Source organism: Zingiber officinale, chromosome 9B (assembly GCF_018446385.1).
Source record: "Zingiber officinale cultivar Zhangliang chromosome 9B, Zo_v1.1, whole genome shotgun sequence".
NCBI classification, from domain to species: Eukaryota; Viridiplantae; Streptophyta; class Magnoliopsida; order Zingiberales; family Zingiberaceae; genus Zingiber; species Zingiber officinale.
The window spans coordinates 26,766,772-26,838,860 of NC_056003.1; the positions used below are offsets into that span (position 1 = coordinate 26,766,772).

Genomic DNA, 72,089 nt, shown 5'->3' on the forward strand with positions numbered 1-72,089 from the left:
AAAAATACTTCCTAAATCCTAAAAGTTAAAATTTTCAAAATTTTAAATTTTTCTCAATATTAGTAAGTTTTTTGAGATTATTTCATATTTATTTCAAACTTACTTTCCAATATTACCCCTATTTTTAATATAATCAAAGGAGGAGAATTAGAGATTAAGTCTAGAGGTAGGATACATTTTAAATTACAAATTATGTACCTGTTATTTTAATGTTATTTGTTTTGATTTACCCTAACTTAACTTGGGTTGCTCATATCAAAAAGGGGGAGATTATAAGTACCTCATGATAGTTTTGATGTGATCAACAAGTCAAGTTAGGTCATGTTGTCATTTGATGTTTTGTGTCTAAGTGTGCAGAAACTTAGAAGTACAGGAAGTCAAGCCAAAGACGTAGCTAGCGAGAATGAAGTCACGGGAGAGAGTCGACGGCCTCGGTGCATCCAAGGGATGAGGTGTTGTGGAAGAATACACTGGCAGACAAGAAGGAAGCATGTGGCATTTCCGAGGGACGAGAAGCCAGAGCGGAAGACTACTTGAGAAGGCCGAAAAATGGATTCGAACGAGCCCTATTTTGGATGGCCGAGATCACCCAAACAAGCGAAGCCTGATCGGAGCAGAACCAGACAATCAACGAGATGTTGACTGTCCGGGTGCCTAGACCAAGTCCGAGAGCTAGAATGCTCCGAGCGCTCGGACTCCCTGGCCCAGCCTAGGAGCAACGCCCGGACCTGCCCGTTGCATAGCCGTTTGCGTGACAATAAGATTTGTCACGCTAGGGGCGCCCGGAACGTGCCACATCTGCAAATAGTCATTTTCGATCAGTGGACTATAAATAGAGCCCTGATCTTCTCCTTTTCAAACAAGACACTCTGTATTTCGAAAACTTTTCTGTCTTTCATTTTCGAGCATTATTTTCATGTATGAGGCTTCTCCACCTCCGACGTTTTGTTTGAGAAAGAGATCTTGATTGTGAGCTTACATTCCTTCGAGTAACAATCCTCTGATTGCCAACCAAGTAAAAATTCGTTTGTCTTATACTTGTTTTATTTTATTATATTTTATTTAAGTGTGCAATTGTGTTAAGCCCGATTGTTTGTGAAAGGTATTGTTGTTTTTATATTGTACAGGGTAATTCACCTCTTCTTATCGGCCTCAAGGGGCCTAGATAACCCTACCCCAAAATTCTAAAGGTAAAATCTAATTGACTTAACCTCGGAGCTAACAAAAATTTTACAAAAAACAAAAAAATACTATTAAGCACCCTAAATATGTACCCCGTGAGCACATAATTTTTTATGAAATCACAGATGCTACAACGTTCTATTCTAGACATATTGTAATAAATACGATTTCATAGATGCTACAATGTTCTAGTTTGTGGTCTAATTGTTAGACCAGAACGTTATAGCAACTAAAAAATCGTAACTACTATAATGTGATTAGACCAATATGTTGTAGTAGCTACGAAATCATAGTTGTTACAATGTTGTGCTGTTACATTAGAAAAATAGTTTAGGGTTTTTTATTATTATGACAGGACACTGCTATAGTAGAATTTTTTTAAAAAAAATGACGAAGCACTGTTACAGTGAAATCGTGCATAGTCACACAACGTGTGCGCACTCCGCATGTGCAATTGGGGGAGGGGGCACTTGCAAAATAAATTAAATTAAATTAAAAGGGCACCCCTTTAATATTTTTATCCCGAAAATACCTCTTAATCCAACATTGTTGTAGAAGTCACTAAATAGCTACTACAACATATAAAAGCTATTGAGTAGTTGGTACAAAGTGTTTAGGGTGAATTTAGAATTTAAAATTTATACCGTATAGAAGTTTTCTAGTAGCTACTATAATATATTTAGGGTGAATTTAGGGTTTAGGATTCAGTATTTCTTAACATTATTATATCAAAATACTATTTATTAATTTGGTCAAAATTATTTAAATTTTATCAAAATCATTTTAAAACATCTAAACATGTTTAATAACAACTAGATAATTTCTATATATTATAGCAACTATTCGGTAGCTTTTGCACGATATAAACTCTAAATCTTAAACTCAATTTAAACGCATTATGATAGTTATTCGATGACTTCTATACATTGTAACAACACCTAATAATTTTTACACATTGTAATACTTATCTATAGCTACCCTAATAATACTGAATTAAAGAGATATTGTTGAAATAAAATCATGGAAGGAGTTCCATTTGAATTTTTTTTAAAAAAAAATTACTATGTTTCTCTTAATCTGAGACTAAAGACTCATGTGATGTTTCTTCTTAATTTGGTACTTCTTTTTCATTTTTGCCCTATATATTGCTGAAGGTCAATTAAAATTTATATCTAAATTTATAAAAAAAATATTTTTCATATAAAAAGTTTAATCAATTAAATATATTATTATTTCACAAAGTCATAAGAAAGATTTTCTCACAAAGTATTTCACTAGTTCAAAACCATTTCGTGAGTAAACAAATAATTTAAACAGGTTGCAACACATGTAACACATGGAGTGATTTTAAGTTTTCACCTCTTAGATGCATATCAGATCGATATCTTGAACAGGGGCGTATGCATATCTCAAGATTATAGTTCGAAAAATTTTACACTTCCACTTCCACAAATCCCTTGTTTCCTCATTGACAGGATATATCTTGTTCATTGGTCTATTATCCTCAACCAGTAGAAGTCGAAGCGTAGTCCCTAACCATCCAAGGCAGACAACTCGACCTCCTGAGTGCACGGGCGATATACCGCAAAGGAATTGTCGCTAGAGAAAGAACCCGGATTGACACAAGTAATTCCAGTATATTTGAAGGATTTCTGCTCACTTTTGTCCGCCAAGACTATCTGTGAAACATGTTTTTTATGTTTCAGAATTGGCAAAGACACTTCTATCGATAAAAAGTCTTCATACCATATGGGGAGTTGGATATAGCCTCAGACAGTGATCATAGTTCCAAATGATAGGTTGCACAGTCAAAGGCAAGGGGCAAAGGTGACTTTGATGAGTGATAGTCACTACAAGCTGAAAGGACACGGGAAAAAAAAAATCAAGTGAGCATTGGAAATTCGACGAATAAAATGATTATCTTATACATAGATAATATAACTCACATGCTCGAAGTGATCATTTGTTTCCTCTGTTGGTGGTGGAATCAAAGAAGCCCTACGCATTCTGTAAAGCAGATCTTGCCGGAAAAATACAATTTCTTGGGTGTAAAATTTGACTCTGTAAATTGCAAGATGAGTGATAACATATATTATTTAACAATAGAAAATCAGTATGAGGGAATGTTGTATTATCTGGATCCGACTATGATATTATGGTGAAATTGTCCATATTAAAGATATATATATATATGATTAAGAAAATTTATTAGAAACTGTTTACCTGCAGGGGTTGCTTGAAAAAATAGCATTTGGAATGTGTTTTTGAAATTCTTCAGTGAGATACTTAGGCAAAGCACACCTGGGAAGTACTTTGGATGAACCTAAATCATAAGATTAAATCAATTTGATAGTGAAATATTCTAGAATAACATTAGATTAGCATTTATGTTGCACATAATTTGAGATGGATAACATGTAAGTCCAACAAGTTGATTCTGAATGACCGACTTTAGAATTACAGTACCTGCATCATCAGGACCTGGGATAAGTAAAAATTTGCTTTGTTCTTTAAGCCTTGGGTGAGATGCAATCATTTCCCCAAGCTTCCCAAACTGCATTCTGCATTTTTTTTACGAAGTTATTTTCACTGTCATTTGCTTTCTTTAGCAAAGATAGCTCGGCTTGCTAAATCATGTAATTATCAAAAATTCAATGACATAAACCCTTTAATAGTGCATTTGAAATAGTATAGCGGCTAACCTGAGGTTTGAATAAGAATGAAAAGCAAAGTGGCATGGCCGTGAGCAGAAATTCCCCATCAAGATAAACAGATAAGGAACCACCTCAACACCCTCATAAGCATCAAAGACCACAGCGAGTTTCTCCATAGTCTTTTTCATCAAACAAAGTTATCATTTTGAGTAATATTTTTACCCAATTAGATTGGGGGAACCGGGGCCTAGTGAGTGTACCTCTTCGTTGTCCAACCAAACATCTGATAGGATCACAAGCATGTGATTCACTGCCGCCTTCTCCATCTCTAATAGCTTGGACTGTTCAACATAGAACACATTCGTCAAACTTTGACAACAATATGGAAACAGTGCAGAGATGCATACCCTTTCTTCATTTGATAGCACTCCTCCACCAAAGAAATCAAGACCCATGAGTAATTTTAATGACACTTCTCTATCCTCTAATGGCGGAAATCCACATGTATTAACCTACAACCCACACAAAAGATATGAGGTTTAATTTTTTTCATGGAAATGTGATATGAATTTAACATGGTCATAAAGCAGAATTATCCAAGAGTTTGTTCCTATTCTGGTTTCATAATAAAAATGTTAGTATTTCTCAAAGACTAGGGTGAAAATGATTGAACTGTTTGCAACAAGAAAGCAGTCGAATGCTTCTTTCGATTTAGTTCATATATAAAAAAGTCAAGTTTAAAAATGAATTTTCTTTCATCAGTACTTTAACCTATTATCATATTAGTCACGATTGCAAATATTATAGAAAAAATTGTTCCTAGTACAGAACTACCAAAAAAATGGCCATGGTCTGCGTTCCATAAATTAATTGGTAAGATTGACAAAATATCAGCAAGTCTCCATTGTTTATGAGCTTTGAATAACCATTATGCAATAAGTTTATAAGTTATGCTCTTCTTCTAACTGAAGTTATGATGTTGCACGGACTTTACTTTTAAAATAACACTATAAGACTAATATATAGATAAAGAAATTAAGAAACATTGACCTGAAAAATTCCATTAGGAAGTAATTCTCCCTCTGCAACAATGACAGTGTTTTCAACAAGGAATCCTGCTGTGATTTTGTAATATATATTAAGGAAAGCCACGTAATATTAACCTTCCTATTTTCTATATCCTTTATGCGCATAAGAATAGAAAGAACAATACAAAAATAAATAAATAGCAATTTGAAGGTTATCAAATTAAATTCTGATGGCTTGTTGGTTATGGAACATCACACTTATAAATCCTATACCCTAAAAGGCATTCCAATTGGTGCTCAACGTATATAATCTTAACAGGAAGCAAAAGTTATGAGTATTTGGCATTCATCCTATGTAAAAGTAATTAAATATCAAACTGAAAGCAACTGTTCTAGATAAAAACACCATTTTATGTATTTACAACTACATGTGGCAATTTCAAGCCTTTCTGTTCTTGTTCTATATTTTTAAATAATAATGATTATTATTATAACAATAAAAAAAGTCTTCCATCCAAGGACAATGGCTGAGTGTTCACAAGTGGACAATTTAGTTGCTTGGTAAAACTCAATAATCCAATTGCCTTCATTTGGTAGGCTTTCATGAAAGTCATGATCAATCAGGGTTCTACTTGCATACATGGCTCGTTCACGTACTAAAATCCCTAAAGGGTGACTAAACTTGGATCTCCTCAAGTGATATAAGACAACTTTCAACCAATAATCTTGTATGATAAAAAAGACAGTCTTCACTGCATCAGAAATTAAAACAATTTATGTGAAAATAAACAATATATAAGCTGCATAAAGGATATTGAATTTGATAAATCAATCGGCACAGCAGCAGCCAGATCTTCCAAGTAGAATTGGCCTTCTTCCAATTGGGAGATCACCCCCATGATCCATCTTCTTCCAGTGCAACCAATCAGTGACTGGATGGAAGTAATCTGCAAATAAATAATGAGGCAACTGATAGATAGTGGTGTACATCATACTGTCATGCATCTGCTATATATCATTCCTGAAATTTTTAGGGGAAAACAGTACCTCACAGCTCTCAGATTCAGTCATTTCAGTAGCAAAAACAGGTCTTGAGAAGTACTTATCACGAGAGATCCTCTGAAACAAAAGCTGGTATCTATCCCTGTACAGGGCAGCTTTATCGACAGCATCACCATGGATAGGCAGCTTACCAGTGTGTCTAGAAATAAATCAAAAGACAAATTGTTGAATTATCTTAGAAGCCAAAACATCAAATAAACCAAAGTAATCAGAAACTTGTTGATCAAAATTAAAAGAAAAGGGAGAATTAGGAATAAAACAGAGAAATGTTTGAAGTCGCATACTCATAGAAGACCTTCTTGATGCCATCATAATGAAATCGATGGATGTGGAATACATCAATAACCCGGAGGACAGCATGGTCACTAGTGCTTCTGGCACTATTATCAGGGGCAGCATGCGCCTCTAACAGAGAGGCAACCACATCATGTATCACCTCACGATCCAAAATTGACGAATGCACTGTGAATTTCAATTCAGTTCAGAACAAGAAAATGAGAGGGAAATTGAGGGTGTAAAAAAAATGTTTATAAAAAAAAAACAGAAGATTGAAGCAACCCACAAGATTTGTTGTACATCTCATCAATAAGGAGGTCAAGAGCCTCATCTTCGTCATTCGGAAAATGAGCAAGGTAAGCAAGGACCTCCTCCATGGCATCAACCTTGAAGGTGAAGCCACGGAGCTTGAACTTGTGTTGAACCTTCTTCCGAGTTCTACCAGAGACCACCATATTGAATCTCTCTCTCTCCCTATGTTATGGTTCGTCGGAACGGCCGGAACGGGCGTTCCGGAACGGGAACGCCTCACGCCGTTCCAAAGTTCCGGTAAATAACGTGGCTTGCTCTGAAACGCCGTTCTCGGACGTTATAACGGTAAAAGAACGAATCGGAACGGCCGGAACGGAACGGAACGGATCGGAAGTGATTACCTCCGGATGAATCGTACAACGAAGTCGGAGGCACACCGGCGTGGCCTGATCGGTCAGCTCGCCTGTCGAAGAAGAAGGCAGCTGCGGCGGCGGCGGCGGCGGCGGCGGCGGCAGCGGCAGCGGCCGCGGCGGCGGTGGTTTAGGGTTTCGGCGCGGGAGACGTGAGAGAAGACGGTAGACTTTTGAGTCAACACTCAATGTGCTATTTTGAAGCATGCTGATATATAATTAGATGAGTTTTCAATTAGATGCTGATATATATTTAGATGAGAACCGTGTTAACACTCAAAATGCACAAATCTTCTAAAACAACTAAGGTGCATTTGGTTCAGGATTATTCTTGATAATCTTGGTTATTCATTTAAGGTTATCAACAAAAACTTTGTTTGGTTTAGGTATTCGATGATTCCCGAGTAATGTTCCATGCCCGACACGTCAGCAAAATGGTCATGCAGTCCGGAATCGAAAAACCTCAGAAAACTAATGGTGTGTTTGGTTTATCCCATTTTTATTTTCATTTTCTGAAAAATACGTATTTTTCGTTTTTCAGAAAATGACTTTTCCGCGTTTTTCGTTTTCTTAGAAAACGCTCTCTCATTTTCTTAAAAATGAATGTGGAAAACGTAAACCAAACACGTTTTTCATTTTCTTAGAAAATGAAAACAGAAAACAATGTGAAAAATACAAACCAAACGCCCCCTAAGGTTTTTCTTGATTCCGAGGTTAACGAATTTTTTTTACCAAAAATACCCTCCGATAAGAAAAAACATGAAAAAAATGTAATAAATAAAAAAATGTTTAAAAAATTTTAAAATTTTAAAAAAACAATTTAAATAATTAATTTTAAAAAATAAAAAATATATAAATTTTAAAAATAAAAAATAGAAAATTTTTAAAATTTTAAAATATTTTGAAATATTTTGAAAAAATTTTAAAAATTTTAAAAATTTTAAAATATTTTGAAAAATTTTAAAAAAATTTTAAAAAATAAAAGATTTAAAAAAAAAAATAAATAAAAAAATTAAAAATAAAATTTAAAATTTTAAAAATGTAAAAAAAATATAAATATAAATAATATAAAAATATAAAAATATAAAAACATTAAAAAATAAAAAAAAACACATAAAAAGTAAAAAAATATACCAAAAAATGAAAAGTAAAAAAACATTAAAAAATAAATAATAATAATAATAATAATAATAATATATAATATTATTATTATGTATAGTTGGTTTTGTAACTTAGGGTAATACGGTAAAATATTAAACTAGGGTATTCATTAAAACCTTCAAACAAACAAGTTTTTGTTACATTACCTAAGTTGAACCAAACAACATTTCGTTATGTTTTATTCCCCATAACCTTGGTTATGTGATTACCTGGTAATCATATAACCAAGGTTATACATGATAACTTGAACCAAACACACCCAAGGTTCTAAAATTCGCTAGGCGCTAGTCGGGCGGCGGACCAGCGCCTAGCGCCTAGGCCGCCTAGGCGGGGACTAGGCGGCGCTAGGCGGATTCCTCGGTATTCCTTGTTTCATGTGGACTGTGGATAATGTCATATACAAATCTAAATGTTGTCTTAAACAATTTCATAACAATGGAGATCTAACTATGTATGCTGAAATAAATACATACTTTCCAATACCAAAAAATAAAAAACTATAAAAGAAAATTAATAGTTTTGTGCAAAGGAAATATACTAGACTTAGTAAATATGAGTTAAAAAAAACAGTTAAACAATAGAACATGCAATAAATTATCATAATCATATAGCAAACAGACAAACAGTAGAACATTGGAAAATAGTAGCAATAGTTCAATTCAAGATTACAATGCATTGTGAATCAGTAACCAGTAACCACTAAGCAAAATATAATTGTTAAATAACGTAAATCATGTCTTAACAAAATGAGTTCAAAATTACACAACTAATAATATCTCATAAACTCGTATTTATTCTGCTTCCTCTTCTCCATAATTTTCAATAACTTGTTCTTCATCGGACACAAACTCAATATCATTATTGTGATCCTCGTCTTCTTCTTCAGATTCAAAATCATCTTCATGAAGTTCTCTCACTCTAGAGCTTCTTCGGGGTTGTAGATTTTCATCCGCTCCACTTGCTTCATCAACCATTTGCCAAGTGAGCCCAGAACCTAGTTCAACTTCATCATCTTCCCCACCGTCCACAATCCAACCTTGTGCATTTGAAGCATCTTTTGCAAGAAGGACATCAACATTTCTTTCTTTTTCTCTTTTTTGTTTGTTCAACAATCTAGCATTAAATTGGACAAATACTAGATTGTTCAACCTGTTAACATCCAACATATTTCTTTTCTTTGTATGAATCTAAAAAAAAAACAGAGAAAGTAAATATTATAGTTAGTACCTGAATATAGAGTAGACATTAAAAATTATAACTAATTTAATTAAAGAGTAGACTGAAAGTTTAAAACTTACTCCTTCAAATGTACTCCAATTTCTTTCACACTCAGATGAACTTGTAGTTAATGAAAGTATCCTCAATGCCACCCTTAGCAAGTTAGGTGTGTGAGCACCGTATGTACTCCACCATGCACATGGATCAAATGTATCATCATTTTTTTCACATGCTTTTGCTGCCAATGTTTTTCCAAACAACCCAGTCTTATTTCTATATTTTGGAAATTCCTTGTTAATAATTGTATCTTGTAGATCTAACTCATTGGCATGCAAAGTTTCCATGCATTCAAAAATCCCCATTGCGACCTCCTCATAAAGAGCAATAGAACTATCTTTGTAGTAAAAATAAGGATTCAACAAAAAAGCAGTGGTATGCAATGATGTATCAAGTCTATCCTTCATTTTTAACTCAATAATGACTATGATAGGCTGATAATTTGATTCCACGTTATTCAGAGCCACCTTGATATCTTCTTTAGCTTGAAGAAGCTCCCCATATAGAAACTCCATCGATGGCTTTCTATCTCCATCTACCAATCGAAGAACTCTTACCAAAGGAGCAAATATTTTCAAACAAAGTGTCACACCATTCCAAAAACTCATGCTCATCACTGTAGAGTAAGTCAATTTTCCTTTGTTTGTTTTTGACCATTTACATTTCTCCCACATATCACTTGTAAACATGGCTCTTAAACTAGCTTTTTTTTCAATCAAACTTTGCAATGTGAGGAAATTTGATGCAAACCTGGTAACTCCTGGTCGGACTATGTCTCTCTTCTTCGTGAAACTTCTCATCAATGATAAAGTCTTATGGTGAGCATAGATGAAAATGGTAAAAGCCTTGGATTGCTCAATCACCTTTTTATATCGTGGAAGTTTGCCAATACTTTCAAGCATGAGATTAATAGTGTGAGTTGCACATGAACTCCAAAAGATCCCGGGTCGTTTTTCTCTCATCAATTTAGCTGCAGCCATATTGTTGGTGGCATTGTCTGTAATAATATGAACAATATTCTGAGCTCCTACTTGTTCAACACACTTGTCAACATACTCAAAAATAAGTTCAGCTGTATGTGCCTCTTCTGAAGACTCCTTAGACTCTAAAAATGTAGTACCCTCCTTGCAATTAACACACAAATTTAAGATGCTTCTTCTTTTTCTATCACTCCATGCATCTGTCATGATCGAGCATCCATTCTTTGCCCATTCTTCTTCATGTTTCTTCAGCAATTGTTTTGTTCTTTCAACTTCGGCTTTCAATAGTGGCTCCCTAAGTTGATATTGAGTTGGAGGCTTGAATCCTGGTCCAAATTGACCCACTGCCTCCATTAATTGCTTGAAGCTATCATTATCAACAGCATTGAATGAGATTCCATTTTCATAAACCCATCTCCCAACATATTGTTGAACTTGTTGAGTTCTCTCTTTGAAAAGAGTCTCATTTATATTTTTTTGCCAAAGTACTTTACTTCCACTAGAGCCTGCATTTTCTGGAGCAATTGCCGATGCATATCTGTCCATGGGGCCAAGTGGAAGAGGTTTTTTAACTCCATCCATCCCTTCAATTTCAAGACCTTCTTCTTCATCTATGGAAATAGTCACCTCTGCTCTACAACTTTGTTCTTCCATTATTTTGTTCTTCTTTCTGTTCCTCCCTTCTAAAATAGCTTGTTTGCACTTATTTTTGTCTTCTTGAGATGCTTTTCGACAACCCGATACATTTCCAGGTATATTTCCAATGTGCTCCTTTATCCTATACACTCCTCCTGACATTGCTTTTCCACATAACTTACATTTAATTTTGTCGAGGTTCTTAGGATCAATCAATATTCCAAACTCCCATCCGATGTCATTTGATTTTCTTCTAAGAATTCCGGATCCGGGTTGAGTGACAGATGCTGTCGAAGATGGATTGCTTGCCATTGATAATAGATAATCTGAAGGAAAAAAATTATATATAACAAGACATAATATGATAATAAAATTTAATTATACCATACAAATATACAATACAAAATAATGAAAATATTAAATATGAAATATAACATTAAGTCATTAACAAGTTTGAGAATATTTTTTTATATATCTTAATCTAATTAATAAAATTTATTAGATATTTATTTAAATAAATTTAATTTTAAATATATTTTTTATATTATTAAATCTGTTATATACTTATATATAAATTAATAATATTTATTAGAATTTTTAAAATTTTAATTTAATTTTTATATTTTTAAAACTGATTTATATAAATTAATAATATTTATTAGAATTTTAATAATATTTATTAGAATTTTAAAATTTTAATTTAATTTTCATATTTTTAAAACTGATTTATATAAATTAATAATATTTATTAGAATTTTAAAAATTTTAATAATTAATATTTATAAATCCGATTAATATACATTTATAATATATAAAATTTATAAATATGATTTATATAAATTAATAATATTTATTAAAAATTTTAAAATTTTAATATAATTTATAAATAATTAAATATGATTTATTAATTTATTAATATGTATAATGTATTATATGTTTTTTAATTTTAAATATTTTTATATTTTTAAATCTGATAAAGTGATAAATGATAATATTTATTATAATTTTAAATTTTTTAAATATGTTAATATATAAATTAATATTTAATATTATTTATTTAAAAAAATTAAATATATTATTTATATATTTAAATATGATTATATAAATTAATAATGGTTATTAGAATTTTATATATAATTTTATATATTTAAATTTGTTTTATATAAATTAATAATATTTATTATAAAAAAGATAAATTTTAAATATATTTAATTGGGATCTTAATTTTATTAGGGTTTATGAACTCAACCTTATTATTAAAATTATCCCCGTTAGGAGTTAGGAATTATTTTAATTTATTAAATCTAAAAATAATAAAAAAAAGCTAAAAAGGGCGTCTCTTTCGCGAGTCTCGCGACTCGCGTGAAGGCGCGGACGGCGGACGCCACGGGCCGCCACCGGCGGCTCGCGGGAGGGCTCCGGCGCTGCCGGAAGCTTCGCCGGACGCGTACGGCGCGTCCGGCGAAGCTTCCGGCAGCGTCTGACACCTGCGATGCATCGGGTGTTGCCGCGACGCAGATTTGAGAAACAAAAAAACAAAATGAACGAAAAAAAAACTTATCGGAAGCAACGCGATCAGGGAAGATCGAAGAGCGGGGCGATGAAACAAACGAACGCTTGGCAAATACCTAAAACTCAGGTTTAACATGCCTTAAAAACTTGGCCCGCCGAGGACCGCCTAGGCGGCCCAGCCGCCTAGGGCTTCCGCCTCGCTGGTTTCCGGCGCGGCATTCTACCGCACAGTGCCTAGGCGGCCGCTTAGGGCGCAATTTCGAACATTGAACACACCCCTAGAGTTTAAGGGGGATTTACGATTACATAAAACAACTAGAGTTTATAATTGAATGAGTTTTCAATTAGATGCTCTTATATATTTAGATGAGTACCGTGTTAACACTCAAAATGCACAAATCTTCTAAAACAATTGAGGGATTTAGGAACGTAATCGTAAATTTCTTAAAAAGTTTTATGTTTTGTCACATCAAAAATTAAAATTTTACTTCTTTTAAAATCCACTCTCTATTATCATAAAACCTTTCTCTTTTAAAAATTTTATTTTATTTTAAATTCTCTCTTTATTCTTTTTCTACTATTTTTTTTATAAACCTGATCCAAAAATTTTAATACAGATTTATAATAAAAATTATAAACCCCACCTATGGAGTGGAGGAGAAATTTATATTAAAAGATTTAAGAGCAGAAGAAAAGTCAGACCCACCACAAAGAGACATAAAAAACACTTATTAATAATAGGTTATTTTGGGAAGAAAAAGTGAGAAATAAAAGGTAAATATACAAAGTTGTTTTAAAAAAATAAAATAATAAAATTATTATTATTAATTTTAGTAGATGAAAATGTATAGAATAAACAAATATAATTTATCTATAATTTTTAAAATTTAAAATAAATTTATATATATATATATATATTCATAGAACAATTCCAATAGAATTTTAAAAAGTTTATTTAGAATGTCTAATTTAAGTTAACCATAAAATTGGAACAAATTTATTGTGAGATTACTTTCCCCTTCACCCCAATTTCCCCCTTCCTTACCCTCCAATTTGGAAGTAATAAATTTCGCCGATTCTCCTCCCTCTCCTTAACTCGCTCCATAAAGGATCAATTCGACCTTTCCTCTTATTTACCTTTCCCTCTCCTTCCCTCACCCCCTCCCAAACAGAGGCTTTATAGAGAAGAAATAGGTTTCGTCTACTGCTCACAGTGGCGGACAATCAGACGGTGTGGCTGGACAGGCGGCGACGGAAGTTGCAATAGTGGCTGCCAGAGACCATGTGCGGCGAGATCGGGTCGATCAGATGGCTGCGCGCGGCTACCAATGAGCAACCGCAACCGATGGCTGTGGAACGCGGCTAGGTCACGAGGAGCAACTACGGGACGGCAGCGTGCAATTCCCGAACAACTACAAGTAGCGACAACGAGCACACGACGCAGGGCAACTGAGAGAGCTCCAGAGAAATCGCAGGGACGGCGCCGCGCCGGAGCAGGAAAAAGTTTCAAAATTAGTATTTTTAGGCATCATTGAATTTCAACCCAAGTTTTCTTTTAACATAAAATAAAAATATTTTTTAAACCAAAAAAGTGAAATATTGTTATTAAGATTCTCATAAATCCTCTACTATCATTTTTTTTTCCTAACAATGATGGCTAAAAAATGTTCGATATAAAGAAATTAAAAACATTGTTAATAATAATATTAACAATGTAACTAAATAATTTATTATTTAAAAAATATCATTTTAATAAAAAATAATATTGTTAATAGTAACTAGGGTGGTAAATAAATCAAAAAAGATAAATTTTGAGTTGTTCAAATCTGTATAATAAAATAATCATGTTAAGTCAAACCAAAATTAATCAAATTGTTAAATAATTATTTATGATTTATTTTTTATAATTTAACTCAAACTTAACTAAGCTTGGTTTTTCTTATTTATTCATTTTAAAAGATAAATATTAATTCAGAAACTTTGTTCATGAATACATTCTTCCCAATTCGTATTAATTTATATATATATATATATATATATATATATATATATATATATATATATATATTCAAATTTATTCATTTAATTTAATAAAATTTCTATATTTAATTAATCTTAGATATATTAAATGAATATAAATAAACTCTTGTAGAACCATGTTCCTACTAATACTTTATCACAATTTCTGTTCCATCTCTTGCAGAGCCCTAGTCCACTTTTTTTTTAAGATCAAAGAATGATCCACAATGTAATTATAAATTACGATCACGGACATAATTAGTTGTGATCTCTTCTTGGATTACCTACCCACCTAAGTTATAATTTGAATCAAGATAGATAATCAAAAGTAACCCCTCGCTCAGCACTCAACAGCTCAGTCACCTACCCATCGCCAGTGACCTCCGATCATCCATCTCTTGCTCTGGATGGATCCAAGAGAAGGTTTTTCTTATTATAGTAGACCAGAGAATCCTTCTCTTGCTCTCTCCTGCGACAGAAGACAAACCATATTCCTACTACTTTGCGCTACCTGAGCGGATTAGGAGCCCAATGAAAGAAAACTTGGTACACAAACTTTGTAAACTTTTTTCTGTTGGGTAGACTGTACTACTGATGTTTAAGTTCAAAGAAAATTACATGACAAATATTACTAAGGAACCCCAGGATGTGTTGAAAATGGCCATCTGAGTCAAGGCTGCGACGATGGCTACTTTCCTGATGTGTTAGTAGTTACAAGTTGCTCGATGAACGGTTGTGTTGGTAAGTTGCTCGACGAATGGCTGTGTTGGTCTTGAAGCTGCTGAGAAATGCTCGTGCAGAATAAGATAGAGTCATCGTTAGCCGTCTGCATCTTAGCATTTGTGACTGTTTTAACTCTTGCTCCTCTTCTCCATCAACTCTTGTATAGTTCGAGAGGCATCCTTCAGATAAGAGTCGAACATGAAAGATGATCGTTTGAGATAAAAAGAAATTTGGCAGATAAAAAAATAGTCAAACTACTCTTTTATCATCAAAATAAAATTAACTAAATATGACCAAAGAGAGTTTTTGTCATTGAGAAAAGGCCAACAAGGCCCTATTTCTAGAAATTCAGAGTAAAAAAGGAATCCAGTTTACCTTTCAAACATTGTTTTCATCAAAAATTGCTGGAAAAATATAATGCGGAACAATGACAACCAAAACATATTATTATTATGAATAGTGTAAAAAATTAACGTAAAAAAAAACCTAACACAATGGAAAACATGCTAAAGGTTGAATGGTTCCCTCTCACCTTTAATTTGTTTCTCAAATTCTCTTCTTCTTTTAGTCGCCCGTTTCTTTCTTCTGCAAATACGTCAATCAAAGCATCTTGTTCTTTGTTTGCCTCTTCCAACTTTTGTTTTGCTACTTCCAGCTGGTATAAGATTCAAGCAAAAGCCTCTTAGCCTTGGGGAAAACCACACAAATAAGCTAAATGAAGATAGGTACAACAAAAATCTGAATATATACAGGAACCTATAACCAGATAAATATAGATATTATTAGAATGACGGGGGATTTTATTTAGCACGGTCCATGCAGAAATAACTCACAAGATTTTTATTAAAATTTAGTATCTTAGAAGAGGTTTTGGAGTCCTTTATAAAGATTGAAAAGACTTATTTTCAAAAATTAATCTATTCCCTAAACAATTAGTGAATATATGACTAATCCCTAAATAACTTGTTATCATAAAATATAAATTGCCTACTTCAAAATAAAACCTTATGATTTCGAAAAAAATTTATAAAATTTTAACTTCCACCCCACATATGGGATAAGGCTTGGTTGTTGTAGTATCGAGTAACTTATCTTCTAAGTGCAATACATATGGTTGGTGTATGAAGGGCTATGTATATTTATTAGAAATTACTAATGCTTCATGAATCATGGTTCACAATTATGGTTACTAGACTGAAAATTGATAATAATACATATATATCATAAAAATCCCCATAGCAAGCACACTAACTACACGCAGGCTTTCTTTTAATTTGACAAGAGGAATCACAAACAGATGAAATTGTACGTCCAGATCCTAAATATAGATCCTCCCAACACTATATTATTGAAGCCCTTTTGTGTGGTGCATAAACATGATGTTAAGATTACTTTGAACGCCCAGAAGAAACTGTAATTGTAGTTCACTTTTTTAAGAAAATTTAAATCATTCCAATGTAACAAGTAGCATGTTTGGTTCAACCAATAATACAGAATTGAATTGGCCCAGGGTTTAAGGAAAATCCATCAATTTCTGTTCTTTTAGATGCATTTATGATGAATAGTATCTACTCCCTAAGCATATATCATCCATTCGCAGCCATATCAGGCAATTATTTCAATTTGCAGTGCAACAAAAGCATGTAATTTAAAAAAGGATGGTCATACCTTCTCCTGTAAGGATTTATTACGGTCCCTCTCTTCCTGCAATTCCTGAGATGCTGATTCTTCCATCTTTTTTATTCTAAAAGATGACTTACTGGAATTAATTTATGACAACAAAAACATCCCAAGACCGATAAACTATTGATATTTAGTTATACCTTTTCTTGAGTTCCTCATTTTCATCTTTTAGTTGCTTAATAATAGAGTTCTCAATATTTAGCTCATTTTGGACAGTGACGGTAGGGGACAACACCCGTTCAACAGACTGTAAGTGAAAAGAAAAAAAAAAAAAATCAGTTTTTTCATACAACTTTATGAAACTATTTAGTAAGGATGTTGCACAGGTTTATAGAAATCTTTTATATATATATATATATATTCTAGGTTATTAAGAAGAAAATGAAACAACTCAATAATCTAAGGATGAGCAGCTATAAGATCAGACTTTGATATATCATGGAACTATTATTGTCTGCTAAAAAGATGTGAATAAATTCATTAAAGAAAGGCAGTTCAATGAACTAGAAACAGAAAGAACAAATTCACTGTAACATTTAACTTGACTGAAACATGAGATCTTGCAGGAAGGGGAACACAACACTGAAATTGCCCAAGGATTCTCCTTCTCTCTTTAAGTATATGTCAAAGGAATTATAGAAATTCATTTCTATCTTATTTGATGGTCCTTCAATTGGAAGAAGGGCATTTATAGAAATTAAAAATGGAGCAGCCTATAATTAGTTGCCAAATTCAAAACAAAATTGAAGGAAATTCCTGATATTTCACTCTTTCATTAACTCAAAATTACCAAAGGGCTAAGCAGCTAAAATATTGTCATCCCCATTGTGATGGTAAATGCATTGAGCTTATAAAAAATTTAGGTGTAGTTGGGTTCGGTCTCATACTATATATGTTTAGGATTTTATTATGTCTAGATATACTAATATATACCCATGCATGTAATGGTTATCATATATGATGTTTACAATATTTCTTTCTTTAAATTCTGCATAGTATTAGAACCCTCTTCTATCATTATGTTTTTCCATAGGGGGAGGCCACCAGCGCCACTGGTAATGACTTCCCCTTGTCTCATCATCCACTCTCCTCCCCTTGTCCTATGTCTTCTGCTTTGGGTACGATCACTTCTCCATGCCAACTCCTAAAGTGCAACCACCCACTCACCTATATTCCACCATGCAAAACCCAGCCTCAACTTGTCATCCATGTGATGTGTTGCCTACGCACACACCTCTGCTTGTGTGCCATCCATGATACTTAACTGCGGCACCTCGAGATATCTGCCACCACCTGCTAAATGTGTAAGCCTGGATCTGATTTGCCACGTCTAATTGGCACAAGTGGGCATCCTTTATGTTGTGTTTCTGTTGGTGTAGCTGTCTTTGTCCACCATCCACATCTACCAACGACACCAGCATCCCACATCAAGTGCTGTCCTCTATGAACATCTCTGTGTCTGCTTCTTCCTCCTGCAGCTGCAGATCCAATGAAGCTACTGATCTCCCACTTCTTCTCTAGCAACAGAGAAGATCCAGATCTCATCATTCTTGCACTTGATACTAGGTTCCATGTCTCTTTCCATCACTTCCTCACATGTGATGCCAGTGGAGCCAAGATAGTGCCACTCTCAATTCCAGCAACATGGCTAGCTGCACCTGTCAGTAGTGCCTCACCCTTTTACTTGGTCTACAGATTTCCAAGATATGGGCCTTTGTCTCTTTTGGAACTAGATTTCTCTCAACTTATTTTTATAGTTGGCAGCAAAAGGTGAAACACGCCCTTCTAGAGTGGCCCCCCAGTATATGGAAGGGAGGTAAATCATAGGGGGTTTCACCCGGCAACAGCATCACATACAAGGAGGGGTTGAGGCAATCAGCAAGGCATTCCGCACCCGTTGCGAATCAATCTCAGGCCTATTGGCAGCAACACTCTTACATGAACCAACTGCGCCAACCCGTGGGGACTACGTATTTTTATAGTTGCATCCATTGGAGATAGTCATTGGAGGATTGATTAGCGTTGGCTCACATGGAAAGGCAAAGCATCCTCTGGCCATGACTTATCAATGCCTCTAGATTCACTTCACGTAGTATCGCTTTCAGCCACTTTTACGGTCAGCCGCCACATACGATGTTGATCCTCTTGTCTTCTCTGTAGTGAACTCTCTCTTGATTAAAGATACCATATACATATTCATCTTATGATGCTCCCTAATCAAAACCTTTTCCTTGTTAATCCAATCCCTCAGTTTTGCCCTTGTTAATCCTAGCTATTGGATCATATCTTGGAATGCTTTAGAATCTAATATCGAGTTGGGCCATTTCAGTAAATTATCAAAATTTGATACCAATTGACAACAATAATCTCTCATGTATCACGTGTGTCGATCAAGTTAAAAGTACCATGTCATGCCAACTCAATACCTCTTTGGCATGCTAGTGACACGCATCAAGAGAATTCCAAGTAATATTTCTTATTTTTTTATAATTTATATCTACACAACACAACGTCAAAATTGTGCCATTCTAGATGGATAAAAGATCCAACATGAATTGCTTTAAATATTCTAGATGAATAAAAAGTCCATTATGAAGAGGAGCCTTGGCGCAACGGTAAAGTTGTTGCTTTGTGACCAAAAGATCACGGGTCCGAATCCTAGAAACAACCTCTTGCAAAAAACAGGATAAGGCTGCGTACAATGGATCTTTCCCCGGGATCCCATATGACGGGAGCTTCGTGCACCGGGCTGTCCTTTTTTTTAATAAAAAGTCCATTATGGAACATTATTTTAAATCGTTCCAGATGGATAAAAAGTGCAGCATTAAATGTGATTTTAAATCACTCCAGATAGATACAAAGTCCAGTAAGGAATATTCTTTTAAATCTTACTCTTAACTATATAGCTATAATCTCTTCTTCTTTTGTTTCATCTTCTTCTTTCCACTTCCAATTCGCCATTAGCATCATACACAGCATGTCAACACAAAACCCAAATCAAATTATTCCAATCAGAGACAAAAACTATAGCACGACTTAAAATTGATACTTATCCATCTTCCTCTTGTTCTGCTCCTTACATTTTGTCATTCTCATATTCTTTTTTTCTTAGCAATTTATCTCTAATGAAGAATTGGAAAGACAGTCTCATATCCTCATTTTGCTACTTATAGCAAAGGGTCAATATGTTTTTCATCTCTAATCAAGACTAGAAAATGCTCAATTCGCGTTTTTCAATGTTTGACAAAGGCCTCGAGTATATTATCCATCACTAATGAAGACCTAAATAAAAATGTAATATCCTCATTTCAAATGTCTAAAAAAGGATGAAGCATTGTTATCCATCTCCGGTGAAAGTTTGAATATAAAATAGCTTATTTTCATTTTGTTATTCCCAACGAAGTGTTGAACTATGTTATTCATTTTGTTCACCAAAACCATTGAGTTATTTCCGATTCCCTTAGTTTATTGTATGATGTTATATGCGCCACTTTAAGGAAAAGCTCATTCAAGATACTTGTTCTTAAGATCACTTTTCATCTTAGTTTCATTTTATATGGTCCGCTTCAAGGAGAAACCCACTCGAAATACTTCTTCCAAAATACTCCTGCTATCTTTACTTAATACAAGGTTTAAAATCTTGAGTCATCTTAGAGTTTCGGCTTTTAAGAGTGAATCAAATTAAATTTTATCGTGTATTATAGGGTACTGATTGTCAACACATTTTGGCGGCATATGATAGTCAAAGCATGTCAAGATGCTTCAGATGAGGTTTACTTATGTAATTCTCCTTCACTTAGATTTTCTAAGTTTACAATTAGTAGTTGAAGTAAAAAAAAGTTATTTAATTTTACTTCAATGTAAATCGAGATGAATTCATATTAATTTTCCTCTTATAATCTTATTGTACATAACTTAGTCACTTATAAAATACAATTAGGAATTAGAAATTTTATATTAGAATATTTAAGAAATAAGCTATAAGAAATACCAAACATTACTTGAATCCATCTTGACATATCTTAAAGTGTGTCGAGGATTGCCCACTATTGGCACAACAAGATACTGGAACAATCGAAAATGGAGGCACATGATAGATTATCTGAGTTTTAACAATTTAGCAAATCGATACATTTTGACCATGTCATCCTATACTGGATGGCATTTCAAGCCATGGCTTCATTTCATCCTTTGTTCTCCTTTTATCAAAGTTATAGTTGGTCTAAGATTGAAGATATCATCACCTATATGCTCCACTATAATTATAGGTTTAAAAATAAGCAATTAAAGCGTACATTGATCGCATGCTTTGTTAATTCCCTAAGTTTTATTTTCTTTGCATGCTTTGTTAATTCCCTAAGTTTTATTTTCTTTGCATGTGAATATTATGTTTTGGTTTAACTCCGCCCATGACCGGTCCCAAACTCAGATAAAGGAGGATGATTGCATTAGGTTATCAGCTAATGTTAAAAGTATGATAAATGTTCAATGAATGGATCATTAAACTATTGTGTTAATGTTAGGTTGTTCCCCAGAAGGAACGCGTTGCAAGGTCCGACTGTAACGTCTCAGCAAGGACCGCTACATCTCCAGAACTCGAGTGTAGTACTAAATATACAAGAGCAAGGTTCGCTATATCTCCAGAACTCGAGTGTAGTACTAAATATACAAGAGTTCGCGTTGCATCCGACTGTAACGTATCGGCAAGGACCGCTATATCTCCATGAGAACTTGGGTGTAGTGTTAAATAGGTAAGAGTTCTCACATCATAGGTTGGATAAGAACAAATATGATAGGAAAACTAATAGCCTAAGATTTGAAATATGAAACATAGGAACTCTCAATGGAGGTAGTAGATACAATTATTAGGAGAAGAATTAGTATTTTATGCATACAAGAGACAAAATGGGTAGGTGAGAACGCAAAGATGCTACAGAACTCGGGTTTTAAGTTATGGTACATAGGAAAAAGTAAAGCAAGAAATGAAGTGAGTATTGTTGTAAATAGTTCGTTAAAGGATGATTGTAGGAGTAGTTAGAAAAGCGGATAGAATTATAACCCTTAAGATAATAGTGATCAAAGAAACTATGAAAATAATTAGCGTATATGCACCGCAAGTCAGATTAGATGAAGCCACCAAATCAAAATTTTAGGACGACTTAGCTGAAGTATTACAAAACATTCCGTCAAATGAAATGATTTTAATAGGAGATAATCTAAATAGTTATATCAGAGTGAAAAATAAGGAATATAAAAGGGTGCATGGGGGTTATGGGTTTGAATGAGAAATGAAGAAGGGAAAACTATATTAGATTTTGCAATATCATAAGATTTTATATTAGCTAATTTTTTAAGAAAAGAGATAAACATTTAGTCACGTTCAAAAGTGAAAATGATAAATCACAAATTGACTTTCTTATAATTAGGAAGAAAGAAAGATTTATAAAATTACAAGTCATCCCTGGAGAAAACTTAACTACCCAGCATAGCTTAGTAGTGTTGGATATACGTCTCAAGTATAATATCAATAGAAAGAAAATATATATGATTCTTAGAATTAAACGGTGGAAGTTAAAGGATGGGAAGCAAAATATATTTAAGAAAAAGGTAGGAATATAAGAGCATCCACATCAATATCTAAAGATTTTACTCTAAATTTTGGATAAGGCAGTTAAAAAACCTTTGCATCAGATACCTTATCTATTCCCTAAATTTTACATTTATGAATAGTACTTCTCTAAATTTAGGGAATGGATTTCATTCCCTAAACATTATAAAGGAGAGAACAAATAAGAAAGTTGATATAAAATGTAGTGAAAAGTGGATATCCAAATTTAATAAAGTAACTTTGTTACCCTAAATTATACATTTTGGATAAGGAAGCTAGTGTGCATGCTCTGAGTATTAGGTGAAATATATGATGACTTTAATACGACATGAGATAAGATGGTATCAAACTTGAAAATAATAGCTAAGAGGATACTTGATGAGTTAAAGGGGCGTGCACCACTAAATAAGGAATCTTGATGGTGGAATAAAAAAGTACAAAAACAGTGAAGGATTATATATTTGTAAGAACGAGAAAAATTTTAAAAAATATACAATAGACAAGAAAGAGGCTAAGAAAGTAGTGAATGAAGCAAAGAATGAAACTTTTGAACAATTATATCAAAAGTTGAATACAAAAGAAGGGGAAAAAATATTTATAAAATAACTAAAGTGAGAAAAAGGAAAACAAGAGATCTTATCCAAAATAAATATATTAAAGATAAATATAATAGGGTACTAGTAAACGATGGAAAAATAAAAGAGCGGGAGAAAAGGTATTTTCATCAACTTTAATGAAGGTTTATGTGATCAACTAAACTTAGATAATTTAATAAGTCAAATGAGTATAGAAATTTAAATTTTTATTATAGAATTCAAACTTCAGAAGTAGAACGAGCTTTTAATGAGATGCACAATAGAAAAGTCGTTGGATCATATAATATTCGGATAGAGGTATGGAAGTGCCTAGGGAAACAACGTATTGAATAACTTACAAAATTATTTAACATGATATTGAAAACGAAAAATATGTCTGATCAATAGAGGGTAAGTACTCTAGTTCTCTTATATGAAAATAAGGGAGACGTACAAAATTGTGCAAACTATAGGGGTATTAAACTAATAAGTCATACCATTAAACTTTTAAAAAGTAATAAAAAAATATTAAAGAGACCACGTTGATCGAAAATCAATTTGAGTCCATGCCTGGAAGGTTGACAATAGAATATATACATCTTCTTATACAACTAATTGAAAAATATCGAGAGGAAAAACAAGATCTACATATGGTATTCATTGACTTAGAAAAAGTTTATAATTGAGTCTGAAGAGAAATTATATGGAGAATTCTAGAAAAGAGGCATTAGTGTAGCATATATTAAATTAATTAAGGATATGTACGAAAATGTAATGACCAAAGAAATCAGGCGGAGTAACTGAAGCATTTCTAAGAAAGATAGGGCTACATCAAGGATCAACTCTAAATCCCTATCTTTTTACCCTAATTATGGACGGACTCACTACACACATTCAAGACATAGTATCGTGGTGCATCTTGTTATGATATTGTTTTGGTAGATGGAATACGTGAAGAAATATAAACTAAAATCTTTGTGAGAAACATTAGAAGAGAAAGGTTTTAGGCTTAGTAGAATAAAGACAATATATGAAATTTAAATTTAGCAATATTAGACGTAATAAGATAATTGTTAAAATAGAAGATGACGAGTTGCGCAGAATCGAGAGCTTTAAATATTTAGAATCATTTTTGCAAAACGATAAGAGATTGAGAGAAATGCCTTGCATAGAATACATGTAGGATAATTGAAATTAAGGAGAGCATCAACTCTAAAACTTAAAGGAAAGTTCTATAAAACCGCAGTTAAACCTGCTATGTTATATGGAACTGAATGTTGGGCTGTGACTAGAGCACATGAACAAAAGATGAGAGTTGCAGAGATGAGGATGTTAAGGTGGGCATACGAGGATGGACAGAATAAGCAATGAGAGTATTAGAGAGAAAGTCAGAGTTGCATCTATTGAGAGAAAAAGAGACACGTTTAAGATGGTACAGGAATGTACTTAGATGACCAATAAATGCTCGAGTATCAAATGAGGAAGAGGAAGACCAAAAAAGGCTTAGTTAGCAATAATAAAATAAGATAAAATTTATTTAAGTATAGATGATGATATAGTAGGAGATAGAGTTTAATGGCGTAAACGGATCCATATAGCCGACCTCATCTAGTGGGATAAGGTTTTGTTGTTGTTATTGTTTAATATGGTGATATCTTAGTCCACATTTCTATTTCATGTAACAAGATAGATATTGATTACTTTTATGCTTCAGCTTAAGGGGAGTGTTGAATGTATTGGATTTATTGAGTGTAGTGGATTTAGTTCCACATCTAGATTAGAGTTTTATCACGATGGTATCATACAATATTTCCTTCCTCAAATTCTGCAAGATTGGATTGAAATTGATGGAAGCAATCTACCAATAATAACATACATCATGTCAACATAATCAAAGGTGAAATGTAGTATGATATTGTATGGCTATCAACCAGGCACAAAGTTTAAAGTGAAAGAGTTCTTAACTATAGAAATATAATTTACCTTTGTTTGCGATCTAGTAGTAATTCGTTGAATTCCGACAATTCCGCTAGTTGTATGACTTTCATGAGTTCCATTTTTGAAAGAATAGGAGGATGAAGACAAAATTGAACCTGTAGTTTTTTCAGTGATTTTTTGAGGAGAGCTCTTGCAAGTACTAGAATGGTGTGTTATTTTATCCAAAGGAACACACTCAGTCTCAGAATCACTTCCATCACTGACATCTCGGGTTCCAGGTGAACTTGATTGAAGCTCTAGGTTCTTAGTGCCTTTCTTCTTGCTGCCTATGGAACTGGCAAAATTTAGCTTCTTTTGGGTGCCGGATTCATTGGCCTTTCCAGTTTTACCACTTAAAATAGACTTATATCCCATTTTATGTGAATCACCAGATTTTCCAATATCAGTATTCGGAGAATTAGCCTTCTTTGAATGCTGAGATAACTGATGAGAAGATGGCTCTGGAGAACTGTCTGCTAAGGATGATCAACAACCATATTAGATAAAATACCATGCGTACTGGGATTATATGGATCTTGAGAGAGTGAGAAAATTGAGTTCAAAAGTAGAAAAAATGAATGTAAAAAAATTAATAACCAAATGAAAAGGTGTTTTTATCAAAATAAAATAAGATTTCATTACCTTTATCTCCTGACTCAATATTTTTCTTGTTAATCCTGGGAGCATAACCGATCTTATGACAGTTTGTAGCCCTGGATTCAAATTTAGTGTAGGAGAAACAATAACATCAATATCATATCCAATTCCTTTGGAATAAAACGTGCTTTGCAATGAGGAATCCAACAAAAATGTAAGAAACCTCTTAAAATTTATGAAAAGAAAAACACCACATTTTTAATAAAAGGTTGGCAAATGAGACAAACCAATATGATTTCTGCATCTGAACAAGTTTTGCTTCAAGTCTTGAAAGAATGGTTGTGCGTTCAAAGTCCTGCTTATCATGTGCTGGTTCAATAAAATTTGCCTCCAAGACGCCTATAGGCATTGCAAAAGATTTAAAAGGAAACACATATTCAGGAGAGTATATAAAAAAAAGGCATCTGAAAGAAGTACCTATAACTCCTCGTCCATCACTTCCAGCAGCAGTCCACACCCTCCAGAAAGGCTAAGCCATATTTACCAGATAATACAAATTACAAGTTGTTAGTTCATATAATTATCTTACATATCAGAATATGAAATGAAATCGGGCAAATATGGACTAGTCACCCTTGTGCAATAAGTCCACAATAATGAAAGAAAAGAAAATGTGTGAATGTTAGCATATGTCTGTGTTTAACTATGTCCATTCAATATGTTCCATAACTTGACAAATGAAGGATCGCCGCATTAATTATGGTAGAAAATTGTTGGTAGCCATGATCAAGTTAGTCAAGAATTCAGTGCATAAGACGAGTTATACTCTATGAATCTTGTGAATATACTTAATGGGTGAACAAATCCAACTTAGTCAGACACTTGCTTGAGCACATCTTCACATGCTGTAACTCTTCAAAATTGAAAATTCCTTAACCTTGTCGTGAATGAGGAAACTGGATGTTTGTCATCAGAAATCATGTTCATGAAAAATATAAAGGCCATGATGTTAAGCATTTTGAAACCAAAATATCTAAGGATATCTTTTGCTTGAAAACTTTAGAATTTACTAAGAAATTTGAAAATCAAATTTAACCATTCACAATATCAAGGTGATGTTAAAAAAAAAAAAAAATAGTACAGATGTGAGTGCTCAATGTGCAACTAAAAACAAGCTTATTTGAGATGGTTCTATGGCAAAAATTAAGGTTTGTCGCAGATTAAGATATGCAGATAGTTTCAAAACGTAATTTCAAAGATATTAATATTTATATTGGCAATTTAACATGTTTACCCAAATCATGCCATAAACAAGTTTTTCAGATTTTGTATAAAAATCATGTTTTGCCCAATACATGATTTTGTACCCTTCGAGGTGCATATTAACTTTGATTCTCAGGTATTCTCATTCATACATCTAATAAATCACATTATTAGATTGCATTTTAGGTCTTTTGCTGTAAAATTATGTTTAGGGAAAAAATGGTAATCAATATGCTTTTGTGCTGAAGTAATAATATTTTCCACACCATATAGGTGCATTATATGAGATTTAAAATTTCAAGTTGGCCCCATTTAGTGGGATAAGACTTAGTAGTTGTTGTTGTATCGGATTTTCAGTCTTCCAATTAAAGATCCATATGATGTTGTGCTTATATAATTTTCATACTTATTTACTTTGAAATATAAATATATATCATTGTTAAAAACGATCCAAGGAATAAAAGGTTGAGATGCGCCGGTCAGCATAGGTGGAATTTAGCGGCACCTGCCTCAAATCTGCAAGTGGCAACGACCTTGCGGAGGCTTCACGGCTAAGCGAAGTCATCGTGAGAGGCCTCGCCTGGCCGTGAGGCCTCCACGAGGTCACAAAGGCGCCATAACTTCACAAGCATAGCCGCGACCTTGCGGCGACAAGCCGCTGCGACTACCCGAGTTGTTTTTTTAAATTTCCTTTCTTCTTTTTCCCCTATTTCCATCTTTTTCTTTATTTTTTTCCCACAATTAATTCCTTTTTCTCTACAATTCTTTACCCTTCATCGTCAATAATTTTTTTTCCCTACTTTATTGTTAATTTTCTTCCCTCCTTCATTCATCCACAAGAGTAAATAAAGAAAAAAAAACTCTAACCTCTAAGATTTTTCTCCATCTGTCCACAAGGTTAACAAATAGAAAAAAAAAAAACTCTTCTAAAGATGGAGGAGACATATTGTCAGGAAAGATAAAAATAAATAAATATTATATAATTTCTAACCTTATAAAATATTCTATAGCTAATGAATTAAATTGTTTTATGTATAAATTTAGAATAATTTTAAACTAAATTCAAATTAAATCCACTTTAATTCTACACAATCCTGCCATGTCTAATTAGTGGACTTTACTAACCGTAAATTGACTTTTAGTGAATCCGCATCAAATATTTCACACGACAATCAAATCTTGAACTCAACATTTAACATCTCAAAAAATAACTCAATAGTAAAATCTATAGCAATGAAATATTAATAAAAATATTTTTAATTGGCATATTTTATATTTAAAAAAATATTGAAATTGTATTGGCACAATACAATACCAAAATAGTATCATTCCGGCATAAAACAAAATTCCAACAAGGCTCAAAATTTTAACCTTTAAAAGATCCATTAGTAGAGCAATAGGCACATATTCAATTTAGAATCTTTGAATGATATTTGACAATTTTAAAATATTAAAAGAAAGGTTCTTTAGAAAAGTTACACTTCAAGGGCGGAAAGCAAATGAAAAATCACAAAAAGTAAACTTTTACTTCGAGGCAGGAGTTATCACCATCAACTAGTTCGATAAACAAACTACAAGATTTTTTATTTTCCTTTTTACATGTTTACTTTTTATGATTGAAAAAACCACTAACTATTTCTACTTGTCTCCTTTGCAGGAAATAGGAACTCACCAGACAACTAACTAAAAAAAGAGTTCTAACATGTATGAAATGTGTGTTCTACATTTGGAAAGCAAACATGTGACAAATCTGTGTTTATTTAAATAATTGTTTGCATAAGCAACAACATTATTTTTGTAGGTTAAGTTTAAAATTTAGAGGCATGCCAGAGTGTTTCAATTTATGACCAGAATGATTTAGTTTTAGTATCATGCCATGTAGTACCATTGTGGTCTCGATAATTTTTAAAATATAAAATATATTAATTAAAAGATATTTTTATTAAAATTTAATTGCTACAGTTTGTTTTTCTAATAATTTGACTCCAACTTCATCCTTAAAGAAGTTTTTTTTCCTTAGTCTTTGTTACCCTCGTTGACGGATGGAGAGCAAGAAATCTTTACTAACAATGCTTAGTCTATTTACCTCTAGACGGATGAAGGAAGGAAAGAAACAAACAAAAGAGAGAGAAATTACTAAATAGAAAGGAATTAAGTATCAAAAAAAGTAAAGAAAAAGATGAAAATAGGGGGAGGAAAGGAAAGGAAAGAAAACTAGCGATCTCGCAAGCTCATGGAGGCCTCCGCAAGGCAATTGCCGCCTTGCAGCTTAGCCCACTGCTGTGTTGAATGATTTCGTTGTCGATCGACGTGCGGAAGGGTAAATTTTGCCCGTCCCGACCAGCACAGCTAGGTATCACAATCCTTGTTTCTACCAAAACTTCTCTACAATTCTAAATAAGACAATACCAACTTGAAACACTCTAAAACTTGTTCTCCTAAAGAGAAGAGCTTACCCAAATAAGGTCTTCAAAAATTTTAAACTTAATATTGTTATTTGCCTCATAATGCATGGAAAGAAATTTTTTTAAGAGTACCTTTATCAGTCGATTCTTATGATAGACATTGAACCCCTGAACATCCATATGATGCTTTGCATCCTTCACAAAACCAACAGTTACAACTGCAATCATCTAATACAAGGTTGAGATAAAATTTAAGTCAAATGTCTAGCAAAAACAATATGCCAAAATTAATGATTAGAAGATGACAATAAAAGAAAATTACATTAGGATCTTTTGGAAAAACTGCTGAGACCGATTGAGGCCTGTATGTGACCTCTTGCTTCATCATCATATCATTCACAATATTGTGGTGTTCAATATCTTTGCCACGCAATATCATTCTGAAGAAGGATGGAAGCCTGAGATATAAAATTGAGGCATAACTCTACACAAGGAAAAAAAATATAATCAGGAAGAATTACATTTTAAAAATACCAACTATCCAAAGATCTCATAATAAGAACAGTAAAGGCAGAATAATAGTCATGTGAGATTATCAGCAAACCATTAGAACGAAAATTGCCGACAATAGAAAGCAAATAAGAAAGCAAACCTGAGGATGAAACGAGGATCCAGAGACACTACTAATGAGCCATAATTCTACATTTTCTATCATTTACCAACAGCAGGTTAAATCTTAAAGATAAATGTTTGCCAATCAAACTGTAACATGAAATTAGAGACAGTTCAAATACTAACTAGTTACATTGCCTCTACGAAATAGCCTTTTAAGTTCACAATTTCACATGACCAGTGTTATTAAACGATGCACCTGGGCTAAGGCAGTTGGTGTTATAAATCCATTTACCAGAGTAAATAAATCATATACCTGGGCTAAGGCAGTTGGTGTTATTAAAGAATGGTATGTAAATAAATCTATTCAGCAGAGTAGTACATCCAAACATTTGGTGTTATAGTTACCATAGCCCATTAGCATGCACCAGTCAGAACACGGATAAGACTGCAAGTACTTCCAACATTGTTATGCATAAGATAATGGGAGGAGGGAAGGATTCAAATTTTGTATGCCACCAAAGAATACTGAATTAAAGCTCATTTTTTTCACTACTGTCATACGCCAAATAGCATGAACATGTGAGAGAACAGAAAATTATTCACCAAGGAGTTGAGATTGTGTCAACCATAAGCCTATTAAACTGAAGAAATATTAGAAAAAAAAACCTTTCATCATCATTTGATTATTCCGTTTGGGAACTATTGTAAATTAGGCTCACAGTGTTGTGTAAACTGGAAACTGATAAAGGAAAGCCAACAATCAGACCCCAGCCAATCTGGTATCAGCTCTTAAATGAAGTTTTGCCAAACCAGAATTGAACCACTGAAAGGCTAGAATCTAGCAACCCAGTTGCACTAAACCAACTAATTATCCAATTGAGAGGCTGTTAAAATTGTAGATTAATACTTCGTCTTTTTACCGAACCAAGTAGGTAAGTTTCCAAAATTACCAAATCGCGTATGGCAGTTTCAAAATTACCAAATCACATATTTATTTCCTATTTTATCAATCGAATCAATATTGCACTGTGTCGAAATGCCAAAATTTTGAACAAATCAGTCGACTAATTTTTTAAATCAATCGATTGATTTACTTTTCTTTTTTTTTAATCAAAGTCAATTTTAGGTAAAATCGATTGATAGACCAAATGACCTCGGATTGACATGAAACCAGCTCCTATGTGTTCATTTACCTCTCCTAATTACATCCATGCCCTCAAACGTCAATTTGACTCAATATATTGAGAACAGTGATTTTTTAAACACAAAAATATTTAAAAAATTCAATTCGTATTCAAAAAATCATTGCTCTCAATATATTTGGTCAAATTGATGTTTGCAGACATGGATATAATCAGGAGAACTAGCCGAACACATAGGACCTAGTTTCATGTCAATCTGAAATCATTTGATCCATCAACCGATTTTAAGTTGGACCAAACGACCTCAGATTGACATGAAACTAGATCCTATGTGTTCGATTAGTTCACTTAATTATATTCATGCCCTCAAACATCAATTTGACAAAATATATAGAGCAATAATTTTTTGAACACGAATATATTTGAAAATTTTAATTCATGTTCAAAAAATCATTACTCTCAATATATTGGGTCAAATTGACATTTAAAGGCATGGATATAATCAGGAGAGGTAGACGAATATATAGAAACTAGTTTCATATCAATCCGAGGTCGTTTGGTTCATTAGCCGAACCTTGGTTTGATATGAAACTAGTTCCTATGTGTTCGTCTACCTCTCTTGATCCATGCCCTTAAACGTCATTTGATGGAATATATTGAGAGCAATGATTTTTTTAACATGAAATGTTTGAAAAATTCAATTCATGTTCAAAAAATCATTGTTCTCAATAGATTATGTCAAATTGATGTTTGAGAGCATGGATATAATCAAAAGAACTAGCCGAACACATAGGATCTAGTTTCATGTCAATCCGAGATCGTTTGGTTCATCAGCCGATTTGCTCAAAACCAACTGATGGACCAAATAACCTCGGATTGACATGAAACTAGTTCCTACGTGTTCGTTTACCTCTTTTGATTATATCCATGCCCTCAAACAACAATTTAACCCAAGATATTGAGAGCAATGATTTTTTGAACACGAATATATTTGAAAAGTTAAATTTGTGTTCAAAAAATCCAACTGATAAACCAAACGATCTCTGCTTAACATGAATCTAGATCCTATATGTTCGGCTAGTTCTCCTGATTATATTCATGCCCTCAAACATCAATTTGACCTAATATATTAAAAGCAATGATTTTTTTGAACACAAATTAAATTTTTCAAACATATTCATGTTAGAAAAATCATTGCGCTCAATATATTTGAGAACATGGATATAATCAGGAGAACTAGTCGAACACATAGGATCTAGTTTCATATCAATCCGAGGTCGTTTGGTCCATCAGCAAGTTTTGAACACGAAAATATTTTAAAAAATCAATTCATTATGCTCTCAACATAGGTCAAATTGATGTTTAAAGGCATAGACATAATCAGGAGAACTAGCCGAACACATAGGATCTAGTTTCATGTCAATTCGAGGTCGTTTAGTCTAGCTGATGGACCAAACGACCTCGGATTGATATGAAACTAGATCCTATATATTCGGCTAGTTCTCCTGATTATATCTATGCCCTCAAACATCAATTTGACCTAATATATTAAGAGCAATGATTTTTTAAACACGAATATGTTTGAAAAATTCAATTCGTGTTAAAACAATCTGGCTGATGGACCAAACGACCTCGAATTAACATGAAACTAGATCCTATGTGTTCGGCTAATTCTCCTGATTATATTCATGCCCTCAAACATCAATTTGACCTAATATATTAAGTGCAATGATTTTTTGAACACGAATTAAATTTTTCAAACATTTTCGTGTTCAAAAAAAACATTGCTCTTAATATATTGAGTCAAATTGACATTTGAGAGCATGAATATAATCAGAAGAGGTAGATAAACACATAAGAACTAATTTCATGCCAATCCGAGATCGTTTGGTCCATCAACCAATTTTGGGCAAAATCGACAATCAAATGATCTCGGATTAACATGAAACTAGTTAGTCTATCTCTCCTGATTATATTCATACCCTCAAATACCAATTTAACCCAATATATTGAGATCAATGATTTTTCAAACACAAATTGAATTTTTCAAACATATTTGTGTTCAAAAAATCATTGTCTTAATATATTGAGTCAAATTAGCGTTTGAGGACATGAATATAATCAGGAGTTCATGTCAATTCGAGGTTATTTGGTCCATTTTACCTAAAATCAACTTTGATTAAAAAGGAAAGGAAAAAGTAAATCAGTCGAATTTGTTCAAAATTTCAAAGTTTCGGTACAGAGCAAAATCAATTCGACTAATAAAAAATCAATCTACTTATAGGGATAAAACGGAAAATGGGTACGTGATTTGGTAATTTTGAAACTACCCTACGCGATTTGGTAATTTCGAAAACTTACATACATGGTTCAGTAAAAAGCCGTTAATACTTTCTCATATCCATGAAATATTATAGGAAATCTTGATAAATATGCATTCAGAAAAATTCTATCCGAGCAGTTGGTATATCTGAGCCGTTAATACATTGTACTGGAGCTTGGTTGGGTCTTCAGTTCAAGTACGATACCTTGTAACTTGTATTTTGATTCAATTATACACTAAAGTTGTAACAGACTAATGCATCCTAGTTCAAGTAGCATTTCAAATCAGACGCTCCTGTTGAGCTTTTCATTTGTATACAAAAAAAAGAAAAAAAAAACTTCAGATTAAGTCATTTCAGCATCCTACTAGTCATGCATGTTAAGAAAGATACCTCTTCAACCTAACAGTTCATCACAAATATGACTGTTAGATAAACAGGTGACAAGCAAAGAAAATAATAAGAAATGAAAACGATATATGAATACGTTCCACCAAACTAAGAAGTTTAGAGAACATGTAAAACATATGGAGCAGGAGTACCCTTAATGAATGCCGATATGTTAAAAAATGCCTGGAGTTTGGGAACTTCTGGGCCATTTCAATCTTTTTCTCATCACGATTAACACCTCTAATTTGAATGTCCTGTTAACTAGAATAATCGAAGTCAAAGGCAAGAAATAATATATAATAGTAGAAAAGTACAAAAACAATATGCTTGCTGAGATATCAACTTTGAAGAGAAAAAATATCGACAATAACTTTCCTATCTAATATGCTATCGAGAGAGAATTAACATAATAGTAATAATTAACAAACGGACGTGTCTGTCTGCATCAAAATCAAGTTCCAACTCCCCTTGGTCGTCCTCCCACAGATTGTATATAACAATTCGACTTCCTTGATCTTTTATGTAACTGAACTGCACCATTAAAAGTTGAAGTGAGCATATTCAATCTTTTCAAGTAAAACCTTCCACAAATATAACACATCAATGATCAATATAATTATTTTCTAAAAAAGGTTTACAATGTACAATCAAATTACCAAAAAAGTTAACTAGCAAAACAAATTGTACCACTTGGCTGTTTAAACCACAGCACCTACATCAGAATGAGTAATTTGATATTTCTTGATGATGTCTCATTTTGATATTTATAGAAAAGGTCAATAAAAGGAATAGCACATCAGATTTGTTCCTGCATTAGCAGCTACATTACCCACATCAATAGTTGGCACTAACCATTGATGTGGTGCTAGGTAGACAAAGTGAATCAGTCAAACAAAATGTAAACTTGGCGTGCTATTTGGGGGCTTCTGTGTTCCGTATAATTCAGTTCCCTTTTTTTCTTTGGCAGGTCATCAACCACAAAGAGGGACCCTTATATCTATATAGTATGAGTTATGTTAATTACACTGACATGGCGGAAAGGGCAATGCTCAATTCAGCTCAACTATCACCTGCCATTTTAAAGAGATTTTGAGGTGAAGACCACCTTGCTAGTTGCACAACGGATAATGCACAAAACCTTAGCAAGCACTTTCAGAAACAAAGGACTTCATCCCAAAATTCATAGAGCAGAACATGCAAACTAACTATAAGCATACTCCGCAATTGTAATAAGTTTTTAGCAGTTCACAATGTCAACCAAAATCTTCTTCAGCATTTGGGAAAAAGACACAGAATTGTTTGGGATGTGGTTTCCATTTTGTTTGATTGATTTCCAGTATTGGGGAATTTAGAACAAAAGTATTATTTGTTAATAAATTCATTTCACCTTTATTTTTCCTATCAATTGTTTTTTCTTTGTTAGGTTTAACAGTTAAATTAGGCACTAGAGTTAATAGGTTCAGCCACATAATAGTTATCATCATTGGGTGCTATGTCAGATCATATTTACAAAACCTATGGTAAAGTTATTTTTTTATCAGTCCGATAATTTTCTCAAATTTTCACTAGAGAATCTCCTGCAATTTCAGTGTTTCTATTTTCAATCTGTATAGGGAAGGCTCAGATTTGATATAGCAGTGTCATCTCTCCTCACCTCGACCACTTTTTTCTCTTAGTCCACAAGACAAGGCATGTTTTTGCTATATTGCTCCCTCCTTACTGCCTTGACACAACATTATCTGCTTTTGCAGTAAACCAGTCCTAATCTCTTGTTTGCAATATAACCCATGTTGCAAAGGATGAGACAATGTCAAATAAAATCTTACATCAGAATATCCATGTAGCAAATCTACATAGAAACTCTCCCAAAACTGAAAAATTCTTCTACAAATACTCATCTCTGCTAAACCAAATTCACATCATAGTCCTCCAGTATGAGATTTCAGCATTTCGTGGGTCTTTGCCACCATTAAGTGAGAAATATCATCTCCTCGCTTAATGTCAACGCTTGCCTCCTTGGGTTTTGCTTCATTGAGGTGACCACACTCAACTCCTCCACACACCCTTTAGTCACTTTGACTGCAAGCAAATGGCTCTCTTGTCGCCACAATGACTACCACGATTTCCAATTCTTGCCTGCATGCCTACAAACCCCAGCATTCCACAAAACCACCTCCATGCCCATCTCGCTTGAAGCAATCCACTAGCAACTCTTATATTGAAGCATCCACTGGCGACTCCCAAAATAGAGTCTCCAAGAAAGACTTCAATTTGAGAACCATCTATCTTATCATGCTCAAATAATGCTCTACGATTGACAATATAAACTATTTCATCCTTGTTTCCGAACATGGCATGCACAAGTTAGTAAATGGGACCAGCTTGAGAGTTAAGCAAGCAAAGAACAGACATGCAAAACAAAGGCCTATAGGTGTTCAATTCTTAATGTACACTAGGGGTTCCATCTTTTTGAGAAGTTGGCACTGCAACAACTGGCTTCCCAGAAAATGAAAGCACCAGACCAGGGAGACATCCATAGGAAGAGGTCTACCTGAGCTCAATTTATAAGACCTGTTTGTAGTTTAAAATAATTAAAAAAAAAAAAAAAGCAGCCCAGTGCACGAATCTCCCGTTATCCGGGTCCGGGGAAGGATCCATTCTACGCAGTCTTACCCTGCTTTTTGCAAGAGGCTGTTTTAAGGATTCAAACCCGTGACCTTTTGGTCACAAAGCAACAACTTTACCGTTGCGCCAAGGCTCCCCTTCAAGCAAAAACAAAGAAAAATATGGCATAACTGAAATATTAGTTATTAGGCATGCAGATTATTTGCTCAACATATTTTTGCTCAGCGTACCATTCTTATGGAAAACCACTAACCTAGTTGACTCTTTAGCATAGCTTGATCATGTTGTTGTGTTGGACTTTTGGTTTTCCTTTCTCCATACATTATATTAGCTATTAGATATGCAGATTATTTGCATTAAAAGAATATGCTATTTACTTTAAATGACACTCTTATATGCTAATAACATTCCATGTGGCTTTTTTATGTAGGATAGATTAATTGTTTTGATGTATAACACAATGTAGAATAAGATTCCATGTGCCACTCTCTATCATTCTATATTGCATGATGGAAAGCGCAAGGGCCAACACCCATGATTAGATCCAATTGAGCTCATTTGATTGCAGCTATAGCATCTAGTTGAATAATAAATTAAAATTTACTTATTTAAGATGTAAAGTGCAGTGCATGTATCTAGTTTATTATTTTGTTGTTAAATCTTCATTAATTTCACTTGTGTTGCTAGACTACTTAATTTTCTTGTTCAGATATGCAATGAGTTGACTTGATTTTTTGCTAGGATTGAATAGACTTTGTGTGATCTTATTTCCTCAAATATATATCTATTTTAATGCTCATGTTTCAATTTACCTACCTTTTTGATAATGTAAGAACTTGATGGTCGATATTTCCATGTAGTTTGAGTTTTTGCTTAGCAAATTCTTTATGGTTCAATTTAATGAATATGTTTGCTAATATTAAAATATTTCTTGTGATGTACACTATAGTTGTATGGTGGTTTCTAACGTAGCAAATGTCCAAGAGAATGTTACATGGTCATCATGGTCTTTTAGCCATACCAATGGCTGTGAAGACCCACTTGGGGCAAGACAAAAAGACTGGTGTATCATAAAAGAAGGTTAAGAGAAATATAACAAAGCTTGAAGACCAATGCAAAAGGGAAGATTCCAAGACAGATACAACAGAAATCCTAACAAATAAACTTTTCAATGAAGATATTTAATTTGCCATGGGCAAAAAAAATGACTTCCAAGTAAATATGTCAAGGCACTTTCAATGCATATTACCTGCTCAAGAAGATCTGTTTCACTTGAATATGGGGACCATTGGATGATGGTGTCAATATTATTATTCCAATCAGCTAAGTTTGATCTCACAATCTTATTCCAAGATTGATCTTTCTCATAATCAAGCTGCAAATGTAACATCAATATAAATTTTAGTTTAGAGGAATCTGTTCTTAACATTAATATTTTGACATTAATAATGAAGACACTAGAGCCCGCACTAAAATACATGGCACATGATCAGGCATTAGGCAAAGCCCCAGTGGAATAAGTAGGTTTAGAAAGAGAGGACCAATACTCAACAAGGACCTTAAAACTTTATCTAAATCACTTTGTTGTTACATAATCCCATAAAAATCATATATTAGTTTCATTAGATGAAAAAACTTATATCCAACGAGAATATAAGTGATTGGGGGAAACTTGTTTCTCCTCTTCCCATGTGTTTGATCTATATTTTTTTTACCTTTTATAATAACAGCAATTGATAAGTAAACATTCTTAAATAATTTCTAAAAATGGATTCTCATTAATTCATTAAGTATACTTTCAATATGATAAACAATATTATGGATGTAGTTGATGGCATTTTTTACATGAACAATATTTTAAAACGTTTTCATTAACATTTAATCAATATTAGTTTTAGGAGTTTATGTACAAAAATATCAAATAAGAAATCTACCAAGAATTTTAGGGTGGATAGGATCATGAATTGAAAATCTGTCTGAAAATTTAATTAGGTCAACTTTTCCTCATTCCTCTATCGAGTCCAAAATTATATAACTACTTGACCAATAACAGAGACTCTATAACTTAAAACATTATCTAATTATCCCAATATATACACAAGAATATTCTTATAAGATTCTCAAAAAAAAAAATATTTAAATACATTTTTTTGGCAATTGCCTAACGTGTGGGGTTTATGACTAGTTAATAGACTAATAAAAGTCATGCAAACAAATATCATTGATAGATAAGGCAGAAAAATATATGTATAATCCATAACTTTACATAAAATGTCATTTAATTGCCAAAATGGTGTGCATTAACATACCATTGGAACTACAATATCTTCTTTCCCAGTGTTCTTTAGAAAAGTGTAAGACAACATACCAATGCTCTGTGTGGGTCTGGAAACCATGTTAGAGAAGTAAATCTACTGAAGAAAGAAAGAGGAAACCACAAAGTACAACAAAATAACAAAACATAACATACATAACAGAAGCAGGATATTAATATTGGATAGGATAGGTTTCGCCATAAATTTAATATGGGAGAAAATAATTATAATGGATAGAAGGACTTGCATTTGCATATAATTTTATTAGCTCGGCATAATATTTTGATAGAGTTCAAGACAACTATTTTTAATGAGTTTTCGAGGAGTATTTATGAATTCTATTGATGTGATAAAGGATATATATAATAATATAGTTACTACTACTGTAACTACTGGGAGTACCAAATGATCTTCCTATAACTATAAATTTGGATCAAGTAAACTCTCTAAATCTGTCGTTTTACATTGTTACAAATGATATAAAGTAAATAGATTATATTAGAAATTGATTGTGGAAAAATTCTTTAGAATAGATAGGTTTCAAGTTTATGACTAACACTGAATCTAAAAAATCTAGTTTCAATTATAAGAAAAAATGAAGAAAGTACTTACATGGAAATGATATTTCTGAAATTCCTGTAAGCAATTTTTAGATCTATTTGAATACACACCCAGACACACACAATGTAGATATGACTAACAGGATAAAGAATCAATGCTTGAAAAGGAGAAAAGTAAAGGGCAGCCTGCAAAGCTCCCGCCATGCGGGTCCCGGGGAATAATCCATTGAAAAGGAGAAAGAATTTTAGAATATTGTGAGAAACATATACCTCTTAGGTCAAAAAGAGAAAATTTATAAGATCGTATAACCTATCATACTTTAGGAAGAAACATGTAAAAAAAACTAAGCAACAATAGGAAAGTTACGATGAATGTGTGCTAATACTTGAAATGAGAAAATAAAATATTAAAATGTGAATCTGACTAGGTATACCTCTAATAAATCAATAAAATAAGAAAAAATAAATTGAGATGTTATGAACATGTTGAAAGAACCAATTGATTCTGTAATTGAAAGAATTTAATTGAATGGAGTGGAAGATATAGACTCATTAATACTGAAAAATGCCATCAAAAAGCATTCACTTAGACAAAGCATTTGTGCAATAGTATGCTAGAATAAATCTGTAAATATTTGCAAATTCTATTAATTCAGAGAAATGAGCATCCAGTAGTACAGGTAGAGCTAATAACATCAATATTAATATATTATTCCTCCTCATGGTAAAATCAAAAGAAATCATCCTTTCCCTTCAATTCCCTCCTAGCAGTTACAAGAGGGAGATTGTCTAAGTGATAAACACATCAAAATATAAAAATATACCGTGAAAAGGGACATATGAAAAATAGGCACACCTATGTATTCTATTTCATTTATTGAATTGTACCAGCAAAACAACGTTATATTAAAAAAAAAAAAAAAAAGGCAGTCTTGGATAGAAGTTCTAGCCAATGCGAGGTCCTAGGAAAGGGTTTACTTTGCAAGAGGCTATTTCTGAAACTCAAACCCGTGACCTCTAGGACATACAGAAGCAACTTTACCGTTGCGCACTTAACCAAAAATGTGTCCATGAAGAAGCAACAGACTTGGATAGAAGTAAAGAGATGTCTAATGTGCACATATGTGACCATAACCATGCATTTCAACAATATGAATATTTCCATAAATCTGCATATTATCATACCCAAGATAAGAACAAATGCCAACCTTTTTCCTTCTTTTCCACCACTACGAGAAAACACAATAACGTCTGCCCCAAGTCGCATGGTACTTGTTTTAAAGCCATTTCCATCTACACCATGTAAAAAATTGAAATATAAAACAATCCATAGCATCTAAGAGGAAAACGAACTTATCAACTGCATGTGTCTCTTTGATGGGTAAGAACTCACATTGTCCAATAGTGTTTACTACTTTGCACTTGACAGAATAACCAAGTGACATGCACTGTCGCATTTTATCAGGGTCCATTCCACCACCATTATCTGCTCGATACAAGGAAACAAGATAATTGAGCACCTCTGTCAAATGTGTTAAATAAATAAAGGGGAAAGGTTATGCATGGACGAAAGCTATAACAAAGACAGAAAAGGCTAATTTGATTACCCTCTAGACATGAGACCTCAGATCTAGATCCCAACAAGCGCCATAAAAGAAAATAACATATCCATCCCACCAAGAGACACCACAAAAGAAATATTATGAAAGAAAATGGCACAAGATGTCAAGTCAACAGTGCAGAGAGGTGCAAGCCCTCTAGCATGCAATTGAGTGAAGTCTGGCTTAGACACACTATGAAAGAACATAGCATAAAAACTTGGGTCCAAGTAGTGTCACACCATAGCATAATATAAGTACCCTGCCTTAGACCGATGAGCAAATTATTTTAGATCATTGATTGCTAAATGATTTTGTTGTTTTCATAGAGCATAACATATTCATCATTGATGTGAAACAATTACAATGATTTCAAAAGACAAAATCATAGAATAATGCACCCAAACAGAAAGCACTTTTTGACACAAGTTAGATATAACTCGGATAAAAAAGCATAAATGCATTAGTTGGCTAAAGCAAAAAATCTATCTTTTGCTTTTGAAAATAATCTGAGTATATGCATCAGAATGAAAGACAATATGCAGCATAGTTGTTAATTCAATGAGGAAGCAAAGAAAATTAACTTCCAAGGAGCAAAGACACACATAACCATTAAAAACTTCAATACGTCCTCATCCAAATTTTAATCAGTATATGCTTTTGCCAATTCTAAAGAAGACAAAAAAAAATATATTATCAATGTTTGACAAGGATAATGTAAAATAGAACCCATACCTTCAACGAGCAACATTTTGCTGCCATCTTTCTTGTTTATTAGCATGTCAACATTCACAAATGTAGCTCCATTACAAACCTATTAAGATCATAATTTATTCATAAAATGGATGGCAAACAAGAACTGATCGGCATAGATGAAGATAACACTAGATACCTCATCGAACGCATTGTCCAAAAGCTCAGCTAAAGCTGTCCATCAAATTCAAATTACCAAAATTGAATATAAGGTTCAGAATATACCATAGATGGCAATGGCATGTCAAAATGGCTCTGAATTTACCTCCAAGTGCCCACTTGTGGCTAGTAGCATTTGAATGTAAAAACTTTGGGTGGACTCTCACATGATCCATTCCGAGAGCTGAAATGAGTAACCTTAATGTGGAAAATTATGCAAGAAAAACCAGAGGGAGACTAATGCAAAAAATGGATGATGCTAACTTCAACAAATTAGTGACCTCATGTGCTTTGACATTTTTAATCTTTTGTGCATTTCTAATAGATATTAACATATTTTGTTCTAGAAAAATCTATCCAACGGGAATTCTCACTGAAAATTCAAAAAAAAAAAAAAATTAGGCCACTTCCAATAGTCTCATTTGTCTAGATTATATCAAGATAAACCATTAGGTCACCTGAGCAAAGTTCATTTAGAAATATTGAAAGAGAATTTCCATTGGTATCATCTATTTACACTGCATGCGATGGAGTATGCTGTGCGGCTATAGCTTATCTAAAAGTACAGATCAATGTTTAAGGTGTAGTTTATTAGATCAAGCAAAATGCAGTATGTCTTGTAGGTATTCATAGTCAAAATATTGAGCTCTGCTCTTCATTACTTATCCTAGACTTTTGACTAAGTTTAGCTCAAAGGAAGAGATATGCCACAATGTCTGTTTATCATTTTACTAAACAGCTCACTACGTTTGATTGCTGAAGATATAAATGTAAGCCATATGTTGATTTAAGTGCACAGAGAGGGACTGAAAAGCTTCAACCCAGCTGATGTACAAGAACCAATGCAGACTCGGCAGACTGTTTGCCTAGTTTTTTTATTAAAAAAAAATGCAATTAACAAATCATATTACTTGCTTAAGAGAATGAAGAATTGGATTTGGGGAAAAACATCGAATTAGATAGCTCACTAACAGAGAGAAAAAAGAGATGTATAAAAAAGAAGGCTTACCTGAGGTCAGCGAGTTAGGGTTCTGGATCTCCTCAAAGTCCCCTGCTTTCCAAAACTGTCTGCGTCCGACCAATGACGCCTGCGGCTTCGTGGCCGGCGGCGGCAGGGACAGCGGCTTCGTCTGCGGGAGGGGGTCAAGAAAACCAGGGGGCAAATCCATAGCAGCCGAGCGCGACTTCTTAGCCGGTCGCCTCTCGGAGCTTCGCTTAAGCCAAGCTTCCCCGCCGCCCTCCTCTTCGGAATCGCTGCCACTGCTGCTCAAATCGATAACCGCGTTCCGCTGCAGCGGCGCCGGCACCACCGACATTTCGCGGATATTAGGCGGCTCCACCGATTCGATGATCTCGTTCTTGACGACGAAATCCATCGCGAAAGGAAGGCGAGAAGGCAGGGCTGGCGTCAGAGAGCAGCTAGCGAACTAGCAGAGAGAAGACTTTGAAAGTGAATTTCGGGCCCTAGGGTAAAAATAAATGAGGAGACTTGCACATAAATTTTTTTATCTAATCCATTTTCTATTAAGAGGATAAACATATTATTCACCAATAAAAGCAATGGTCTCCTTATTTTATATTTATAACAGAGCAAAAATAAAATATAAAAAAGACCCCCCCCCCCCCTCCGCGAATTATATAAATACACCCTCTTTGAAAAAAAAAAAAACTCAAAATATTTTTATCCCGAGAATACCCCTTATTCCAGAATTGTTAAAGTAGCTATTATAATGTTTCATGATTTATAACTTATGATTTACTTAGATTAAAGTTAAATATATAAATTTTTATGTTATTACAACTATATAATTGTGTTAATATAGGACACACCAGAATCGAGCCTGAATTTTGATATTGTCAAAGGTTCAAGTTAAGTCTTGTTTAATCTAACAAGTTGACTGAGTGTGCAGGTTGTTTACTAACCTGGAGAAAATCTTAGCAAATCATGGAAGTTAGGCAAAAGGTCCAAGTGGATCGAGAGGACCTGACATTTGGCAGGAAAGCTCGATATTTGGAGGATCGAAGATCAAGGGAAAGTCCTAGTGAGTCAATCTGATGATAAGCGGCAAAGTTCAAACAGGTTTGGAGGACCAATGTTTGGTAGATAGGTTGAGATAAACAACTAAAGAAGAACGACAGTGAGGACGTGTTACAGAGAGAAACAAACATTAGGTCGCCAATCCAACTAAAGAAATCGGGAAAGTTTTCAAGTTAAGATCAAGACAGTCTTATTGTCTGTTACTACTCATGCATCTTACTATATTACTGTGCTAACCTCTGTTTTGCATGAATATAGAGGCTAACTTTGTTTTTGCAGAGAACGACATGATCGGTCAACCGAACCAGAGGATTGGTTGACCGAACAAGACTAACTCAGACTAGAGACTAGTTCAGACCAAAATAGAGCAAAGAACGATCAAAGCATGATTGGTCGATCGAACCTTGATGATGTGGCACATATCTAACCAAGCCAAAGCATAGAAGGAAACATGGATGATCAGTCGACCTAACCAGAGGATGAATCGACCAAAAGATCATCTCATTAAAGCAGCATTAAGTGTGAATCTCGACGAATAGGGAAATTCACTGTTTGATCGATCGAATAAAGTGATCGATTGACCAAACCATTAAATGTCATCAATGCCCAAAGATCGGATCTCAACAAAGAAAGAAGGGAGCAGGTTCGGTTGATGGAACCCGAGGATCAGTCGATCGAACATTGACGATTCTTATAAAAGTGAAGCTCAAGGTCCGAGGCTGATGATCAATTTTCAATTTACCTTTGTGCAAAGGCTATGTTCGTGCTACTTTTCTGCAACGCACCTTCAAGGAAGCTACTGCTCCAACACAACGCCAACAAACTTCATTGATATTCTTTGTCTGGTATAATTATTATTTATTAGCTTGCATTGTACTTAGATTAAAATAAGATAGTAGATTGTTACTATCTTACACTCTGCACCTATACGAATTACTTCTCTCTAAAGGATTTCGGAAAGAAGAGTTTTAGTGGATTGTCCAACGGTGCGATCAAGGATCGCGGGTCTTGGAGTAGGAGTCAACCTAGGCTCCGAGCCAAGTAACCAAAACGTGCATTTCATTTTTCGCTGCACTGCTCTTGTTTTTACGATACGAAAAGAAAGAGTTTTTAACGTGTGATATTCACCCCCCTCTATCGCTTTCTATTGATCCTTCAATTGATATCAGAGCCTGATAGCTCTGAAAATACTTAATCATTTTTCGAGCAATTTTTTAAAAAAAAACTTTTTCTTTTCTTCTTAAAAAGATTTATTTTTCTTTCTTAATTCTTTATCCCGCACTACTAATCCCAAGACGAGAGACTTGGAAATCTTCTTCTCCTTTTTTCTTTGGTAGTAAAGATGTCAAACTCCTACCAAGAAGGGTACAGTACCGTTCACCCTCCTTTGTTTAAAGGAGAGAATTTTAGCTACTGGAAAAATAGAATAGAGTGCTACCTCAAGTCAGACATCGAGCTCTAATTCACCATACTCAAAGGATACTCTCCCCCGATGATAGATGGAAAGCCGGTAGAACTAGAAGACTGGACCCCTCTGATAATCAAGAAGACGTAACTAAATTATAAAGCAATTAACACCATTCAGTGCGGCCTAAGGATGGAAGAAATGAATCAAGTCGGACCCTACAAAAATGCTAAAGAACTCTAGGATAATCTGGTGAAGTTGCACGAAGGAACCGATGAATCTAAGGTAAACGAAAGAGATTTATTATGCAATAATTTATTTAATATTAAAATGCTTCCTGGAGAGAAGGCCATTCAACTACACGCTCGACTAAAAGATATCCTCAACGACCTATATCTAATCGGACATAATCTGAAGAATCGCGACACGATAAAGTACGCATTAAACGTCTTCCTGAGAAATACTTTGTGGACATTAATAGTAGATGCATACAAAGTTTCAAGGAATCTTTCAATTCTTAAATTAGATGAATTATTTTATGAATTATAATTACATGAACAGTCTAATTTGAGTTAAGTCGAGAAAAGGATTGCTTTATATGCAGGATCAAGCAAAGAAACCAAGATCAGAACCAAGAAGGAACTAGAAAGTGAGTCTGACTTAGACTCAACCAATGAAAATGAGCTGATCAACATGGTTCGAAAACTACTAACAAGGAAAAAAATTCAAAAGGAGCACCAAGAAGACACCAATCAACCAAATGTAAAACAAATCAGAAATGATTTGTTATGGATGCAGCAAGAAAGGGCATCTCAAAAAGGAATGCCCTAACTGAAAGGAGGAAAATCCAAAATCCACAAGAAGAAAGAAGACCCTCAAAGCGACGTGGGACGAGTCATCCTTCGAGGAGTCCGATGCGGAAGAACCGAAGCACTCAAGTCATCTTGCCCTTATGTTAAGAAACGAATATTCCGAGTTCGAGGAAGAGTACGAGTCCGAGACCGATACCGAGTCCGAGAAAAGCCACGAATCCGTATCCGTTTCCGAATGTCTCGATATGGCAACCTTTTATTCCAAGTCGAATTTACTTAAAATAGTTAAATGTCTGTTTCAAAAATTAACAAAAACTGAAAAACAAAATAACTTGCTACTTATAGAAATTGACTACCTCAAGGAGCAAGTTAACTTGACTAACCAAGTTCAAGTTGGAAATTCAACACAAGTTGTAAAACTTGAGGAAGAAAATTTCAACTTAAAAGATCAAGTTGAGCGACTCAAGGAAATGTTGGAAAAGTTCGAGCTGGGATCCAAGTGTCTAAATATGGTACTTGGGTCGCAACGAGTCGTGTATAACAAATCGGGTCTTGGCTATAACCCAAACAAAACCAACAAATTATATTTATCTCTAATCAGTCAAAATGTTAAAAATCAAGTCCAAGCAAGGCCCCTAAAAATATTAAACTAAACCAATCAAACCAAACCAATATTTGGTCCCTAAGAGTCAAATTTATTACTTAGATAGGTCATATCTAAGTTATAACTTAAGGGGAACAAATAGAAAGATTGTTCAACCAACTTGATTAACCTATTTTGCATGCATAGTGATCCTGCCCTAAAGCTGAGTGGACGGTTGCCGAGAAATAATGTTGACATGGATCTCCGTGTGCGGTGGAAACGCCTCGCTCCTGCAATCACAAGTCGTTAGTGCCAAGCCGGGAAGGGGTTCCCGGCGACGGCCCTCCGACACTCAAGTCACACAACGGTAGGAAGAAAAATGAAGGAAATGAAGAAGTGAAAGGGGGGGGGAGCTCCAAGACGTCTCTGCGCGTACCTCCGCGGGTGGCCACTCCTCTTCTTATATAGAGCTTCGACGGGTTGACTACACACTTCCCGGGCGAACGCGACTTCCTAAGCTTTCCTCAATGGCTAATGTCGGGAAAGGGTCCCTGACACCTTACCATAACGGGGCGGACGCATTTCTACCAAGGCGGCGCGATCTTCTTCCATACGATTTCCTGTCCATTCGCACCGTCAGCCGGCGGCATTGACTCCCAAAAGGATGTTAAGACTGTTGGAGTGTATACTAAAAGCCTAGCTTTTGTAAACATTTATTTGTTAAAATAAAAGAATCACATTGGTCAATATCTGCATTTATTTATTAAATATAATTGTTCAATTAATTTATATAGTAGACAACATGGAGTGTGGTGTCACACTCAGAAGATAATATTGTCGGTTCTCTATAAATTATAAACAGTTGCTCGCGACTAAGATAGAAAGGAACAAACTATCAGTATAGTCATAGTGTAATTAAGTATTAGTTTATCTTGACAAATAAATTACACTAATACACTTTAAGTGTATTGAGTAGGATCATTTAGGTATGTTCTTTTGTACTAACTTAGTAAAAGAACTAAACCTTAATTATTATGGAAGTGTGTGCTCTTAATCCTAATATAATAACAAGCACATATATTTAATATTTATTTCTTTGATTTATCAAAGGGTGAGGTTTAGCTCGATAAATCAATATGCCCGATAAGTTGGGAAATGATATTACTTATAGTGTGTGTTGTTGATTATAGAAGGAATCTGTGTCCTAGTTATTTAGGTTGAGAATGTCCCCAAGAGGAGCTCATAAGGATTGTCATGTTAAACCCTGCAGGTGGACCTAGTCCGACATGACAATAAAGTTGAATGGTACTACTCTTGGAGCTAGATATTAATTAAGTGAGTTGTCAGTAACTTATTTAATTAGTGGACATTCATAATCTTAAACATAGGCAGACTAACACACTCATGATAAGAAGGAGCCCATAATGTAATTTGGGATTGGTGCGGTAGTGTGGTAATAACTCTCTAATGGAATGAGTTATTATCGATGAACTTGAGTTGTGTGTTCGGGGCGAACACGGAATACTCAAGCTCATCGGAAGGCCAAAACCAATTTCTCCTCTAGGTCCCTGTCGTAGCCTCATTATAGCCTCAAGTCCATCCAAATGTAAGGCTCTTCTTGGTGTCCAAGAAGGGGGCCGGACCATTGCTTGGTGACCAAGCAATGGCCGGCCACATCCTCTTGAAGGGGCCAGCCCTATAGCTTGGTGACCAAGCTTGTAGGGGCCGGCTATAATAATTCAAAAAGGGAGGGTTGTTTTGAATTTTTAAAATATTCTCTTTGTAGAAAACTATAAGTTTTAAAAGAGAGATTTTAATTTTTAAAACTTTCCTTATTTGAATTAGGTCACATGTTTAAATAGAGAGTTTAAAAGATTTTAAAATTTCCCTTTTTTAACCATCCTTATGGTTTAAGAAAAAAAAGGAAAAGAAGTTTTAAAATTTAAATTTTCTATCACCATGTTAAAAAAGGAAATTTTATAAGAGAATTTTTAAATTTTAAAACATTGTTTTAATTTTTAGAAACTTTCATTTTTTAACTCATACTTTAGGAAAGAGAGCTTGTAAATTTTATAAGATGATTTCTTCTTGTAAAATTTTTAAAAAAATTATTTTTCCTTTCCTTTTAATTGTGGCCGGCCACCTTGCTTGGTGCCGAAGCAAGGGCCGGCCAATAGGATTAAACCAAATTCAATCCTAAACTAAATAGGATTAATCTCAACCATTGATTGATGATTGATTTAATCAAGAGGAAAGAAAAGGAAAAATAAAAAGGAAAAAGGAAAAACTCTTGGATGATTTTATTTTTTGTAAAAGGTTTTTCCTTATTTGCCTTGGGCAAGTAATATAAAAAGAAGGGGTGAGGGGGTTTCATGAGATACAACTCTTATTCTTTTGCTTGGGGTGATCTCTTGGTGTGGCCGACCCTCTCCCTTCTTCCTCTCCCTTTTCTCTCTTCTCCTTGGTGGTGGTGGTGGCCGGATTTTAGAAGAAGAAGGAGGAAGCTTTTGGGTGGTGTTCATCTTGGAGGATCGTCGCTCACACGACGTCCAAGGCGAGCCGAGGAATACGGCAGAAGATCTCGAGGTCATTAGCATACAAAGAGAAGGTATAATTAGCAATTGTTTTCCGCAGCATGCTAGTTTTTCTCTTTGTAAGAATTCTAAATACAAGAGGCAATTAGATCTAGTTTATCGAATTTATTTTTCGATTTTGTGTTTTCTTCTTTTTTGAATTTGTGATTCGATTGTTCCTTTTGGTTAACCTAGAGTTATTTAAGGAAATAAATAGTAGCTTTCCTTAAAAGCCTTTGCCTAGGCGGTGGTGGTTGCTCCCATATCCAAGAAGGTCATGTGCCTCGCCATGTAGTCCTGGAAGCCAATTTTGGAAATTAATATTTATGGAATTAATAACCTAGGTAGATTTGAATCAATAATGTTAAGTTCCGCTTGCGATTCAAATCTGAATCATTAAGAACAGATAAGTTAAATTTGGAATCAATGATGTTAAGTTCCGTCTGCGATTCCTTATTTAACTTCTAAAGAACACAATAGGTTATTTAAGGAAAGGTTCGACACTTGTATAAAAAATTTTATACAGTAGAACCGGTACGTTTTCCTAGGTTTAACCAACAAAGACATATTTCCCTTCTTAAATGTCAGCCGCTAATCTGATGACCCTTCCATTGGTCTATCCGGTCGGCCAACTCTTTGGCCTTCTACGGGTATATCTATTCCGATCGGCTTGAGTATCTCTTTCCTCGGTCCGTCTTAGATTCAGCCCGCCTTCTTTGAATTCTTTAGGCTGGTCGGGTTGTGGGCTCGGCCTCACTGCTACAAACTCCGCCTGCCGCTCGGCCCATGAGGACTTCGGCTCGGCTAGTTTCTTAGTTGACCACCTTTTGACTTTGACGATCATCCGAACGTTGAAGCTTCCTCAGCGGTGGGCCCTCCTAGGTCCTCCCCGGATCACATGCCTCCCCTTTAAGTCTAGTCGAAGGAGGCTATAAGTCTGTCTGACTGGACCAACCGGTGCAAAAAGATGATCTCTTGCCGGATTTTTCGGTCAACTATGGCTCTCGGCCAGCGCTCGGTTATCTGGCCTTGATTTTCCTTTCAACGGGGTGCACTCGGCTAGCCGATCGGCAGGAACGAAGGATTGCCTGAGCTGTATAAATTGCTCGATCGACTCAGGGAGCCATTGTCTGGGCGATCTTCGCAAAATCTCTTGGAAATCGTATCACCCTGACGCATTGATATGTCGCATGCTTCCTTAATTATTCTGGCAACTGCCCTATCGAGGCACGCCACGCGTCGCCCTCTGTCAACGCACGTTTGACGCGACCCGTTGGGATGTGACCTTTGGGCTATTTGAATTTGAACGACCAGATCTGCCTCTAGATGTTTGTGCGGTCTATCGGATGGCTAGGCGAGATCTCTGGGTGTTTATAAGCTTGTCGTCGCCGTCTTCTTTCGTGCTTTCGTTTCTGGCGGCTTCGTCTGTTCCCCTCGGTGATTTCTCCCTTGTTTTTTGGCGAATCTTCTGTGTTCTCCGGTGAATCTTTCTACTTCCCTTACTGCTTCCATCTCGGGTGAGTTTATCGCCCTCTTCTGTGGCTCCTTTTTGTTATATCTTCTTTGCTTTTCCGGCGAACTCCTTTCTTTGCCCCTGTCTTCCTTTTCCGGCTTGTTTTTCTTCCCGTCTTCTTTCACTTTATTCCTTTTGCTATGGCCGGCACATCCGAGCCCTCGTCTTATGCCCCTGGCCCCTGGTACGATACTATGGAGTCCATGTTTGACGAGCAGGACGCTAGAACTTTAGCCAACACCTTAGAATTTCCTCCTGGCTACGAGATCCATGTCCCGCTGTCCACCGATCGGCCTTCTGTTCCGCCGACCGGCTGTGTCTGCTTCTTCCGCTATCAATTTGCTGCCGGCCTGCGGCTTCCTCTCCATCCATTCATCCTGGATGTTTGTAAATACTTTGGCTTATCCATCTCCCAGCTAGTCCCGAACTCTTTTCGCCTTTTGTGTGGGATAATCATCTTATTCCGTTTACATCGCATCCCCTTGACCCCCTCGATTTTTCACTTTTTTTTACTACCTGAAGCTTTCCGAACAGCCAGGCACCTTTCTCTTGCAAGCTCGACTGGGCCTGGTCTTTTTTGACAGGATGCCTTCTTCTAATAAGCATTGGTGAGAATACTTCTTTTTCGTTCGCTTTCCCGATCGGCCTTCCTTCCAAACCACTTAACAACTTTTGTTGGGGCCTCAACCTTCATTTCCTCGGTACAAGAATACCCCTGCCTACTTGCTTGCTGCCTCCATGCTGGCTGGCTAGAAGTTCAACATTCACAAGTTGTTGGAGGAGGGAGTTTTGGCACTTTTTGGCCTTAGTCCGATCAGCCCGTCCGAGCCAGTCAACATAGATACATCATCTCTTTACCTTTTTCATCTTTATCTAACTGATTTCTCTCTTTATTTTGCAGCTGACATCATGATGAGGGCACGCTTGATCGGACAATCGAAGCTTACCACTGCCGATGTTGACAAGGTAGTGGTTGAAGTCTTGGCTGAGCGGGGGTTTCAGCCGGAAGATCTCCCCTAACCGCTACTGCCCGAGCAGGGGCTTACTCAAGAAGCTGGTGGGGAGTCAAACCTGGTGCCGGTCGGATCAGCGACGGTGGGAGCGCCAATCGCAGAGCCTTCGGCGACTCAACTTGTTCCGGAGGAGGGCTCGCAATCTGTGGCGCCGCTCGAGAACGCACGCAAGAGGCGTCGAGCGAAAAAAGCTACTTGCTCTGCGTCTTCAGTTGAGAGGGTAGTCGATCGGACCGACGCTTCTGGCCCGATATCGTCGGAGGACGTCCACGCCTCGTCTGACCGAACACCTTCTGACCCTCTTGTCGCCTCTCCTGCCGTTAGTCTGCCACCCTTATCGGCTCAAGGTCGCATCTTGAGGTCAAGCATCAACCCCATACCCACTTCCTCTCGCGCGGGCCGATCGGCCACAACTCGCCGGAGACATGTCACAGCCACACTCCACCTTCCTACTGAAGATCTTTTGGCACCGGGTGGCTTGGCCGATCAGACTGAACACCGGATTATCATTCGGGGCCAATTGGCTGAGATATGGGAAGATGCCCGCGCCCGGGCGGCCGCCGCCCCTCCCGGCGTGTTAGCAAACAGTTACACTAAGCAGATCACCGGGGTGAGTTTTCCTTTTGACTTCCGCACTTATTAATTTAGCCTTATTTTTGATCCACTTCTGCTTCTGACTCCCACAGTTTTGGGTGGACGGCCTGGCTATGAGCCAGAGGCTCGTCTTTGTGGAGGATGAGCTGAAACGGTTGCAGGAAGCCCCCGGTCAGTCGGGTACCACTCATGGTTTAAATGACACCTAGGTGCCTTAGCTGCAGGCCGACTTGGCTAAGAGTGAGGAGCTACTGACTGCCGAGCGGGGCAAGAGTGCTGAGTAAGTTGGGTATATTGACCAACTCAAGAAAGAGATATCCACCTTTGAAGGCAAGATCACCCTGACCACCAACCGCAAGCAAAGGGCTGTTGAGGATCTGGAGAAGAAAAATGTGGAAGCCTGGGCTCTTGAGAAGAAATTAAAGTAGACAGAAGACAAGTTAAAAAATGTCGAAGGTCTGCTGTTATCCGAGCGGCAGGCTCGCGAGTCTGAGGAAGCCACTCTAAGAAGCCAGCTGTCCGTCAAGGACGCCGATCTTGCGATGGTGAAGGCGGATTTGGAGAGCGCCCGGTCGACCTTGGAGACTCATAAAGAAAGCGAACCCAGCCGATTTGAAGTGATGAAGGTGTCTTACATTCGGTCTGACACCTTCATGAATAAGTTCGTTGACCGAGTTCTCCGTCTTTTCGGCTGTGCAGTGGACAACATTTTTTATCAACTCAAGAAAAAGGGGGCATCTGCCTGCCAATTTGCTCGGCTCCACGATTGATCGCGACCAGCTTAACGCCTCTATCCCCGACGATGCTTTGGATTATTTGGAGTGAACCCTTGAAAGCGTTTCTGTTAGCTCGATTCACCAAGTGATTTTTTGGGTTGTATTAGTCGGCCACCGTGTGTATCCGGGTGGTATAAACTTTTAAGACGTGACTCGTTTCTGTCTTGTCCTTGATGATTTTCTTCGATATTTTGCTTGTCTTCGAATATGCTTAAGCGATCGTCTTGCTCTTACTTGTCGATCGATCACGCGAGATTTTAAGGTCTCCGATCGACCATCGCTGATGCGAGGGTTTAAGGTCGCCGCTCGACTGCCGATGACGCGAGGGTTTAAGGTCGCCGCTCGACCGCCGATGACGCGAAAGTTTAAGGTCGCCGCTCGACCGCCGATGACGCGAGGGTTTAAGGTCGTCACTCGACCACCGATGACACGAGGGTTTAAAGTCGTCGATCGACCGCCGATGACGCGAGGGTTTAAGGTCGCCGCTCGACCGTCAACGACGCAAGGGTTTAAGGTCGCCGCTCGACCGCCGATGACGCGAGGGGTTAAGGTCGCCGCTCGACCGCCGGTGACGTGAGGGTTTAAGGTCGCCGCTCGACCGCAGATGACGCGAGGGTTTAAGGTCGCCGCTTGACCGCCGGTGACGTGTTTGATAGGAAGGGGTTTAGGAGAGATCCAATTGTTTTCTTCTTGCGTCCAAGGAAACATATATACATGCACTTGTACATGAATTCATTCGCTCACCTCTCATCCGACTCTGTAAGATGGAGGTGATTTGCGCTCCACGGTCTATCCAACCTCCTTCCCTCCGCGTCCTCCAAGTAGTATGCACCCGACCGCAGCCTTTCTACGACTTTGAATGGACCCATCCATGGAGCTTCAAGCTTTTGACGCCCCCAACCGGCTTGACCCTTTTCCAGAGTAGGTTACCCACCTGGAAAGATCTAGGGATTACTCGGCGATTATAGTTTTGCCGCATCCTTTGTCTATAAGCTATTAGCCGGGCGACCGCTTTGTCACACGTTTCGTCAACCATGTCAAGCTCCATCCGTCGCCTTCCCCCGTTTTCTTCATCGTAGCGAAGCACCCGATCGGACTCAATCTCGACCTCGATTGGGACGATTGCCTCTCCTCCATATACTAAATGGAATGACGTGAAGCCAGTTCCTTCCTTGGGAGTCGTCCGTAACGCCCATAACACACTGGGTAGCTCGTCTACCATGTGATCGAGTCGAACCCGAAGTATTTGTAGGATCTCCCGATTGGCTACTTGGCTTGACCATTGCTCTGAGGATACGCCACAGAAGTGAAGTGTTGTTCGATGACATACCCTTTGCACCATTCTCCGAGCTCCTGACCAACGAATTGTCGCCCGTTATCCGAAATGAGCCGACGAGGAATGCTGAACCGGTAAATTATATGCTGCCAGATGAACTTTTTGACCATCTGCTCGGTTATTTTGGCCAGTGGCTCGGCTTCCACCCATTTTGAAAAATAATCAACAGCCACCAGCAGGAATTTTCTCTGACCGGTTGCTATAAGAAAATGACCGATTATGTTCATTCCCCACTGGTCGAATGGGCATGCCACAGTGGACACTTTCATCTTGGAGGTTGGTCGGTGAGTCAGATTACTGTCTTTTTGGCAGGACAAGCAAGTAGCTACTGCCTTGCTCACATCTCTCTGGAGTGTTGGCTAAAAATACTCTGCTAGGATAATTTTCTTCGCTAGTGATCGCCCGCCAGGATGTCCTCCGTAGGAGCCCTGATGTACTTCTTGAAGGATGTATTCGGCGTCTTCAGTACCCACACACTTGAGCAGAGCGCGTGAGAAGGCTTTTTTTATACAATTGCTCGCCAACCATAGTGAACCGAGCGGCTCTCCTTCTTAAAATTCGCTCGGCTTCGTGACCTCCTGGTAAGGTTCCAGACTGGAGGAACCTAATGATGGGTGCCCTCCAGTCTTCCGGAAGTGGTATTTCTTCTGATCGATCAACGTGCGCCACTAAGGAGACCTGCTCGATGGGACAACTGGCGATGACCGACGTCATTGTGCTAGCCAACTTCGCCAGTTCATCCGCTGCTTGGTTCTCTGATCGGGGTATTTTATGAATAACGACCTCTTGGAAATACGCCCTGAGCTTTTCAAAGGCGTCCGCGTATAATCTGAGCCGAGCGCTATTGATTTTGAACGTTCCATTCAGCTGCTGGGCTGCCAACTGTGAATCTGAATGTAAGAGTACCTTGGTGGCCCCGACTTACCGAGCGGCTTGAAGGCCAGCTATGAGAGCTTCATATTCAGCTTCATTGTTGGTGGCTCCGTAGTCCAATCGAATGGATAGATGCATTCGGTCTTCTTTTGGGGATATAAGCAGGATACCTACTCCACTACCCGGTCGGGCGGATGAGCCGTCAACGTATACCTTCCATGGGGATTCTGGCTCAGGGTCTGATACTTCTGTAATGAAATCTGCCAGCGCCTGTGCTTTGATAGCCGACCGGGGTCGGTATTGTATGTCGAACTCACTGAGCTCAGTGGTCCATTTGATTAATAGGCCAAACGCTTCAGGGTTGAGCAGGACATGACCCAAGGCGCTAATAGTCATCACGATTATGGGGTGAGCCAAGAAATAGGGCCGAAACCTCCGAGCAGCGAGGACCAGGGCGTAAGCGAGCTTCTCGAGACATGTATAGCGTGACTCAGCGTCTTTCAATATGTGGCTTAAAAAATACACCGGTTGTTGATTCCCCCTTTTCTCAATGATTAACGCTGAACCAATGGCATGCTTGGTGGACGATAAATAAATTAAAAGCGGCTCCCCACAGTTGGCTTGGCTAGGATGGGCAAGGAGCTGAGATATTGCTTGAGTTCTTCGAATGCCCTGTCGCATTCGCCATCCCACTGGAACTTGGTCGCTCGCCTTAAAATCTTGAAAAATGTTAAGCTTCGGTCAGCTGATTTTGATATGAACCTTGATAGGGCCGTGATTCTCCCGGTCAGCCTTTGTACCTCCTTCAGGTTGCGGGGCGGTGCCATGTCTTGGAGAGCTCTTACTTTACCCGGGTTCGCTTCGATTCCTCGCTCAGTGACTATGTATCCCAGAAACCGTCCACCTTTAGCGCCGAACAGGCACTTGGCTGGGTTTAGCTTGATCTCGTACTTTCGCAGCGTTCGGCACGTCTCTTCCACATCTGCACACAGGTCGACAGATCAAAGTGGCTTAATGAGTATGTCGTCGACATATACCTCTAAATTCCGTCCGATCTGCTTCCGAAACACCTTATTCATCATTCTCTGATAGGTGGCACCTGTGTTCTTTAATCCGAACGGCATGACCTTATAACAGTACGTCCCGTCGGCCGTGACGAAACTGACTTTCTCCTGGTGTTCTCGCGCGAGTGGCACCTGATGATAGCCTTGATAGGCATTAAGCATGCAAATCAGCTCGCATCCGGCCATCGAGTCCACCATCTGGTCTATCCTTGGTAGCGAGTAGGAGTCCTTGGGACATGCCTTGTTTAAATCTCTGAAATCGATGCACACCCGCCATTTATTACCTGGCTTGGAGACCAACACTACGTTGGCGAGCCAGGTCGGAAACTGAATTTCCTTGATGTGTCCGGCCTCCAGCAGCTTCTCTACCTCGGCCCGGATAATCAAATCCTACTCAGGGCTAAAGTCACGCTTTCTTTGCTTGACCGGTCGGGCGTCTGGTCGAACGTGTAGTTCATGCAACGCCACACTTGGATCGACGCCAGGCAGTTCGTGCGTCGACCAGGCAAACACATCGTGGTTCTTTTGAAGACAGGCGACCAGCTCCTCTTTTTCCGGGTCGGTCAGATCGGAGGCTACGAAGGTGGTAGCCTCTGGTCGACTCGGATGTATCTGCACCTCCTCCTTGTTGTCGTATACCAGCGGGGGCGACTTCTCTTTGATAGCGTTTACTTCCAATCGGGGGCACTTCTTGGCAGCTTTAGTGTCCGCCTTGACCATCTCCACATAACACCGTCGGGCTGCCACCTGGTCCCCTCGCACTTCGCCTACCAGATTCCCCATCGGGAATTTAATCTTCTGGCAGTAGGTCGATACCACCGCTTGAAATTCATTAAGAGCTGGTCGGCCCAATATCACGTTGTACGCCGAGGGCACATCTACCACGATGAAATTCATGGTGCGCGTCCTAATCAAGGGCTCTTCTCTGAGCGAGACAGCCAACCTTGTCTAACCGATTGGTGAGACTTCATTGCCAATGAAGCCGTACAGTGGTGTTGCCATGGGCAGGAGCTCATCCCTATCAATCTGTAATAAATCGAATGCTTGTTTAAAAATAATATTTACCGAACTTCCTGTGTCGATGAAAGTCCGGCGGATGGTGTAGTTTGCGATCACCGCCTTGATGATCAGCGCGTCATCATGAGGGATTTCGACCCCCTCCAAGTCCTTAGGGCCGAAGCTGATCTCGGGCCCCTCTGTTTTCTCCCTGCTGCATCCTACAGCGTAGATGGTCAGCTGCCGCGCGTGGCCTTTCCGGGCTCGGTTGGAATCTCCCCCGGTCGGGCCACCCGAGATCATCCCAATTTCTCTACGGGAAGTGTTCCTCCTGTTCTCCTCTTCTCGTGCTGAATGTATGTTCCCATCGGCTGAGGCGCGGGCAGGGCTTCTTTCTCGGGGACGATGCTCCCGCGGCTCCTGAGCCCTCCGACTCTCGACTTTCCGGTCGATTCGGCGCTCGGGATGTCGATCCAGCGTGGGCGACCGACGTCTATACTCCTTGGGCGCGTGCCAATGCACATTAGGGTCGTCTCGGCACTCCCACGTGTTGTGCATCCCTGATTGATGGAACTTACAGAACATCGGGGTCCACTTTTTGTCCTTCTTGAGTTGGGCGGCCTCCATATGGACTGCATGTGTTCTCAGCTCGGGATACGGTTGCGACCCTTATGTCGTCGGCCCATTTGGCGACCTCTCATGTCGTCGACCGACGACCCTTTGGCCGTGCCGTTACTCACTAGAACTTTCCACCCCTGGCAATGGATTTTTGCCTCCCCCAGGATTCGAACTCTAAACCTCCAGGCTTAAGTATTAGAGTTTATAAATCCTGGTAACCAAGTGAGATGATCTCATTTGTCTACCAGGATTCATAAACTCTATTACTTAGCCTGGAGGTCTAGAGTTCGAATCCTGGGAAGGCAAAAATCCACTGTCAGGGGTGGAAAGTCCTAATGAGTAACGGCATGGCCAAAGGGTCGTCGATCGATGACATGAGAGGTAGCCAAATGGGCCGACGACATAAGGGCCACCAGTGGGCCGCCGCAAGGGCCGCCCAAGAGGTCAAAGGGCCGGGTCGTTACACGGAGGCTGGTGGTTGCTTGGTCTCCTCCGATCGGACGCCTGTTGAGGGTCGGTTGGCGCCTCTTTCCTTCGGGCTGCTTGTGCCTCTTCTACATTGATGTATTATGTGGCCTTCCTTTGAAGATGAGTGAAATCTTTCGGGGGCCTACGAATGAGGGATCAGAAAAACTCACCTTCCACGAGCCCTTGAGTGAAAGCATTTACCAGTACTTCTGATGAGACTGCTGGTATGTCCATTGCCATCTGGTTAAATCGCTGGATGTACACCCTGAGTGCTTCTCGAGGGCCTTGCTTTAGTGAAAACAAGTTGACGCTTATCTTCTGATGCCGGCGGCTACTCGCGAAGTGGTGCAGGAAAGCGGCCAGAAAATCCTTGAAGCTGCGTATGAACCCGGTCGGTAACCGGGTGAACCACCGTTGAGCCGGTCTCGAAAGTATTGTCAGGAATGCCCTGCACTTCACTCCATCGGTGTACTGGTGGAGGGTGGCCGCGTTGTCGAACTTGGCCAAGTGATCATCTAGATCGGTGCTCCTATTGTATTCCCCAATCACCAATGGGGTGTAATGGCGAGGTAAGGGGTCCTCCATGATTCCTTGCGAGAACTGCCCGTTGATCCGCTCGGGGGAATCCCCATCTCGTGGCGCTTTTCCCTTCCTTGCATCCCTCTCGGGCGCCTCATTTGACGAGGAACCTCGGTCTTGTCGGGCTCCGCCTTCTTCCTCTGATGGTGTCCTAAACAACGCTCGATGAAACGGGATTGGTGCGTTTGGTGCTGGTCCAGCCGTCTCTGATCTTTTTCCTCCGACTGGCTGGACTATAGGTTCAGCCCTGCGACCAGGATCTCCGGGCTGGTCGGACCTTGAGATGGCTGGCTCTTGTGCTGGCCGCTCGGCTAGCATTCGCTGTTACTGTTCCATTGCTTTTGCTACTCCGGCTTGGATTAACCTTTCCAACTCTTCTGTCATCAGCATTACGGTTGTTGATCGTCCGACGTCTTCCATCCTCTGCTTCCGGGTTCAGGTTAATTTCCCACAGACGACGCCAATTTGATCCTGCCCTAAAGCTGAGTGGACGGCTGCCGGGAAATAACGCTGACATGGATCTCTGTGTGCGGTGGAAACGCCTCGCTCCTGCAATCACAAGTCGTTAGTGCCAAGCCGGGAAGGGGTTCCCGGCGATGGCCCTCCGCCGCTCAAGTCACACAACGACAGGAAGAAAAATGAAGGAAATTAAGAAGTGAAAGGGGGTGCTCCAAGACGTCTCTGCGCGTACCTCCGCGGGTGGCCACTCCTCTTCTTATATAGAGCTTCGACGGGTTGACTACACACTTCCCGGGCGGACGTGACTTCCTAAGCTTTCCTCAATGGCTAATGTCGGGAAAGGGTCCCTGACACCTTACCATAACGGGGCGGACGCATTTCTGCCAAGGCGGCGCGATCTTCTTCCATACGATTTCCTGTCCATTCGCGTCGTCAGCCGACGGCATTGACTCCCAAAAGGATGTTAAGACATATTTCTCTTCTTAAATGTCAGCCGCTAATCTGATGACCCTTCCATTGGTCTATCCGGCCGGCCAACTCTTTGGCCTTCTGCGGGTATATCTATTCCGATCGGCTTGAGTATCTCTTTCCTCGACCCGTCTTAGATTCAGCCCGCCTTCTTTGAATTCTTTAGGCTGATCGGGTTGTGGGCTCGGCTTCACTGGCACAAACTCTGCCTGCCGCTCGGCCTATGAGGACTTCGGCTCGGCTAGTTTCTTAGCTAACCACCTTTTTGTTGGTTGCTACTCGGAAAACCTAGAGGTTCCACTGTACAAAAATTTTGTACAAAGGTCTGAACCTTTTCCTAGCTACCATGTGTTCTTTTAAATTAAATTTTGGATCGCCTGCGGAACTTAACACGTTTGATCCAAAACTTAATCTATTCGTTCTTTTAGGTTTTGACTTGGATCTCCTGCGGAACTTAACACGTTCGACCCAAATCACCTTAAGTTATTAATTCCATTAAATATTAATTTCCATAATTGGTTCCCAGTACTGACGTGGCGAGGCACACGACCTTCTTGGATATGGGAGCAACCACCACCGACTAGACAAAACCTTTTATAGAAATCTAATATTTAATTTCCTAAAATAACTTTAGGTTAACCAAAAGGAACAATCAAATCATAAGGAAAAGAAAAAACAAAAGAACACAACATCGAAAAACATATTCGAAATTCTAGAACGTAAGCCTCTTGTATTTGGTATTATTTCCATAAATAACTAGTATGATGCGGAAAGAAAAATTACTAGTTATACCTTGTAGAAAAACCTCTTGATCTTCTACCGTATTCCTCTTCTAACCTCGGACGTTGTGTGGGCAACGATCTTCCGAGATGAGAAACCACCAACCACCTTCTTCTCCTCCTAGCTAGGTTCGGCCACAAAGAAAGAAGCTTCACCATGGAAGAAAATCAAAACACCAACCAAGCTCCAAGAGATGCTAGCTTCCTCTCCTTCTTCTTCTTCTTCTCCAAGTAGTATCCGGCCACCACAAGAGCTCCAAGGGAATAGAGGGGTTCGGCCACCACAAGAGGAAGAGAGGGAGATGATGATGATGGCCGGCCACACCAAGAAACAAAAGAGGGAGAGAAAATAATAGAGGTTGTATCACATGAAGGCACCCCTACCCCTTCTTTTATATTCCTTGGCCTAGGTAAATTAGGAAATTTAATTACAATAAAATTTCCTAAATTTCCTTGACATGATTTAATTGAGAAAAATAAAATAAAACTTCCCAAATCAAAACCAATGGCCGGCCACATCAATGAAGGAAAAAATTAGACAAGTTTTAATCAACAATTAAAACTTCCTAATTTGTTTCCGGAAATTTTAAAAATAAAATTTCTCTTTAAAAATCTCTTCATGGTTGATAAAAGGAAATTTCTATAATTTTAATTTTATCAACGTGTGAATATTTTTAAAGAGAAAATAAAATATCTCACCAATCTACAAATAAGGAAAGAGATCTAATCTCTTTCTTTAATCTTTTGTAGATCTTTTACAAGAGAGATATTTTAATTTTAATTCTCTTTAATAAATTATTTCTTCCACATAATAAAAATTAAAATTAAAATCCCTTTTAAATTTAATTTGGCCGGCCCCCACTTGCTTGGGTTCAAGCTAGGGCCGGCCACCCAATTTTATACCTAGGCCGGCCCTAGCTTGGTTCCCAAGCTAGCTTTAGAAGGTGGGTATAGGTGGGTATAGAACTCTATAAATAAGAGGCTACGATAGGAACCGAGAGGAGGAATTGGTTTTGATCTCCCGATAAAATTAAGCATCCCGTGTTCGCCCCGAACACACAACTTAATTTTATCAATAATAATTCATTCCACTAGAGAACTATTATTGAACTACCGCACCAATCCCAAATTACATTTTTGGGCTCCTTCTTATTATGAGCGTGTTAATCTCCCTGTGTTTAAGATATCGAATGTCCATTAATTAAGTGAGTTACTGACAACTCATTTAATTAATATCTAAGTCCAAGAGTAGTACCACTCAACCTTATCGTCATGTTGGACTAAGTCCACCTGCAGGGTTTAACATGACAATCCTTATGAGCTCCTCTTGGGGACATTATCAACCTAGTATCTCTAGGACACAGTTTCCTTCTATAATCAACAACACACACTATAAGTGATACCATTTCCCAACTTATCGGGTTTATTGATTCATCGAACTAAATCTCACCCATTGATAAATTAAAGAAATAAATATCAAATATATGTGCTTGTTATTATATTAGGATTAAGAGCACACACTTCCATAATAACTGAGGTCTTTGTTCCTTTATAAAGTCAGTATAAAAGAAACGACCTCAAATGGTCCTACTCAATACACTCTGAGTGTACTAGTGTAATTATATAGTCAAGATAAACTAATACCTAATTACACTACGACTTTCTAATGGTTTGTTCCTTTCCATTTTAGTCGTGAGCTACTGTTTATAATTTATAAGGTACTGATAACATCATCTTCTGCATGTGACACCACATACTATGTTATCTACAATATAAATTATATGAACAACTACAAACAAATGTAGATAATTTGACCAAATGTGATTCTTTATTCAAAACAAATGTTTACAAAAGCTTAGGCTTTCAGTATACACTCCAACACTTTTGACTTTGACGACCATCCGAACGTTGAAGCCTCCTCAGCGGTGGGCCCTCCTAGGTCCTCCCCGGATCACATAGGATTAGATTTACTTTTCTACTTAGCTTAAAATGGTTAGTTAAAAAGGTTTACCAAACCCTAATAACATAGCATCAGAATGGATTGGGATGATAGTACGTCAAGGAAACTTTGTCGAATGCATGTCTAAGCTGAATTTTGTGTATTCTACCTGGTGTACTAGACTTAGTGGATTTGACCGAAACTACCCCAGTCAAACATGGGCTAATTAGACCAAAACTTAGCATCAAGTTTTTTGAGCAGGACTATTTTGGAAAGTATTCAGCAAGTGGTCCACCGTTGATATACAAGAAGATTATATGCTTCGCCACTGAACTGAAAACTTATCCTTAGGAAGTTTGCTTGATTAACCCAAAGCTAAATTTGAATCTAACATGGGTTAAACAACATTTTTAATAGGTTTTAATAAAGCTGGATTGAACTTAACCTAATATCAATTTTAAAACTTAAAATTAATTAAAACCTCAAAATTAAACTTAATTAAAAATATTTCAAACCTTAATTAAAAATGTTTTAAACCCTAATTAAAAATTATTTTATAACTTAATGAAAATTATTTTAAATCTTAATTATAATTAAAAATATTTTAAAACTTAATTAAAATTATTTTAAAACTTAATTAAAATGAAAATTAATTTAAAACTTAATAAAAATATTTTAAAACATAATTAAAAATATTTTAAAACATAATTAAAAATATTTTAAAACTTAATTAAAATTATTTTAAAACTTAATTGCTTTAAATTTTTTTTGAAAAATATTTTAAAACTTACTTAAAATTATATTAAAACTTAATTAAAAATATTTTAAAACTAATTAAAACTTAAATTTAAAACAATATAAAAAAAATTAAACTAACTTAAACTAAACTTTAAAACTTTAATTCAAATAATTAAACCTAGTTATGAAAACGTAAAACATAAAATTAAAATCACTTAAAACACCAAAATTTAACCTATTAACTTAACTTAAATCTAACTTTCTAAATTAATATTAAATTAAAATTAATATTAACTTAACAAAAAAAATCAAACTTAAATCTTAACATAACTCAATAAACTTAATTATCTATTAAATAAATTAAAACTAAACCTAATTTAAACTTAACTTAAACTTAAATTCAAATTTAATCAAAACTTAACGTAACTCCTAAACTTAACTATTAAACTTAAAATAAACTTAACTTAAATTTAAAATTATTAATTCAAACTTAAATTAAAATTAAATCAACATTATTCAAATAAACAACTTAAAATAAGACTTAGATCTTAAATTTTAAACTAAAACTTGATAACTAAACTCAAAACATTTGAAATTTCATAAACCAAACTTTGATTTAACTCTTACGTTATGCGTAGGAATCCAAAGCTCTAGACACATAGATTTTGGACAGTGATTACTCCAGACATATGACTGGGGATTAGCACAAATTCACCAATATTGAGTTTAAAAACCTAGGATTAATTGCCTTTGGAAACAACGACAAGCTAAAGGTAATTGGTATAGGTGAAATTCAATTACAATCAAATATATCAATTAAAAAATATTGTTTATTGAATATTTTCATTATAATTTACTTAGTATAAGTCAATTATATGATTCTGAATTTAAAGTCAAATTTTTATCTTCTGAATGTCTAATAAATTACACTGAATCAACTAATAGATTACTGAAAGGATTTAGAGATAAAAATATTTACTGAATAAATCTACTAAAAACTTCACCCAAGTGTTTTTTAACACAACATAAAGAAACATGACAATGGCATAGGAGATTAGCTCACACCCATGTTAGGAATTTAATAAAATTAAATAAAAATGATTTAGTTAGAGATATACTAAAATTAGAACCCCCGAGAATAAAATATGTAAACCTTGTCAACATGGAAAATAAATTAAATCAACTCATAAATTAACTAATTAAAATAGAACTAATAAAATACTTAAATGATTATATTTAGATTTATTCGACTCTCATGGAGTAAAATCACTAAATGGAAGTCTTTACTGCTTAGTTATAATAGATAACTACTCCAAATACACTTGGGTTAAATTCTTAACTTATAAATATGAAACTTTTGAAATATTTAGTAATTTCTGCAAACAAATAGAAAATGAAAAAGAAATACAAATTAAGAAAATTAGAAGTGATAATGGAGGAGAATTTAAAAATTAAAATTTTATAAACTTTTGTTTAGAAAATAGTTACCATCATGAGTTTTCATGCTCAAGACTCCACAACAAAATGGTCTAGTAGAACATAAAAATAGAACCTTACAGGAAGCTGCAAGAACAATGTTAAATGAATATAATTTACCTAAATATTTTGGGGTTGAAGCTATTAATACAACTTGTTATGTCCAAAATATAATTATAATCAACAAATTTCTAAATAAAACATCTTATGAAATCTATTTTAATAAAATTCCAAACATAAAATACTTTAAAGTATTTGGATGTAATGTGCATTTTTTAAATCTTAAAGATTACTTAGGAAAATTCACCTAAAAAACTCAACAAGGAATTTTTCTTGGATATTCATCTATAAGTAGTGCCTATAGAGTTTATAATAAATCCACTTTAAAAATTGAAGAAACCACTAATGTAACTTTTGATGAAAATATTAATAACAACATAATTAATCTTGAAAAACTAATAATCAACATAGTTCCACAAATCAAGAAGAAGAAGAACAATTAACACAAAACAAACAAACTAACCCATGAATAATAAGACCAAATCCTAATCATCCAATTGAACAAATTATAGGTAATCCTGAATTAAGAGTTCAAACTAGATCAGTCTTTTAGAACTTAACTTAAATAGCACTAATATCATAAATTGAACATAAAACCATAAATGATGCATTGTCTGAGCCCGACTGGGTAATTGCAATGCAAGAAGAGTTAGGTCAATTTGAAAGAAATCAGGTTTAGGATCTAGTACCTCCACCAAAAGGTAAGTCAGTTATTGGCACCAAGTGGGTATTTAGGAATAAGTTAGATGATTAAGGAGAAAACATAAGGAATAAAGCTCGACTAGTTGCCAAAGAGTTTAGTCAAGTCGAATGACTCAATTACGATGAGACTTATACCCCGGTAACTAAACTTGAATCAATTAGGATGTTGCTAGCCTATGCAATATATAAAGGATTCAAATTATATCAAATGGATGTTAAATCTGCATTCTTAAATGGGCAAATTAAAGAAATCTATATAAGTCAGCCACTAGATTTTGAAGATCTAGAATATCCAAACCATGTCTTTAAGCTAAAAAAGCACTATACGGATTCAAACAAGCACCTAGGGCTTGGTATGAGAGATGTCTAGCTTTCTAAATTCAAAAGGATTTAAAGAAGGTCAAATTGACCATACACTTTTTATAAAAACTCTTAACTCTGACATTTTCATAGCTAAGGTTTATGTAGATGACATAGTGTTTGGGTTAACCAACTCAAAATTCTTAAAAGAATTTATAACTTTAATGAAAAATAAATTTGAAATGAGTTTAGTTGGAGAATTAAATTATTTTCTAGGACTACAAATTAAATAAACTAAAGAAGAAAACTACGTACATCAAACTAAATACACAAAAGAACTACTTCAAAAATTTGGTATAGAGAACTTAAAAGAACTAAAAACACATATGACAAGTAACATTAATCTAGATAGTGACCCAAATGGTAAATCAGTCGACTTAAAATATTATAGAAGTATGATAGATAGTTTACTATACTTAACTGCAAGCAGACCTGACATATTATTTACAGTAAGTATGTGTGCTCGTTATCAAACATGCGCAAAAGAGTCTCATCTATCTTATGTTAAAAGAATAGTTAAATATCTAAAAGGAACAATTAATGTAGGAATGTAGTATCCTAGAATATCACATTTTGACTTAGTTGGGTATTCTGATTCAGATTATGCCGGTTGTAAGTTAGATAGAAAGAGTACAAGTAAAGATTGTCAATTACTAGGATCTTCTTTAGTTAGCTGATTTAGTAGAAAGTAACATTGTATTTCCTTATCCACTACTGAAACCGAATACATAACAATGAGCGAATGTGTAGCTCAATTGCTATGGATGCCTCATACTTTAAAAGATTTTAATCTAGATTATAAAAATATAAAAATCTACATTGATAATATAAGTTACATAAATCTAACTAAAAATCCAGTACATCACTCTAGAACTAAACACATAGAAGTTAAACATCACTTTATTATGGATCATGTTTCTAAAGGAAATATTGAACTTAACTATATTGAATCAAAATCTAACATAACTGACATATTTACCAAGCCTTTACCTGAAACTGAGTTTAGTAACTTAAGAAGACAATTAGGAATGTGTTTTATAGAATATGTTGCTTTATCGCTTAACATATTTTTGAAAATATTACTTAGTAGTTTTTAAAAATTATTTTTAAAATTCCCCTTTCAAAATTTATTTTCAAAACTGATTTCAAAATATTTTATCTTTTTAGAGTAGCCTAGGATTTACCGTAGAATTGCATGTTCCTATAGTTTTAGCAGTTAGCATCTCACAAGCACAGTGGGATACCTTGCTTGTATATTTTGAAATATAGAACAGTGTGAGATGCTTAGAACTTAGCCTAAGATTTCAGATGCCTATGTGTAAGGTCCCATGAGCCAGGTTAAAAGTGAAATAATAAATGTTAATTAAGGAGTTAGCTTATGAATTTTCTTGGAATTTGTAGAATTTTTTTTGGATTTAAAATGAATCTGTATGACATGTTTTAAGGGGATAGGTCGATTTGGCTAAAAGAAAGCATGTTTAAAACATCTCTTAAGTAGGCTTTGATTGAGGTATTAACTTAGGATTTGATTAAATAATCTAAGTATAAATAATTAGGAACCTAGGTTGTTTTGGGACCGATCTCCTTTTCCCGAGCCCCTCTCCCTTGTGATTCTCCCCCATCGCGCGACTGCCGACCAGTGCTGCTTCGATCTGTCGACCGTCAGCCGTCGTCGCCCCTCTTCTAGCCACAGACACTAGGCACTCATCGAAAGCCCTCATTTTGTGTCCGTGCCCTAGCCACAGTCGCCCCGTGCCCTAGCCGCAGCTGCTCACTCTTGCGAGCTGTCGCCGCCGATCATCGATAAGTTAAACCTTCCCTTCCTTCCGATCCAACCAGCTAATTGCTTTTTTCCTACGCCCTGACAGCAACACTAAAGAGGGAAATGTTAGAATTTGAGGGATGTTCTAAGGCAATCACCTTATGATTTTTTCTATTTATTTGATACGTATAGATTCACTATTTGAGTGCATATTATATGTTTGATTGTCTTAAACTCACTTACTGAATATCTGTAATATAATTCATAGCATGAGAGAATTTGTGATTGGATCGCAACTAGTGATTATCTTTACATGTGAAATTATGAATATAATTGAAATTTCCCTAGTCGTCGAATTGACGTATTCGGACACCATCAATTCTGTAAGACTAGCACGGGTTATACCCCTTAGTTCGACCAAACATCTGTTTTCTCACTAGCTGGAGACATTGGGATGTCGAGAGTTAAACGTGGATGCTGGTTATAGTAACTAGTTCATTGGAGTGACTTGCTGTAAGACTTCATATGATTCTCTACATATATTTAGATATGTCTGTGAAGTTCTTACTGCAACACTAGTGCAAGTTTCCTTCGACTTGAGGTATATAAGTCATCTTGGTCATGGAGACTTATACTTTGACATCTTAAGTAAGTATCTCATTGAAGTATAGACCCAGGATGATTGGGTATAAGTTGAAGTGCTCAAATATGTTTGGATAGCCCATAGAGGATTCACTGCTCCTTGTGAGGAGACATATATCCTATGACCACTCGTTAGTATTATTACTTAAAGTCTTTGGCAAAAACATCACATGTTAAGAGTGCGAGACTCTTGTACACATGTATGAGTAATTTGAATCCGTAGAACGAGGAAATATTACTTAGGTTAGGTGTGACATAGTCAGCCTAGTGGAGACAAGACACATAGACCATGTTCTGAACCAAGTAAAAGGAACGAGGCACGACTCACTATAGCTGCTGAAGGGTTTAGAATTAATTCTAAAATCAACTATGATTTTTTGACTAATTGGAGATCATGATGTACTACTAGGTGCTACTCATAATCGTTATATAATTAAATAGTTAATTATAGATGACCAAGATAAATTGGGAACCTATTGGGTCCCACGCACTAACGAGTCTCTAAAAGACTTAAAACAAGTTAAAGAATAAAATTCTTAGATCAAGAGATAAATATTTGGTTGGACCATATATAAGATAAATATAGAAATATTTATCGCAATGGAAGCACAGATGGGACACATGAAGAGTTGGACCATATTTAGTTTAATCATAAATTAGTCATGAACCAACTTGGTTTAGCTATGAATAAAACCAATGGGTTAATGAGCTAATTTTTTGTTAAGGGATAATGGGTTGGATTTGAGCTTTCTAATCCAACTCATTAATGAGGGCTATATATTGATATGGTCGAGAGAAAATTATACACATGGGATCATTAATTGACTTATAAGGTTTTTAGAAAACCTTAACCCAATTTCTCTTCTCCTCTCCCTCTCCCCTCTCTCTTTGCCGCCGCCAACAAGGGGAAGCCCTTCTCCTTGTTGTCGTGACCACCACAAGGAAGAAATCTCTTCCTTGTGTGCTTCTCTTCCTCTTTCTCTTGATCCCTCTTCTTCGCTTGTGGCTAGTAACTTCCGAAGGAGATGATTGTACTCAAGGAGTTATTTTGAGGAGCTCGGCATGGATACGAATAGAGGCAAGGTTCGACAACATCGCTACGGTTGATGCCCTTCTCATTACATGTCATCCGTAAGGTATACCTAACGTAAATTTACTTTCCGTAAAAATTTAATTATGCGATCATGTTTGACATGTTGTATCCTTGTATGCGTGTGGTACGTGTGATGTAATAATTTAAGAATTATTATTATTTTATTTTACGCTGTACATATTTACGAAACGTGTTTTAGTATACACTGCATCGGGCATATCTCAACAATGGTATCAGAGCCTGATCGTGCTTTGACATAATCATAAAATTATTTTACGGTTCATAATTTGTGTTGTAATTAATTTTAGAGTTTTTCTAGAATTATTAAGATTTTTCTATTTTTTTGAAAGTTTCATAAATTGTTAGGAAATGCCATTTTTAGAAAGTTTCTGATATAATTTCAGAAAATTAAACATAGAAATATTCTGTTAATTTAGAAATGATCATTTCTGGAATTTTCTGAACTTTTAAGAAATATTCTATTTTTGGAAAATTTCCTAATTTGTTAGGTAATATCAAATATAGAAAGATTCTAATTTTTTTTAAAAAAATCCAGAACTAAATTAAATTCTAAAATTAATCTTTTCTAATTTTTTGTATTTATTAAAATATTCTATTTTTGGAAAGTTTCCTAAATTATTAGAATATACCAAATTTAGAAAGATTTAAAAATCATAAAAAAAATCCAGATTTGAGATATTCTAAATTAAATTATAGAATTAATATTTTCTAAAATTTTTAGATTTATTAAAATATTATATTTTTGAAAAGTTTCCTAAATTGTGAGGAAATACTAAATTTGGAAAGATTTGAAAAATCACAAAAAATCTAAATTTGAATTATTCTGTAATAAATTAAGAAATATTAATTATTATTTCTTAAATGGTTAGGAAATTAATTTGGAAATTTGTTTCCAAAATAATTAAAGATTCTTGATAAAAAGATTCTAGATGAGAAATGTTAATTAAATTTAGAAATTGATTTCCTTATTTGATTAGATAAATCTTGATTTATTAAAATCAGATTTATAATATATTTTTATTTATAAAATAGAATTATAACATATTTAAATTTATACTATGAACATACCATATTGTATGCCGTGTAGATGCATTAATTATGACATGATTAGATTTTGCCATGTGATGTGATTAGATCTTATCATATGTATGTGTCATGCTATACCATGCGTGCGATATGTCATATCATCATATATGTCATAAGTGCGACACGCCATGTCATCATTTATGTTATGCGTGTAATGTCATGTAGATAGAATTTTGCATGATGTAAATGAGACCTAAATCCCTTACTCAATATTAAAACCTACACCTTCTGTTAATACGGTAAGAACTAGAGTTTAAATTCTTGTTTGAGTTGTTGGCCAAAGTCAAGCTCAACTTGAAATTAAACATGTTCAAACCATAGAGATGCAATCTCATGATTAACGGGTTGATTTTAAACTTGAAGAGTTGATTTATTGTGCTAAAACCATGATCAATGTGGATAGAGGTGAAGTTGGGTGATGTGTATTTGATGTATACTTGTTAATGTGTTAACAACCCGATGTTTATGTGAAGATCAATTTATTGCTAGCATAATGTGATAGTTGCATATAAGTGATGTGCAATCGGTAAATATGTTATCTACCGCTATAGCTAAGAATGGTTTGTTGGCCAAAGTTAAGGTTATTCTTATCTTTGGTGGATATCAATCCACTTGGAGAAAACATACCATCTCCTGAATTCAAAATAAGGGTATTTGAATTTGATAAATAAGTGAGCTTTTATGTAAATTGTTTAGATAAATAAAATCATGTCTCTTATATATTCTCATTTTTATATTTCTAGGTTAATTATTTAATTATGACTTTTATTAATCTGCGTTCGATTTTGGACTCAAACAAACTGACTGGGCCAAACTTCTTGGACTGGTTTCAAAATTTGAGAATTGTTCTCAAAGCTGAGAAGCTATCTTATGTCCTTGATCAACCTCTTCCTATCAGTTTTGATGCCGATGCAACTGCGAACCAATTGTTGGCCCTTCAGAAACATAAAGATTATTCTGTACTTGATAGTTGCATCATGCTAGCCACCATGACTCCTGAATTATAGAAATAACGTGAGCATTTAGATGTTATGATATTGTCTATCATCTTTGTGAGTTATTTGATGAGCAAGCTGATCCAAAAGGTTTGAGGTCTCGAAGCTTCTCTTTTGCTCAAAGATGCAGGAGGGTTCATCTACAGTACAATGCGTATTAAAGATGAACAGCTACATAGAGCATTTAGCATTACTCGATTTTAAGATGGATTATGAGTTAAGTATTGACTTAACTCTACATAGTTTATCGAAAAGTCATTCACAATTTGTGATGAACTATCAGATGGATAATTTAGAATCGACCATCCCCGAGATGATAAATATGCTCAAGACCGTGGAGCCTTCTGTTAAGGGTGAATAAAAACTGTGATGTTAATAGACTCCTCCAAGAAAGGTTATGAGAGGAAGCCAAAATATCAGGCTAAAGGAAAGAGCAAAAAGGCCAAGACGGTAGAACTTGCACAAAAGGACTCATACTATCATTGTGGTAAGGTGGGGCACTAGCGAAGAAA

The 72,089-nt window shown here is 36.1% G+C and overlaps 2 protein-coding genes across 3 annotated transcripts; both read right to left on the reverse strand.

The window, feature by feature from the left end:
• Positions 1-2,524: 2,524 nt before the first annotated feature.
• LOC122024483 (DNA polymerase epsilon subunit B-like) lies at positions 2,525-7,062 on the reverse strand. Its single transcript, XM_042583118.1, has 13 exons — positions 6,489-7,062; positions 6,211-6,388; positions 5,912-6,065; positions 5,680-5,811; positions 4,887-4,964; positions 4,244-4,348; positions 4,097-4,177; positions 3,885-4,015; positions 3,649-3,743; positions 3,406-3,505; positions 3,129-3,243; positions 2,929-3,039; positions 2,525-2,861 (listed from the first exon to the last, which is right to left on the reverse strand). Exons 1-13 carry the CDS (start codon positions 6,655-6,657, stop codon positions 2,715-2,717), a joined length of 1,596 nt encoding a protein of 531 aa, XP_042439052.1. The 5' UTR covers positions 6,658-7,062; the 3' UTR covers positions 2,525-2,714.
• A 7,932-nt stretch (positions 7,063-14,994) lies between these two features.
• On the reverse strand, positions 14,995-43,205 carry LOC122025083 (protein MICRORCHIDIA 7-like). 2 transcript variants are annotated; one of them, XM_042583844.1, is made up of 20 exons: positions 42,766-43,205; positions 41,863-41,940; positions 41,737-41,771; positions 41,580-41,658; positions 40,640-40,732; positions 40,455-40,539; positions 38,681-38,756; positions 37,621-37,746; positions 34,179-34,277; positions 33,899-34,000; positions 29,601-29,762; positions 29,411-29,506; positions 26,088-26,139; positions 25,898-26,009; positions 25,656-25,726; positions 25,020-25,486; positions 16,994-17,100; positions 16,839-16,914; positions 15,703-15,825; positions 14,995-15,349 (listed from the first exon to the last, which is right to left on the reverse strand). In XM_042583844.1, exons 1-20 carry the CDS (start codon positions 43,130-43,132, stop codon positions 15,299-15,301), a joined length of 2,457 nt encoding a protein of 818 aa, XP_042439778.1. In that variant the 5' UTR covers positions 43,133-43,205; the 3' UTR covers positions 14,995-15,298. The 2 variants fall into 2 exon arrangements, with proteins under 2 accessions (XP_042439778.1, XP_042439777.1); XM_042583843.1 differs by having other exon boundaries at positions 25,020-25,489.
• Between the last annotated feature and the right edge of the window lie 28,884 nt (positions 43,206-72,089).

What these genes read in the sequence shown, in the direction of transcription:
- LOC122024483 (XM_042583118.1), bottom strand. Translation starts at nt 6,657, where the DNA reads ATGGTGGTCTCTGGTAGAACTCGGAAGAAGGTTCAACACAAGTTCAAG. An exon ending in CAAATGATCACTTCGAGCAT is followed by an intron (nt 3,040 to 3,128) that starts GTGAGTTATATT and finishes GTGTCCTTTCAG; the next exon opens with CTTGTAGTGACTATCACTCA. An exon ending in TATATCCAACTCCCCATATG is followed by an intron (nt 2,862 to 2,928) that starts GTATGAAGACTT and finishes CATGTTTCACAG; the next exon opens with ATAGTCTTGGCGGACAAAAG.
- LOC122025083 (XM_042583843.1), bottom strand. Translation starts at nt 43,132, where the DNA reads ATGGATTTCGTCGTCAAGAACGAGATCATCGAATCGGTGGAGCCGCCT. An exon ending in GGTGGAAAAGAAGGAAAAAG is followed by an intron (nt 38,757 to 40,454) that starts GTTGGCATTTGT and finishes CATGGTTTCCAG; the next exon opens with ACCCACACAGAGCATTGGTA. An exon ending in ATAAGAATCGACTGATAAAG is followed by an intron (nt 26,140 to 29,410) that starts GTACTCTTAAAA and finishes AATATGGCTTAG; the next exon opens with CCTTTCTGGAGGGTGTGGAC.